General features: G+C 42.7%; 1 protein-coding gene and 2 long non-coding RNA genes across 5 annotated transcripts; 1 reads left to right on the forward strand and 2 right to left on the reverse strand.

Moving 5' to 3' along the window:
• Positions 1 to 1872: 1872 nt before the first annotated feature.
• LOC130534223 (uncharacterized) lies at positions 1873 to 3097 on the reverse strand. Its single transcript, XR_008952836.1, has 2 exons — positions 3019 to 3097; positions 1873 to 2201 (listed from the first exon to the last, which is right to left on the reverse strand). It is a non-coding gene; the product is annotated as an uncharacterized LOC130534223 (long non-coding RNA).
• A 7571-nt stretch (positions 3098 to 10668) lies between these two features.
• Positions 10669 to 13881, reverse strand: six2a (SIX homeobox 2a). The gene is made up of 2 exons (XM_057048051.1): positions 12891 to 13881; positions 10669 to 11738 (listed from the first exon to the last, which is right to left on the reverse strand). The coding sequence occupies exons 1-2, from the start codon at positions 13448 to 13450 to the stop codon at positions 11432 to 11434; spliced, it is 867 nt and encodes a 288-aa protein (XP_056904031.1). The 5' UTR covers positions 13451 to 13881; the 3' UTR covers positions 10669 to 11431.
• Positions 13882 to 14036: 155 nt separating this feature from the next.
• LOC130534139 (uncharacterized) lies at positions 14037 to 57041 on the forward strand. 3 transcript variants are annotated; one of them, XR_008952814.1, is made up of 6 exons: positions 14037 to 14355; positions 14681 to 14871; positions 21362 to 21535; positions 53197 to 53303; positions 56561 to 56634; positions 56729 to 57041. It is a non-coding gene; the product is annotated as an uncharacterized LOC130534139 (long non-coding RNA). The 3 variants fall into 3 exon arrangements; XR_008952812.1 differs by having other exon boundaries at positions 53197 to 56634; XR_008952813.1 differs by lacking the exons at positions 53197 to 53303; positions 56561 to 56634; positions 56729 to 57041 and adding an exon at positions 37838 to 39687.
• The last annotated feature ends 8372 nt before the right edge of the window (positions 57042 to 65413 follow it).

The raw sequence follows: 65413 nt of genomic DNA on the forward strand, positions 1-65413 counted from the left end.
GGTTTCTCCACTAGGACATGTGAGACGTGTGCAGACGTCCGTCTTTGCAGCAACCATATGTGGGCCAAAGAGGCAGCAGAGAAAAGTTTTGAAGTGTGAGTCTGTCTGTTGCTGGCTGGGGTCATTAACAGTGGGGGAGCTCTTGTTCGTGATCTGTCAACTCAAATATGGATCACAAGACAAAGGAACTTAGCGAGGAGTAATCTCTGTGTGTGATACTTACATGAGAGTAAACGAGAATGTGAGACGAGTGCGGCAAACAATAGAAACTCGCATGTTTTTCTACTTTTCGCTTGTTTTGCAGCATCGTCTTTGTGCATTTGTCAAACAACATTTTCGTGAACAGCGCGACCAACGTCAACAACATAAAGAAGATTAATTTTTTCATGGCTTCCAGATTTGAAGCCAAAGTGATTCTAAGTGCATCTGAGAGGAGGAAATCACGAGTAAACGTTGGTCTGAAAAATATTGCTGATTGTGTTTGGACTGATGGCTGTTGATCCTCTTAGAGGCCAGATTTTACCTTCCTCTTCACAGCATCTCCTGTACCGAAGGGAATCCTGACAGTCTGTTCAGCCGAAGAATAAAAGAAGGATGTGGGAACTATAAAACCGCATTTCACCGGTGACCTAAACACAACTTTTTTTATCAGCGTGTTCATGCTGCACTCAAAGGCACCAATTTTCTTATAGCTGTCATAGCAGCTCTCGGGGCTAAACTAGGTGCTCTCATTGCCTCATTATGTGGAAGTCAGCATTCAGGTGAACCGCAGCAAACTGACAGATCTTTGAATCGAAGCGGTGCAGGAAATATAATAAAGCGCAGTAAATTCAGAGGTTGATAATAAAATCCTGCTGTTTGGTGTGTGCTGGAATTGGTGAGCGACAAGGAGACTTGTGACATTTTGACTTGGATCATTTTAACCCTTGTGTGGTGTTCGGGTCTGTGGGACCCGTTTTCACTTTTTAAAAGAAAAATGATAAAATTAATTAATTTTATCACACAAGGGTTAAATGTGTGGCCACTTCAGTGCTGCGTAAAGCGCACGAATGTCTGCGTCTCAGTCGCCCTGCACCTGCTATTTGTTGACAACTGGTCAACCCATAGCCCCATCACACACACACACACACACACACACACACACACACCACACACACACACACACACACACACACACACACCGTCAAAGACAAGGGGCAGCGTCCATATTCGGGGTCACATAAGGCAGTGATACGAGACCAACTGCGCGCTTCCATTAGCTGATGTAGGCTGCCGTGTACGCACAGATGGGATCATACTCTCAGGTTGTGTGTGTGTGTGCGTGTGTGTGTGTGAGTTGGGGAGGGGGTGGTAAGAAATACTCCAGTCTAATGCTTATCAGCGTGGACTGCCATTGCACAAGCCTCATCTTTTTAAAACAAGCATAACATGAAAGCAACCCAACTCTGGCTTACTCAAGCGAACACTTTCAACACCACCCCTTCCCCCTGTGTGTGTGTGTGTGTGTGTGTGTGTGTGTGTGTGTGTGTGTCTGCGCGCGCGCAGGCTGTGATCTCTCGCCTTGTGCACACCGAGTGGACAGAGGGCTGAGCAGCTTAAATAGAGCCCCAGCACCTGTGTTTTCTACCGCTGTTCTCAGGCCTTCTTAGCGTGACACACACTCGTACAGCACCGTGAAAACTGCCTTATTAACAGCATATGTTGGGGTGGGGGGTGTCAGAGAAGGGAGGGGGTAGAATTTCTATCTTCAGAAACTGAATAATTAAAATCATGTTACGATCTCATTTCTGATTTGGCGGTTATGATTGTAAATATTCTTATTTGAAAATACCCCCCCCATGCAACAAATACCTCATCAAATAACACGGCCTGCGTGTACTTTGCATATTTATTTAGTACAATTACATTTAAACTCTTAGTCTTTTCTTAGGCTATAATTGTCAAGACAAGGACGTCTAAATAGTTTATTAGGGGAAAGTAATCACTGCGGGACTCTGTCCTGCTCTCGGACTTTTTAATGGAAAGTCCCCCTTTTGCTCCCCCTCTTCCGTCCATGAACTGCTGATTGTTCCCCGGTGTGATGCTGGAGGCTATTGTCCATCAGCTGGAGCTCCTGCCTGCTGGAAACCACCGAGAGGACCCGAGTGTGGACAGCCGGTCTCGCCGCGCCTGGACCTCTCTGTCCCGAAGGTCTGTGAGGTCTGTAATGTATATTATATTTTTAATTATTTTATTATATTATTATCATTTATTCATTACACGGGAATGCTGATACAACCTTTCTTGTCACTCAATTCGAGTCCAAACACTAAAATCACCATTAAAAAAAACCTTGTGGCGATCACAACCAGCACGGACGGAGGAGGATCCAGATTGAGACCAGAACAGCCGAATCGCTGCAGACGCGCAGTGGCTGAAAACTGGGGGCCGCGGGCCAAACGTGTTCCTTGACTGCCATCTAGCGGCCTTTACTATAATAACAGCGTTACTATGGCCTGTTCACGTGTCTGTGCAAAGATGTTCAGGAGGCAAAGATGTTCAATATCTTTTCTACTGATATATGTATTTTTCTTTTGAAAAATGGTGTTTTATTGCATTTAAATGTTTTTATTAGCTCGGCATTTGAATGAGGATTAGCAGCTTCCACTTACAAAAAGGGATTTTAAAGCATGACACCCAATTCAAGACACATGAATACATTTCACAGCATTAAAGGCCCCTATTAAGGATTTCTTGTGCTCCAGTGCAACCTTGACCATGTACACTACAGAAGCTAGCACAGTGAATTCACACACACACACACACACACACACACCACACACACACACACACACACACACACACACGCAAACTGGGGTCACTGTTTGCTGCAGAACACACTCATCAAAGTTTCATCGCCAAAGTCAAATGATGTTGGAACACTGAGCTGGCTTCTCATTTTAGTGCTAGATCAAGGATTCAGATGCCAGAGAGTGTAATGGAACCCCTGATCCCTGGTTAATTTTTAAAAACTGATACCCGGAGTTTTGCAGAGCCAAGCGACCGACTGCTGAGGGTGTATGGAGGACAGATGGACGCGGTGGAGGGGTGGGTGATGGCAGAGGCAGGCAGAACCGCTGGAGCGCAGCCTTTTAGACTTTAACCCGCCTGTTCCAGAGAGCAGGACAGTTTGAGAGGGAAGCCGGCAGATGAGGATGCGCTATAAATGATGGAGGAGAAACACATGACATCGTGTTACACGCAGTTACCAATAAGTCCCATTTACTCAGCGAGATAGCAAGAAGTTCATGCAACCTTTATCGGAGGTGACTGGGGTCAATTCCACGGTTCTACACGCTCTTTAGGTTCACGGAGACGCATCCAGCCGTCACAGTTACAATTTTAAGCATGAAAATAGAATTCTATCTACATCTGTGGTCCAATTTATGGGACGAATTAATGAAACGTTGAGTCTTTTTCATCTTCTTTGCTTAGTAACCAACGCTGGAAGTTCGGCCATCAGCTGAACCGCTGAAGAACTTTAAAAATTCATAGATAAACTGAAATTATTCTGGTCTTTTCCTCTGCCTGGCTCCCTCCTCACACACCCACCTGACTCAGTTCAGTCAAGAGGATTTGCTTGTCACGGCTGCTTCTTTTCTGGAGATTAACCACCTGGAAAAAGGGAGAAAGTTTAATGAAATTTCTGTTTTACACTCACCGTTTGCACTTCATCGCCTGCAACAGCATTTCCTTAAGTGCTGCTTGTCCGATGCACCTTGCTGCTTAATAACTGGCTCAGGGCTCTGGAGGCCCTTTGCTGAATTATTGCTGTTTTGTTTGACCACTTTTTCTATTTTTCATAGACTGGTGTTCATGAATCGGCCGTGGAGTATTTGCAAAGCATCTCTTTAAAAATGGCCTTTGTCCCAAGGTGGCCTCCAGAAGGCATCTATTATTGAAGGCAGCGCTGGCCCTTCACTCAAGTCCAGTTCAGCAGGCAGAAGCAGCTCCCTGAAGGGACAGAAAAGGAGAGAAAAGCACAGCCAGCATGATAGAGGCTTAGAGGAGTGATGGCGGCTCCTTCAACGCCTCAGTTCTTTCACAGCATTTGATTATTCATTGAACATTTGATACTGAGCATCATTTTCAAAAACACACATTTGTTTAAACATTTTACAGATATATGCTTCTTTGGTTGATTGCCTTAATTTCGGGGATGTAAAGCAGCTCCGTGGGTGTGTGCTGATGGTTTACTGCCATCTAGTGCCATCTAGTAAAACACACTAGAATAATAACTTCTGATTTGTTCCGATGTTTTTACTGAAGCTTGTGTTTTATTGACAATCTGCGTTTAAAAGCTACTTTTGTTCATATCCTATATTAAATATAGATCACATTTAGAGCTTAAAGGGCTTTATCATTTGGTTTTATCATTTTAAATGTGGACCACATTCCTACAATCTTTCTGTGTGTAGAATGAACAATGAACAAAGGTAGAGGGAAGTTCTTTGGCATCATTCTGAGCAGGACAGCGTAGATCACAGCAGGCATATAGTTCGTTTCTATCAGATAAAGGTTATTTTTGGGAAAATGTATAAAATAAATGTTGACTTCATTTAAAACATTTGCATTCAATAATACATAAAACAATATAAATTGGATGTCAGGTATTTTTCACTCTGTGATAAAGTCTTCAATATTAAAGCATCTTCATGTATATTCTTCAATATTATTGTCGTTTGTTTTTTAAAAATGTGTTAAATAAATTCTAATGATGATATCGTGTTTCTTTTTTGCTTTTGTTTGTAATTCCGTGAGAACATAAATTGAATATCCTGTTTCAGGTTGCACAGTAAAATATTCACTGAAGCCATTTAATCCACGTCACCCTTTCATGACCTCTATAATTTTATTTTATTTTTTCTTAATGGACTGAAGCGCGACGTATTGACGGTTAAAGTAATCTTGACAAACAATTTGCAATAATGTGAATATTTTTCTGAAATCATTTTATTTACACGCATTGTTGTGATATTATAAGGCAATTGAAATACCTTCTTCCGCCACCAGGGGTCTCCATGAAGCCTGCGAATGTGAGCAAACGCCAGGAAACTTCAGTGAATCAGAGCTGAAGGATATATAAATGCACATAGAAATACTGTATATGAATGTACAGAGGACGACACCGGAACCTGGCTCCACATGAGCTGCAGCCACGCTGACATCGGTGCAGGCCGCTGACGGCAGATCCATGCCAGCAGTTACACGTCTGCGTGTCAAGTCAAGTGCACACTAAATTACAAATGGTGGATGCAGAAGCTTTAAGGTCACTGACACCCACCCCCCCTAAACCTCTCATTGTGTAGTGAAATTATACCCGTGGCGTGTTTTCTGCTTTTCTCACTACAAAATTGCTTTGGCGGAAACCCAGGAGCACTTGGGAGTGCAGCGGGGAAGCTAATCAAGCAGCAAGTGAACGTCAACAAAGCAAAAGAGACTTGGAGCAGCTGCCATTGATGTGGGAGGGAGGAAATAGAAGAAACCAGTCTGGTGTAAGATATTGGGAAAGGGAGGGAGAGAAGGGATGAAGAGAGGTAGACACACGATCAAGTTAAGCAAAGAGATCTTTTTATGTATCAAAGCTGTCAAGTCACATTTAAGTTAACGTAGCCAAACAGTGTTTTATAGTTTGTTTGTTTGTTTAAATAAATGCTAAACACACAAAGTTGGATGAAACACTAAAATGAAGGTATTTTACCTTACGTGCTATGTCAACGGAGGTGCCTGGGTCCCTGCCCATGCTCTAATAATATTGACATAACCTAAAACACGCCCGTCACCATCAGAACGTTACCTGAACTGAACCATCCAGGCCGCTGCTCTGCAGTTACACCCAGTGACCACTAGGTGGGAGCGGTGTTTAGCACAGCAGGGTCGTTGTGCTTTTAGGGGGACAAGACAGCAGCTTTCCCTTTAAATATAGATCACATTTAGAGCTTAAAGGGCTTTATCATTTGGTTTTATCATTTCAAATGTGGACCACATTCCTACAATCTGTCTGTGTGCAGAATGAACAATGAACAAAGGTAGAGGGAAGTTCTTTGGCATCATTCTGAGCAGGACAGCGTAGGTCACAGCAGGCATATAGTTCATTTCTATCAGATAAAGGTTATTTTTTGGGAAAATGCATAAAATAAATGTTGACTGCGTTTAAAACATTTGCATTCAATAATACATAAAACAAAATAAATCGGATGTCAGGTATTTTTCACTCTGTGATAAAGTCATCAATATTAAAGCATCTTCATGTATGTCTGTAAGCAAGGTTTGAAATAAATACTAAAGCATTTTTGTTAACTTTACAATTACTTCAGCCATCGTTGATCCTTTGATTTATCTTCTCATTATGAAGTTCTGAATCCATCATTGATCTGACACGTGACTTCAACTGCACTAAAGCACAATAATTAAAAGAACCAAGTGTAAGATTATTTTTGTCTCATTGTTGTTTACAATTGTTGACAATTTGTCATATGTTGTCATGACAATAAAGTTCTCAACTTGTTCTCAGGGTGCTGTTGTGGTTTTGTTCTGGATCTGCTGTTGTTTCCCAACATCTGTCAGACAGTTGTGTGTTTCATTTTTATTTTTTTAGATGAGACTCATTTGAAGAAAGTTTCAGGAAAAGATGCATTCAATTGCACCTCAAAAATATGTTGTAACGTTTGCTGATCTGACATCAAGCTAAAGGCCAGAGAAGCTAAAGTACAGTAAACTCTGAAAGCCGTCTGCATGATTTAACCTGCCCCTCAGTGCTCAGCGAGAACACCAAGTGAAAGCAGGAGGACTGGTGCAGTTAATCTTCACGCTGGACAGATTTAATGGAGCGGTGTCAGGTGACAATAGCTGGAAAAGCCATCGGAGTGAACCTAATGCGATCAGAATGGGCTGTGTCTGCCTGCCAAGCAGGAATTTACAGTAGAAGCCCAGGTGAGCTTTTCTTGACCCCGAATGAATGCATGCAACACACGCATGCACACACACACACTCACACACGTATCTGCATGTCCACAAACACTCAAACAGTAAACGCATGCTCTGCCTTTAGAGTGACTGAATATGAGGTACAACTGAAACTTCTGGTGGACGCTCAGAGGAGAAAAAAGCAGCACGAGGCGGCTCTGTCACTGATTCATATTTAATGTTTAAACGCAAGATGTTATCATGTAGCTTTCGTGTCCCTGAATGTGTCAGGTCTTAGATGTAGAAGGTGTAAGCGTAGTCTGCCTGGTGACCTTTGACCCCAGCAAAGGGAGCCCACAGCGGACTTATGCTTTTATGACACTGTGTGTTTTGTAAGAGTACACATAAAGTACACAGGGAACGGATTAATGCCCATTTTCCCCTGGTCATCCCTCTTTTTCTCTCTTTGGTGACTGTAACTCTACACCCATATGCCCTCCGTGCACCCACTCCTCCTCCTCCTCCTCCTCACAGCCTAAACTCCCCGCTGCTTTATCCCATTTTATGGGACACACCTGATACACAAAGTGATGGATGAAAAGCTCATTTGTGGTCGCAGTCACTGTGTATGACCTCCAAGTGTAGCAAAATTATTGTAAACGCCAACAACAATCAAAATTTTAAGTAAAATTATTGGGAAAATATGACAAGTATCCATTCCCAGTTGGTGCTTTTTGCTCCAGAATGATCTATATTATAATGAATAAAAAGCATAATGACTAATGAACTGGTTTACAAAGAGTTAGATTAATAAATTAAATGAGACTATTTTGTGCACTGAGGCTGCTGCTGCTGTAACAGTATGGTATTGACCCTGTTAGAGCAACTTTTATTATTGATATTTACATGTTACTCCCAGGTTGGCTTCATTAAAGCTAGTTTTCTAACAGGAAGCTGATTCAGGCTGAAGTAACAATAAGCAGACCTCGTTGTACATAATCAGCCTAATGAAAAAGTTTGATTTCATCCGTATGTCTCTCTGGGTGTTCCTCGCCGAGCTTGGCCTGGACACGCATATTTCATGGCTTCATCTCTGCCTGGAAACTCTCTCTCGCTCTCTTCAGTGGGTCGGGATGAGCCAAAGAGGGCTTCCTGCGAGCCATTTTCGTTTATATTTGAATCAATGATCACAATCCCTCAGCTCAGCAGGCTTCATCCACCTGAGGCTACATTGTGGATCCGTTTCATAGCCACAAGCAAAGCCAAACCGGCTAAAATTACTTTTATAAGACTGTCGACATTTTATACACATGTTAGAGGACGGTTCTTACCAAACCAATCTAAGGTAGGAGACCCACCTGTCCATGTTTTTAATGTGTTGAAGCAAAACATTAATCCCACAGCTTCTCCTTTTCTGTCATCAGTATTCTTTATTAGACATCCCAGTCCAAACAATGACGAGGATTCAGCATTTTTACGAAGTGGCACACGCATTTGTTTGTTTCTGTGTGAGGAAGCTGAAAGGCTAAAAGTCATTTCCAACACTTGATTTTTAGCTCTGACTGTTTCAGTTATGCTGCGTATCTGCAGCCGAGCTCTCAGCTCAAACTTCTCAAAGCAGCAAGTGACAATAATCATCACATATGCTCAACAGCGTCCCCTCCCCCGACAACATCATCATCATCATCATCATCATCATCATCATCATCATCATCATCATCATCATCATCATCATCATCATCACGTCACCTGCTTCAGTTTTCACCTGTAAAATGATTTGGGTCATTTTAAAACTGCTGTGTTTAAACAGGACAGAACCATCCAGAGCTTTGAGAATCCTTCTCACTTCGGAGGCTGTAGCTATAAAAGTGTGACCTCTGACCTCCCAGAAGGAGGTCCTAAAAAGTGAATTTCTCCACTGGGGCCACTAAGGTGTCACAAAGTAACAAGGATATCTGACAATTCCATGTCCCAACACCTTTATAGGGCTGTTTCGGATGTCCTCAAGTATATTTTATTTCTTAATTTTTTATGTTCCCAGCTCAGCTCATTTTAGAAATAATAATTTCAACATTTAAATAATTGTTAGGCCTATTATTAACCAAGTGCAAACTGGGATTTTCATCTAAAATCGCAGCAAATATTAATGACAGTTTAAACAAATCAGATTACAAGGTCTTGTCTTGGGTCTTGTCAAAAACAGACAAAATGATTTTTATCAAACACTTACAGCAAATGTTAAAATGTATTAATTTAGCTTAACATGGGGTGAAACATTAAGAGCATCCTTTACGCACCAGTTGATTAAATTCCCATAAATGCAGGATGGATTTTCCAAAGGTGTCAGATCAACACTGTCTCCTGGATGACTTCATGAGTTTCCTCCTGAGGCATTACGAGACTTTTGTGCTTTACATCGACCTAAAAGACCTTTAGTGTGAGAAACCAAGGCTAGGTCCCGCCTGTCTGGCAGTTTTTCCTGATTCCTTATTGCCACTTAGCCTTTGTGGGTAATCAGAACAACTAACGTTTTTCCTTTGTGTCCATAAATCGTGTCACTGGCTCTACCGGCGCGCTCATGGTTCACGTTTCAAACCTGAGCGCGGAGGCTGCAAACCACCACGCCCGGTGGAGTGAAGGAGACGGTTTGGTGGGAAACTATTCCGTGTTGTGTCTGCTGGTTCTTGTTTTGAGTGGATCCAGATGCGCGCAGGTCCTCGTTAACAGCAGAGCGCCACACGTGTCGCGGACCTTCCCGCGCCATCAGATCAGGCCAACGAGGTGCTGATGACCCTTCCGATTTACACACACTTCACACTTAAGCCTCCCTCATTTAGGACGGCGCCAAAATGTCCCCAATTTTTTTTAACGCATCCTCGGCGCGTAAAACTCCCCATTAGGTGACGAAGTAATTTCTAGCCGGGCTGAAATTGTTGCGACTGTGGGTTCGAATCAGTGTATTTGTTCTCGACCGCCTACAGACATTAACTGAACAGATAAAAACAGGCCACTTTGACTGTTTTGTGCCGCTGTCACATTACAGTTCCAGCCAAAAATTTAAAAATGACGGTAATAAATTTGGCGTTAATCTCATGACAGCTGCCCGGGTGAGCTGGGTGAGGGGGGTGGATGGGGGGGCACAGGCTCTTCATATAAAGTGTTTTCTTTCAACGCGGGTTTCCACTTTGTTGTTTTGGACCCCTTAAACCTGAGCGGAGGGACGAGCCGCTCTGCAGGAACATCATATTATTGTGGATATCAAAATTGTTCATCTCTAGCCTGGAGCCGCTGTCATTACCGTAATAACAGTAATTCGCGCGCATTTGATTAGTTCCCTCTAAGTTTCTGAAGCTCTACTATTCATCTGGAGTTAAAGCTACATCTCTTGATTTGTTTTATTTTCGATTGTTAGTATTAAATTATTTAACTAACTGCGTCTTATGTTTGTGTGTCTTTTACAGATTCAAACGATTGTGGAAAAGAATATGACATTTTTTACACCCGCATAATCCTTAAATCTCTATTATACTAATACCATCTTATTTTGAATATCAAATAACCTGCGTGAACATTTCAAAGTTGTCTTTCGTCTACGATTTGATTTCTGTTTTTGTTCTCATGTTGGAATTTCTTCCTTTATTTAAATCCGTTAAATAAAACGTTCCAACGAGAGGGAAGTGCCGAGAATCACTCAGAATCAAAGAAAAGCCCAATTTCCAGGAATTCTGGCATTTCTGTTTCTTTTATTGTAAAGGGTATAAGAAACTATAGGTGACTCGCTTTATCATTCTGTCGCAATGTTTACATGCAGTCTATTCCCGAATAAAAATGCAAATATTATTAATAATACGAAGTGATTAAGATATTTCAACATGTCACGGCTCGCAAAAGACAGACGCTTCCCATCGTTTCAACAACCCCTCAAAACAGAAAGAAAAATAAAATAAAAGCTTATGGCTCGTTCTGGGGGAAAAGGCTTTTGTATTTTATATCATATTAGCTACTTAACCCCGGAAATAATAGTACAATAATTAAGACATTATAATGTTAATGTTCTCATTTTTATAACCTTATTACATTCTGTGTTTTAATAAAAACGAGCTGAAGAAGCTCCTGACTGCGGACATTCTCCAGAACTGTGTTTAACGCAGCTGTCGCACGCAAACACACGTACACCCACACGCACACACGCACGCACACACGCACGCACGCACACAGTCACACACTAGCTCGCTGCCTCCTTTTTAAGTGCACTGCCTGACACTGGTGTCGAGATAATCCCAGAAACAAGCAGCAGTTTAATCTGAGGAAACTGGCAGCTTCTGTCCCACTTGTTGAGTTACAGGTTGAGTTGGAGGCCAAAGTGATTCATGACGGTGGCTGCGGGGTCGAGTCTCTCCACTTTTCCACGTCGGCTCGAAGCTACAGTCTCACACTCGCGCAAATGACCTTAAAACTGTCCTCTTTTTTCCTCCTGGGCAGGTTTTTAAGAGCCAAGGTCCACTAGATTCGAAGACATAGGGTTCAATATGGTGTCGTGGTGCAAAGAGTGGTGAAGGTGCACAGACTCTGCACCGCCTGGGACGGGGATGGCGCTTGGCCCCGGAGGGGGGGCGAGGCCGTGGAGGGACTGTAAACCAGCATTAGAGCCGAGGAGCAGAGCCGGGCTCGGGGACGTGTGATCCGGAGTCCCCGAGGGTGTTTTGTCGTCGTCTGAGCTCCCCAGGAGAGATTTACTCCCGTTCATGGAGGAAGTCAGGGGGTTGTGGCTGTTGCTGTTTTCGTTGTTTTCTCTGCAAATACAAAACAGGAAAAAATTAGGGGGGGAAATGGCCACAAAGTCAGTCTGACAGAAGGTGTGGATTTAAAAAAAGATTTTACATTTGTGGAAACAATATAAATAATCATTTGTAAAGAAGAACTCTCTCTCTCTCTCTCTCTCTCACTCTCTCTCTCTCTCACACACACACAACACACACACACACACACACACACACACACACACTTAATGTAACTTTAACTAAAACAACGACGTCTTACTGACATTAGAGAAAATAATATTTTATGTCTGAATGCTAAAATGAAGAATTCACTAATTATTAATCAAATTAATGCGCACCAGTCAGTTTGAAGGTAGAACGCCGAGAGACACGAACCGCATTTATCTCAAAGTTTGAAAGGAAATAAAATGTGTGACTAAAGGACGGGTTTAGTTTTCCTTATTTGACTCATTTTACATTTTCCTCTAATGAGTAAAACGCTTCTATCAGTGCAGCGACATGATTTAGGTGCAGATTTCAGCCCTAATTAGTGACCAGAGGGTGAAAGAAGACACCAACCACAGCGAACACCTGACTCAAAAATGTCTCTCAACCTCTCTGCAAGCGTGACAGCTTATAGATTTTAAAATTTCAAAGTAGTTTAAACAAAATAACAGATTCGAGAAAGGTCAAATTTGCTCGCCGCGTCATTGGTGCAAAAGAGCTTCAATTCTATTTTTCATTTAGCAACTGTGTTTACGCACTGGCGTTTTGGGGGGTTGATTCAAATTTTATTTTATTGTGGAAATATTTTTAAATGTCATATTAAATGTGATTCACGATAAGATCATAGCCAGCATATGTATTGCATTAAAGAAGATTTTAATTTGATATAACATTGATCTTTTACGCACGGCCTCATCAAACCATAATATAATAATGCTGCAGCAATGAGGGACGTGACAGTTGTCTGATTTTAAATATAATACTCTAAAAGTCTACAACACAACACAGCAGAATATAGAAGTGTGGTAGCTTGTTAAAAAATACTCCTGTTTCATTTTGGGAACTGACAAATGTAGATCGGCGAATAATACGCCCTAACCATAACAGAGACATTCTAATTTGCTAGTTTTATGTAATATTATAATAATTAATCATAACTCGGGTCTTTTGTAAGCTTACCTTTCCTTGGCCTCCGCCGCTCGGTCTCGTTGTCGCCGGTTTTTGAACCAGTTGCTGACCTGTGTGGTGGTGAGTCCCGTGGCCTCGGCCAGCTCCCTCTTCTCCCGCGGGGACGGGTAGGGATTGTGAGTGTACCACTCCCGGAGAATGCTCCTGCTCTTCTCCTTAAAGCAGTAGCTGGTCTCCTCTCCGTCCCAGATGGAACGGGGCAGGGGGAACTTTCTCCGGACGCGGTACTTCCCCACGGCGCCGAGCGGGCGGCCCCGCAGCTTCTCCGCCTCGATGTAGTGCGCTTTCAGCCACAGCTGCTGCAGCTTGGGGTGGTTGTGTGGAGAGAATTGGTGACTCTCCAGGATCTTGTAGAGCTCTCGGAAGTTCCCTCGGTGGAAGGCGACCACAGCTTTCGCTTTGAGGACGCTCTCATTCTTGTGAAGGTGCTCGCACGCCGGCAGGGACCACAGAAAGCGCCCCAGCCGCTCGATATTCCCCCCTTGTTGGAGGACTTCGCAGACGCACGCCACTTGTTCCTGGGTGAACCCAAACGTCGGAAGCATGGACATGGCGACAACGTAAATCCGCACAGATTATATTGTGCCTGACTTCCAAGTCTGTCCGCTCAGTCTCGCATTTAAAAAAAAATCGCGTTAAGCCATAAGCGACAAAAGTTCCCAAATTAATATTTTAAAACTCGAAACGACCCAAAATGAGGTAACATCCAGCTGTGTTTTGTGGGCTAAACTCAAGTCCATTGAGCCATGCGAGACCCCACAGGCAGCAAATCCTCCCAAAGTTGATTAGAAAGAGAGAAAGTTGCTCCTTCCACCGTCCTCCTCCAACTTTTCTACGCCGTTTCAACATAACCTTCTCCAAGAGACCGGGCTTGCTGGCTCGTTTTAATAATATTATTCTAAGCTGGCAAGACAGACGATTATATGAACTCTGATTGGTCGGTTATCTGACCCGGGGATGGTGAGGATAAGACAATAGCCTTAGTCAAATTATTTACCATGGTTACGATGTCACTCAAAGTAACCTGATACGCTTTGAGGTGGCTCCCTGGCAAAGGCAACGTGATTGTTCCCTTCGTGACCAGCCCGCCTTCCGACGCAAGAATCGCTCAGATTTTTCCTCCACAGCATTTTTTCCTTTCGCCTCACTTTGACAGACATTTCTGGTAGCCAAAGAGAGCCGAGCTGGGGGGAGCGCGGAGCAGGAGAGCCGCGCTGGTCCTGCAGCTGGAGGACGGATGGCGCCAGAGCGCACGCAGGCTACTCAAGTCCAAGTCTGCCTTCACGCCTCCGGCGGCGCTCACAAATCAATCCAGATTTCCACGACTTTGGGAACTTTAAAGACAGTCATTTCATCACTCTATACATGTGTAATAACTGTCAAGTGTTGACAAAAGCCTGGTGTAATGAAAAGTTTGCAAAAACAGCCCGTTTCGATCGGCGGTGTTTAAAGGCATGTGAGTAGCACCAAAATAATAATAAATTAATCTGAAATGTAGTCTATTGCTAATTTATGTTTCTGATTGTCTTTTAAAGATGGTACAAATTAATTTCTACAGGTTTATTCTGCACAAATAAATGTAAGGTTATGGGTGTTTTTTGTTTGTTTTTACTTATAATGAAGAATGAGATCACAAAGGAAAGTAAAAAATTAAGATTTTTTTTTTAATTTTTTAAAATAAAATCATGTTCATCCTACAAATATATGCTGTCTAATAATAAAAAATAAATAAAAGGATCAAATGATCCCACGTGATAAATGTTGCTGTTATTCTCTTTTAGATCGTGACAGTTTATTCCCACCATGACACTTGATTCAGAGCTTTAACAACAGGATCACCGAGGGTTCCGGCAGCAGCAGGGAGGCTCCCGGAGAGGGCGGCCGGGGGGAGCGGGCGACGAGCGCTCAGGTGCGCAGAGGAGGAGAGACGGCGGAGCAGCATCGGGGGCAGAGCAGCAGAGCCGCGACACCGGTGAGGGGAAGCCTTCATTTCCTCTGAAGTTTTCTGCCAAGAACGCGGAGATTTAGAAATCCTGGTTTGACAACCCGTATTTAAATACCAAGCCTTGTTAAAATCATGGTGGCGTGGCCGTCATCAGGCAGGATGATGCGCAACAGAAACTCTGTCACGTGGTTGTTTGCGGTGACCTCCTCTCCTGTCTGTCTGTCTGTCTGTCTGTCTGTCTGTCTGTCTGTCTGTTATCGACCCCCTGATCTAAAATTGACCAACCGTCGGATTTCTATCGCCTCAGCAGCACCATGGGAGCATTTCATTAGAGCAAGGATAGACCAGTTACATGTTCAGTATCACATCACACACGCACACGCACACACACACGATCAGGAAATAAGGGAAATAACATCTAACACTGCAGGTATGCCGCAGAATATATATGAAAAAAATCTGTATCTCATTTTTTAAACTATATAATACTCCATTATTATTGTCTCTTGAATTATTTATTAAATATATTAAATCCACCTTATTCACAATTCAAAACAACCACTTTAATTCGCCGTTATTTATTTTTAAGTTGCACCAATCGGCAACATCTCTTCCATTCAGCAACAATATAAATAATAATAAGCTCAAATACATAGATTCATGGTTGGCTCAGTTCTTTTGTTAAAAATGTGTATATTTGAAAGTAATTATGAATGTAATTATGAAGTTTATTGCCCTGGAGGATGAGTCCGGTGAGAGCAGCCTGATCTCCGTTTCCGTGTTCCCCTGTTTAATAAATTGAAGTCGTGGTTGGCCTGAAGCACTTCAGAGAGAATTACAGCATCAAGATGACTGATGCTACTCGGCAGGGGCCTGATCCCTCCTGACAGGGAAAGTGAGGAAAAAATAAGGAAGATGTTGCATCCATGTGCTCTACAATTCACACAAAACTAGATATTTGGATTAAATAAGGCATCACATTTTATACATTTAAAATATTATAATAGTAATTTTGCTTTGGCGGTTACAAAAATCCTGGTGACGTGTGAGGTGGTTATGTTAATTTATGCTCAATTTAAAAAAAACATCATAGAAGAGAGTGGAGTTTACATTAAGCTGCAGAAGTAAATAGAACTGGAACGCATTGTAGCTTTTACTGCAGCTGGGAGCCAGTTTGAAAACTGTTGTGCAGAGTTTGTGTCCCGAGCTGCTGGGTGCAGCCATGGCAGCGACGGGGCAAATCAAGGTCCCAGATCTGGCCCCTGACAGTGTTTGTAAACCACTTGTTTCCAGAGATCAGTTTGATCAGAGGGCTCCGGCTCTGTAACGGTAATTATTACGGCCACTGATGAATGGAGATCATGTTTCCCCTGATAGTCGGCCCCCCTATTTTCACAACCTCCCTCTGCTCACCTCGGCTGCTTTCCACCACGACCTGCTCTAATTGAGCTGATTATTGCAAGATGTTTTTTGGTGTGCGTTGCAAAAAATATACATTTAAGAGGGACGTGGTTTTAATTCTGTAAGACCAGCACAACAAGGGGTTGATGAGTAACATTCTTTTGGACAGACATCCAAATGCTGGGCAGAGAGAAACTATTAAAGCCATAACTCTGTGTCTGTACAGTTTAAAGGGGGAATAAGGGTGGGGGCGGGCTTCAGTAATTGGCTGTTTACTTCTATCTTGTTACCACTGAGGCCTTTTCAGCAGAGGTGTGTTTAGGTGAGGCTGTGGGCGTGCTGATTCAGCTATCTTTCCTTTAGTTCCGTGTCTCTGACAGGTCACAACCTCTCAGCCTGCAGCCAATGATGATGATGAAAAGATCGTAGTTCTTGTTTTACTGACCAGATATAAAACAACAGCTGTTGTTGTTGTTGTTGACAGTTTATCATTAATGTTGATAAAAGATGAGATTTTCAGTGACTCAAAGTTGATAGAACTATTTAGAACAAAATCAAAGCTAGGGTAAAAAGACAGTGGTTTTCTAAAAGGCAGTTCAGTGGTGCTGATCAGTGTGTGTGTGTGTGTGTGTGTGTGTGTGTGTGTGAGAGAGAGAGAGAGCAGCTCGCTGCTGAAATTAATTTATTCGATCAATCACTCTATTTGATCAGTGTTTATTTTCACCAGTCGGACGGTCATTTCAGCTTCACACTGAGCTCTTTATGTGCTGCCAAGGCGTTTCCCCTCAAACACTAAGAGAGCAGAGCACACATTCAACTGTAATTTGGAGTCGAAAAGGGTTCCAGCACTTCTCGGATATTTCACGGTTCCTAAACTTTATGGCGGAGTCCCCTCAGACCTGTCTGTCATCAAACTCCCCGTGTGCAGACGTGCAGGTATACCAGCTTCCCACATGCCTTGATTTATGCAGATGCGGCAAGCTCACTTTCAGTGGCTGCAAGCTCACTCCTGTGAGGAATATCACCGACAACTTGGCAAATGGTGCACAGGACAAAGTGCAAGAACCATCATGCACTTATTTCCTCACGCAGGATAAAAACTGCAGGTTTTACGGTTTACTGGGAGTTTGCTTTGGCAAGTTGTTAGACCTGAAAAAAGCCCCTTCATTCTCCCCCTTTACATTATATATTTATATTTCATGATTTACTCTTAAATTAATGCATGTGGTGTAGGATTTCTGTGAATTTGCAATGCGTCACAATGACAAATGCCCTTTTATGAAGCAATATCACGCTTGAGGTCGCCAAGTTGTGCTGGATATCAGCGCATGGCTAATGCAGACATGCAACATTCCTCCACAAACTCTACGAACCCTATTAGTCAAATACAGTAAAACACAATTTAGAGCTCATTGCAAAAAAATAACGGGGGGGGGGGGGGGGGGGGTTAAAGGAAAGAATCCTGGCTATCTCCCAGCACCCAAGACTAAAAAGTAACCTTGTAAGTAAAATGAAGTCAGCATTTAATTTTAAAGTGGTCAAAAAGAACAGGATGATATGATGCTGCCATTTAGTTTACTTTTTAAATAAATGCCAAATTGGAATCTTGTAATTATGTTGGATAAAAGTGCACTGTAAATTTATTTAAATTGATTTAAGCAGAAAAATATAGTCCAACCATATTCACATTAGTATTTATAAAATACAGAATATTATATAGAGTAGGTGCAGTGTGCACCAGCCACTGTGTCTAAAATGCTGATATCAAAAGCAGCAGCAGCAGCAGCTTAATATGCTTCCCTCCTATTTTACAGAGCTGGCACTTCTGTGTCAGGAAAGAATTTATTAAAGTGGCCAACAGTAATTAGCAATGTGCTAATGCATGAATTTGTATCCATTCCTGTATGCAGGACTTTTACAGCACTCTGTGGTTTCACTTGAAACGCAGTCTTGACCTGGTGTCATTGACCATCTGGGCAGTAAATAGTTCCCCGATAGAGTCAGGAGTGAGAGTGATGCACGATGGGGAGAACCACCATATTTTATGTTAAATGATCCTGCTGTTATGGTTGCACAAGTGTGATTGACAAGATAGTTTTATCAGTGACTTTAGGAGTCTTTTAGTTGAATTGTCTCCTTATTCATTAACACACTTTAGAATTTAAAACATTTGAAACTGTATATAGGCAGCATGCTTTCATTTCTACATGAGTCTTGAAAAAGAATGTTTACAACTATATTTGTAAGGTCCTTTTGATGTTAAATAATACATCCCACGAGATGAAAGCAGTAGATTAGCAGCTAGCAGTGACTAGCATGTGTTGGTTGTGTACTCACTAATTTATTTTATACAGGGGAATTAGGGTTTATAATTATGTCCTAATTCTGCCAGCAGGATATAAAACATTAAATGCCTGCAGGCTGCTTCAGAAAACAAAGAATTACCATCAATCTGAGCAGATGGCAACTGTAACTATGGAGAAAAAATTATGAAGGGTCAAGATTGAAGTGGTTAGATTCAGAAAACTACTGTTGTCTCAGTTAAATACGTTTTTAAAAAGTCACCGTCAACTTAAAGACAAATACAGGAGTCCTTGACTTGGAAATCAAAGCCATTTTTTTTCCAGATTTCCAATAATTCAGTAGCTTGAATGAAAATGCACATGTAAAGTGAATCGCTGCTCCTAAAGCCAATCTATCATCCGTGACCTTATCCCTGGACTTTTATACAGTAGCTGCAGCAAGTCAGATTTCCAGGATTGAAAAAGACACTGCCAGTAAACACAGTTCAGAGACCAGCAGCTTAGCTCATGAGGTTCTAGCGCTCCTCCACAGTGTTCTCAGCATTTACTCATGATTCTTATCTGGTTATTTTAAAGATTTCTTAAGCTAAAGTGAGGGCTGGGATTAGGCACCAAACCCTGATCTGAGGGTTTGTTCTGTAGGCCAGCTTAGGCCCACTAGAACATTTTACAGCGTGGCACTAAAACCAGTTATGTTCAGCCCTGTTTAGATGGAAGATAAGGACGTTCCCGTGGCATCACTGCAGTCGTTTATAGCCCCGTTTACTCTGGGAGGCTCTCCAGACCACCAAGAAAAAGTTGAAGACAATCTGATAATGATACACAACATGAGCCGCAACAGACCTTTGGATCACTTTTTAGGGTCATTTCTGAGAGAGGAGAGGGGCTGATGAAATTTCATAAAAGCAGAAAGAGGGAATTACTGTCGATTGCTCTTAAATTGCTGTAATAGCCACTGCAGGGCCACCCGGACATGTGCTGAAAGTCCAGTGATAAACTGCTACACATGCCCATTCCACAGTGGCGACTGTCCTGAAAACTGACTCATGGCTGAATGTCTGTTCTCAAGCTCTGAATATTCCATCAAAGCGGTTCTTGTGTCTCTGACAGACTGAACGTCGTCGTCATCATCCACAAAAGAAATAAAATCTGATATTTTATTAGGTTGCAGTTGGCCGGCTTTTGCACAGTCTGTTTTTAACCATGTCCAGTCATTTCTAGAATATGTTTGCGGTATTTTCCTGTCAACAATCCACATTATATTCTATAAAATAGGGATAAATATGGAAATTCCATCACACCAGGAAACCCTTTAGCAACTCAGAACTAATGCAGCAGATTGTATTGTGAAACTAAACCCTCATGTAGGGATATGGTGCAATTAGCTCTGATCATATCATTTGCCTGCGCACAAGCCAAGCAGATGGCTAATCCAGTCCCAATATCTAATCAAAGCAGTCATTCAATATGACACAGTAATTTCATAAGAGGCCTATTGTATTAGAATATTCAGGAGCTGTTGGGGTGGGGGAAGATTCATCATCACCACAGATTGGAAGCAGACCATAATAAATGACACATTTGCTTCCTGCATGTCTGTGTTAGAGGACCAGCAGAATTCAGTGAGTGTAGTACTGTGTGTGTGTGTGTGTGTGTGTGTGTGTGTGTGTGTGTAGGGTGGGTCGTTGCTGGCTGTTGGTGGAGAGCAGCTGCGGGGTATTCCATGTACTCTCTGGATATGTGCATGTGTGCATGCCCTGTGAGGACTGGGGTGCGATTTAGGAGTGTGAGGTGTGTGTGTGTGTGTGTGTGTGTGTGTGTGTGTGTGTGTGTGTGTGTGTGTGTGTTCGGTAATGGGGGCATCAAAGGTCATCCAAGTTAATAGACGAAGCATTAATGTAGAATTTACACCTTCAGGTCAGGGCACCAAAGACCTGACATGCACCAGCGACGCAGCTGGTGACTCACAAGTGTGCATGTGCACGTGTGTGTGTGTGTGTGTGTGTGTGTGCGTTTGTGGTGCTATCTTTGTATGACAACTTCTGCTCTGAAGCCATTAAAGCTGTGCAGACCTGAAAACTTTAAAAGACACACTGAACTGAGAATATCCTGAAGTGTCTCTGGTCACGCTGCTTTTGTTTTAATGTACCGAAATAATCGAATTGACTTAATCATTCTGATAATGTTTAAACTGGTAAAAACAGACGGATGAGACCCAAGAAAAAGAACACCAGCAAAATCCACCATTTTCAGCGAAAACCTTTGGAGATTAGGACTCTGATCTCGACAGACACACACATGTGGACACAGAAGGGGAGGATCTTCTCTTAGACAACATATGCTGCAGAGTATTTTATCATGTTGGATCTCAGCTCAGCGTTTCCTGAACACTGCAGGAGGTCTGATGTTGCACATCTTCCTCTGGAACCAGGCTCTGCTAACGTTGCACATATGGAAATTCAGCCAGTTGAATGCCAAGAGGACAACGTTGCGGCATAAGTCACTGCGACAGGCTCACAGCAGCTTTTCCATCTTGAGTGAAACAGTATTTAGAAGAATAAAAAACTTCATAGTTGGAGGTTTATCTAAACTCTTTCTTTTTTTTGGCAAACTCTGGCTCAAATATTTATGATTAAAATAACATTCTGATCATAATTATTGTTTGGTCTCCATTACCAAACTTTAAATCTAAAAAGTGCATTGCTGATTGTCAAAACTGGGTCATTTTGTGGAGAAAATACTGTAATGGGCTGAATAAAGCTGAACTCCAGCCAGCAATCATGTCTTTTTGTTTGTCTTTCTGCTGAAATTAGGTGTCACATCTCATTTTGGAATGATGCTCCTCAAAATGCTTCATCGTCGGCCTTCTCCGTTTTCACCGCAGATGCTGGTTGACCTCTGGCAGCGACCTTACCAATCACAGATCAAAGTCATTCGCTTTCTGGCTGCTCAGGTTAATCAGCGGACCACCCCGAAGAACCAATCAGGTACCGTCTTAAGAGATTCTAAGAATTAGGCCGGTTTGACAAGCAAAGGCATTCACATTCTGTTTTCAACCAACAAGTAATTAATTTTAAAACAATCCAATACTCAAAAGTCAGTGTATCTTTCATCACCCCTTGTTTGACTTTGGTTCTGTTGGGTATTATGATAGTGAAAGTTAATGCTGTATACATTGTTTTTGTATAGAGTTAGATTGAGTTGGTCCTGGATGCATGTGTTGGGCCTGTGTACTGTGTGTGTGTGTGTGTGTGTGTGTGTGTGTGTGTGTGTGTGTGTGTGTGTGTGTGTGTGTGTGTTACTAAGAATGGGGCGCTTGTATCTCTGGCTGCTTCTGAGGGGAAGTGACACGAGATACTTAAAGACCAAAATTGCCTCACTTAGCCAAACAAACCGGTTCTCTCTCCACACACACACACACACACACACACACACACATGCACACATGCACACAGATGTGTTTAGAACTCTCTAATGGCCAATAAACTCAGGATGTTCATTCCTCAGCAAGCTCACAAAAACCAACCAGCAAAACTATTGAGGATTAATGGATTCCACTGTATTGTAGCTAATGACCACCCCTCCCCCTTCCCCCTCAAACACATATGGGAGGTGTGTGGTGTACATAGTAACCCTAACATGATTTTTTTATACACCTTCTGCTCTCTGGAAATGACACCAGCTGGGACAGAACGCAGGCCCGCACATAAAAAGGTGCTCTTTATCGAGGAGGACTTTGAAGTCTCTCTGCTTCATCTCATCTGAGGAGACACTTTGGACCAACGTTTGTACAGTAGATCACTCAGACACACACAGGACACTGTAAACGGATCGTGCACATGGGACGACCTCATGAGGCTGTTTTAATGTAAACAAGGCAAAAGATAAAAGTTCTTGATTGTTACGAGCACGTCAAATATTGGAGGATTTCACGGGAATGGTGAACGTTGTGTGTTTGTCACGTGCGCTGGGGGCGTCTGCGGCTTCTAATGGTTTCTTTCAGGACCGCCAGTCATGTGCATCAGGACAGCAGCAGTACAACCTCTACAGTTACAGTCAGGTCGAGTGTGAAAGACAGACATGTTGCATTATAGAACGCGGGAGGGGGAGGGCAAGAGTGTGTGTGTGTGTGTGTGTGTGTGTGTGTGTGTGTGTGTGTGTGTGTGTGTGTAGCTATGGAGCATTTCTGAAGAAGCAGATCTCTCCGTATTGCCTTACCATCAATAAATCTCAGAGACGACTGTAGTGCTGACATAAATAAGCCTGCCCCCCCACCCCAGATACCTTTCTCAGCCCCCACCATCACAGCCTTAAAGACACACTCAGACATCTGTTACTACTGCCTGTAACCCTGGTAACAGCTCTTGACCGGTTCACTGTCCACAAGATAATTCATATTTAGAAGTGCAGATCAAACCTGCAAAATACACACAAACACGCACAAAACATCACAACATCGCCCAGAATTTCGGGGTAATTTCCAGTCTTCTGATAGCAGGAGGGGCTCCTCCTCTGGGTCACTGATAACTAAACGCCTGTTAAATTTTATAGTTCCTAATGGGATGGAAAAGAGAGCAAAAAAGAACCAGAGTACACCCTCATTAACACATTACTCTTTTTATGTATGCATGTCTGGAATTTAGCATGAGTGTGTGTGAGCATGTGAGCAAATGTAGCAAAGGTAGGCAAACCTTTTGTTGATTCAGCAGTTCTGTTCTTACAAAGCATTTTGAAAAATCCTTTGAAAATGGAATGTCAAGGAAAACAGTTTTAATGAAAAATATGCAATTAACTGCAAATGTCTGACCTCATACGGTGGAAAAAAATGCTAAATCTGCAGAAAACTAACCTAAAACAGACAAATCGGTCAATATTACCTGTCCTGTGTTCACCAATGACAGCTGATGGGTATTTAAGGTGTTACACTGAAAGAAAAAACCTGGAAATAAAGTACGGTAAAATAAGAAGTAAAGTAAATGAATACTTCCTTCAGCGTTCACCTCTACGAGCACGGACTCATTTTTTATATCAAATCATTCTCTTGTTTACAAAAAAGGGGAAGTGTCAGAATTTAATGGACTCAGCAAAAACAGCTGCTCAGAGGCTCTTTGATGGTTTAAAACATCCAAGGTTAAGCTAATTAAGGCATTTTTATAGCTTTGAAAGGCTATTCTGCACCCCTCAGCAGGTTGTACAGTCGTTTTTCTCCTGTGATCATTTTAGGTAATTGAATAAATTCCCACGGCTCCAGGAGAAAAATTAGAGGAAGCTGGACTTTGGTCAGATTAGAGCTTTTAAGAAACCAGAAAACATACATGAGAGCTCCAGAGGTCGATGGTAATGTAATGCCCATTTACATTCACCTGCCCTGTCTGTCAAATGTCCAGTTTGTTGTGTTTGACTCTATCTCTCTGCCACCTTCTCAACCCTGAAACTGCCATGAAAATGAAGTATTTGGTGTTGCAGTGAAGAGTCTGGGGGGTGGAGAGGGGGAAGAAGGGGGCAGAGGGCCGCTTACGACGCCAGAACTAGCACTTCTGGTTGGAAAAAAGCGGTTGGAGTTTTCGTCAGACGTGCGGCACAGACAGACAGAGTGAAGGCTTTTTGAAAGTGCAGTCCAAGAGCAACAGAAAACACTCCCTCTTGACCGTGTGGTCAAAAAATGAGTGTAGAGGCAGCATTTGGCGTGTCGCCTGGAGAGAAGGGGGAGCAAATATGCCCAAGTCAGCCCACGAGGAGCCGCCTCTGCTGCCAGAAAGTGACCGCGGGTGGAGAGGAGAAGATAAAGAAGGAGGAAAACAGGTAGAAGGTAAACGGCAGATAAAGAGAGCATCAGATGGAACCGTGGATTACAGCACCGGGGAGAGGAAGTGAGAGGCATGAAGGCATATCACGAACAAGGTCACAACGACACCGTTTGGAAGAACAGGAAATGATACAGGATATATCCCCTGTTTCTCTGCAGACCAAGGCCTGTCCTGTAAGTGACAGAGCCGCAGGGGGAAGTCCACACTGCTGGAGTATAAATTTCACCCGCTTGTGTTTTGCGGAAAACGCGGAATCAAGGCTGTCTGTCTGGATCTGGGGCTGGGACCTTGACCCCTGAGTGCCCCCTCTGGAACAGACGGCCGGGTTTTATTGGCCAGTCAGATCCAATTTAGTAAACATTACGCAACTTTTCACAGCTTTTGACTTATTCTTTCCAAATGTGGTGGCAACATTTAGGTTGAGGGTTCTTTTATTACACGAGACGTATGCTGTTACACTTATAATTCAGAAAATTACCTGCATTTTACGGAATCGATTCGATTTTTGAAATGCCTGCGGTGCATTTCAGTCAGGAATGAATCCAAAGATACCTCATACCCAAAAAACACCATTACTTTGCTGTTTTATCGGATTAAAAATGACACGATGACAAGAAGGGAAACCGACAGACTGTGGGTACGCAGGCAGTCCAACACGCTTGTTAGTGTCCGTATTTACAGACCAGCAGGTGATGTGATATGCTCTGCTATGGCGGTTGAGTAAGGTGAGACTTTCCTGTAATCAAAAGAGCAACAATAACGGCTATTTTGGCACGGTCTGTGGCCTGAAGGCAGGATCCCTGTGTCGAAATGAGGAAGGGGAAACTTTAACCTGGGCTGTACGTTGCAGAGAGAACAGCATTGTGCTGCACGGTGTTGAGGCCTGGTTCTGCTGTCTCTTCTGTTGTCTTGTCTCTTGTCCTGACATTGCAGGTTGTATTGTGGGTCTCTCAGGGGACGTCCATCAGGAGGACGGAGAATATTGCATTTCTAAAATCCACAGAAACACCAAAATGGAATCAATCTGCTATTGAACCTCTGGACCTGAAAACTCACATTTATTTTAATGGGTAGTGCTGGAAAGGCTGGCCTGGGCTATTGTTCATGTCTGTAGTGGCTGCAGGGGGAAAGGCACATTTCACCTTCATAACTGACAGATGATGATTTTGGAAAGACTAAATGAAAGCAATCAATGCACAAGAGGTGCGCTTTGATTCACAACATGATCACTGTGAAGCTAGTTCAGAAGGATTTGGGTTTTAATTTAGTAGATTTAAATCATGTTATTATACTGTGGTTGTGTTGACAGTTTTTATGTTTAATATTTTAAGCTGCAACACGCAATATGCACAATTACCCATCAAAGTAACCAGAGGCAATCTGGAAGTTCTCCGCTTCTTGAGAAATGAACATTTTATATGTTCGTGTATGAGAAGGTACAACACCAAAGAGTGTGTGGTCTGGCTGCCACACAGAGAAATCAGCATATTATTAATCAAGAATACGATCCCTCATCCCATCTGGGCTTTCTGACAGGGTGGGCTGCAGCGATGCATCCACACACTCACACACATGTTTGTGAGAGCGTGTGAGTGTGTGTTGTGCGTGCCCTTGTCTTAATTTGCCTTTGTTGTCTTTCAGACTGGTTATTCAAATAACACATTTTACTGATAAAGCGCTTATTATTGAATTATATCACTGTTGTGTGTGGGTTTGCATGCATGTGTGTGTATGTGCATGTGTGTGTGTGTGTGCATAGGTACAGAGATAACATTTGGTGGACCACCTGCCGGGAAGCTCAGTTTGCAAAATACAAAGGCTCATCTGACCCAAATAATTGTGTGTGTGTGTGTGTGTGTGTGTGTGTGTGTGTGTGCGCGCGTGTGTGTGTATGTTTCAACATTTACCTGGAAATCGTAAAAAAGGGTTTCTTTAATTTTATGTAGAAACAGATGAGAAAAATCTTATTACACTGTTATAACAATGATCAGATCTCAGTCTTCTTTGAAACAATAAAACCAAGAATTGCTGCATGCACACAAGCACAAACACATCAACGGACACAGGACAAATAGAAATGTTATTAAAAGTTCGAGTCAGCCCTGCCCATGTGTTCACCTACATGCATGTGTGTGTGTGTGTGTGCGTGCCCTACAGAACTTTTAGCTGTCTGAAACAAAAGAGCATTTTTATTTCCTCCCAGCGCCTCTATTTTTCCCCGCTACAGTATTTTCTCCCTCACTGTCCTTTCTTCCGTGAAACAATAAAATCGTCTGGTCTCTAAGTTATGGGGGTCTTTTGAAGTGACGGGGGGACCAGTAAATTTAGTGGGCACCTTTGGGAGCCGGTTCAGTGGTGCATGGGCTGCACCGATATTTCATGTGTGTGTGTGTGTGTTTGTGTGTGTGTGTGTGTGTGTGTGTGCGCGTGTGTGTGTGTGCGCGTGTGTGTGTATGTTTCAACATTTACCTGGAAATCGTAAAAAAGGGTTTCTTTAATTTTATGTAGAAACAGATGAGAAAAATCTTTATTACACTGTTATAACAATGATCAGATCTCAGTCTTCATTGAAACAATAAAACCAAGAATTGCTGCATGCACACAAGCACAAACACATCAACGGACACAGGACAAATAGAAATGTTATTAAAAGTTCTAGTCAGCCCTGCCCATGTGTTCACCTACATGCATGTGTGCGTGTGTGCGTGCCCTACAGAACTTTTAGCTGTCTGAAACAAAAGAGCATTTTTATTTCCTCCCAGCGCCTCTATTTTTCCCCGCTACAGTATTTTCTCCCTCACTGTCCTTTCTTCCGTGAAACAATAAAATCGTCTGGTCTCTAAGTTATGGGGGTCTTTTGAAGTGACGGGGGGACCAGTAAATTTAGTGGGCACCTTTGGGAGCCGGTTCAGTGGTGCATGGGCTGCACCGATATTTCATGTGTGTGTGTTTGTATGTGTGTGTGTGTGTGTGTGTGTGTAAGCACTAGCGCCAGACTGACCCTCCTCTTGGTGTGTGCATTTGAGCTTTGATTTGATGTGTGTGTATTTCATCATCACACTGATTTGTAGCTACATCAGGTTTCCAAAAGCCGCATAAATCACATTGACCAGGCTGTATTTACACACACACGCATGTGTTTGTGCATTAATGCATGTAATAGTGAGTTCTGATTATTCGTAATTGATTAAAAAAAAAGTGGTTCCACCTCCCTTAAATCTAAAGTTCTAACACAAGTGGTTACCATGGTTGTCCTGGAAGTTGTTCTCCTCGATGTTTCATTAATGCGCTCTCATTAGTGTTGAGAGGCTCTACTGCTCGTAATGAGATGTAATATTAGAAACACAATGATGACCCTCTGAACTTATTCTTCAACTTCATGTCATTGTTTTACTTTATATACAATCCTCGAGTGGGACAAATGGCTGAGCGTGGCCACTCAGAAGGTTTTATTGCAATTGTTAAAATGTAAATAAAAGCTATATGGAAGAATCTAGTGGGTAACATTTAAGTGGGATTGTAAAATCTAATTAAAAATGCAAACATGACTTGCAGAAGATGCTGATGTATGATGTGCTAAAGGCATAACGTGACAATCATTTTTGAGGTCATCATGGTCAGACATGGTCCTCCTCCACACTCAGACTGGTGATCTGATCCCCCCCCCCTTAGTCTTCCAGCCTGTTAAACTGGGACCAGAGCAGCTCTGTGGTGACCCTCCAGTACAGCAGCCGAACGACATTCATGTTGAGACGGTCTTGGTATTATTGACCTAACATTAATGAAATGTGATCTTTGTTTAAACTGATTAAAAAAATATGAAACAGGTTTAATCCAGAATTGTGGCGCCATAAATGAAACATGATGAGAATCTTCAAAGCTAACCCGTCAACTGAGCTTTCTTTCTTTCTTTCTTTCTTCTTTCTTTCTTTCTTTCTTTCTTTCTTTCTTTCTTTCTTTCTTTCTTTCTTTCTTTCTTTCTTTCTTTCTTTTTCTTCTTTCTTTATTTCTTTCTTACACACCTGTGCAGGTCTAGTGTTTCAGCCGAGTCCCTGAAAAATAAATGTGGAGCTCCAATCTCTTAATCCACTCGGCTCCACGCTGCACGTCACATGACACCGCCATGGCCATCCTGATGCCCCGACAACATTGGGGGGATAAAGTGTGTGTATATGTGTGTTCCAAACAATGGTAGGAGTGCAGGTGTAGTTGAATTTCCATCTGTCTGTTTGCGTCTCTCCGTACTCAGACTAGTCTTTAAAATGGAGGCAGCCTAATCTTTGTAATTTTTCATTTACATCAAGGTCTCAGGTTCATGTATGTGTACGCATGTGCACGTGTGTGTGTGATGATACCCTATCCACAGCAATCAGTCTGACCTCCACTCTGGAGTGAACTGCCCTCAATGATTAATGGATCTGCCTCCGTGCTCGGTCACCACGGCAACACGAAACCCGATAGCCCTCAGGAATTCGCTAGCTCGCCCTCAAAGTTAGACTCCGTGTGAGCATGCATGCGCGTGTGTGTGTGTGTGCGCGCGCGCGCGTGTGTGTGTGTTGCTAGGCTGTGGCTGAGAGGCTTTGAGGCTAAATATGACTCTCTGAAAAGATGGATTTGGTTGTGGTAAAGTTGGGAGAAAATTAAATAAGAGGATCGAGATAATTCTTGTCTATAGATTTCCTATAAACCAGTGTGCTCTTTTTTCTTTGTTAGGGTTATGTCATGTGTAAATATGCTTATTCAGGCCCACATATATTTTTTTAAGAATTTTGAGTGAGGAAAGTCTCTCTGAAACCCAATGGAGGTGGAATCTTCCTGGATGGACAGACAACTTTTCCTGTCCTCAGTTCTGTGACAGAAGACTCCCCATTAGAGGTGTGACGCTAACTGATGACGTGCTTGAATTACGTCCACGAAGCTGCAACTTGCAGTCAGGAACAGGTCACCGAACCCTCCACGTAGGCAGCGTCACACGTGTGGACAGCTAAAGACTGCCGCATTAGCGCGATATTCTTTTGGTGGAACACGTAAATCCACATCATTCTCATAAAGATTAGTTGTAGTTTAAATTACACCTCATGCGTCTTTGAGACTCTGAAACCTGCTGATGAGCAAAATCCCTGTTAACAAGATGGGAGCTCTTCAGTTTAAGTGCCGCAATCAACGTGTGGATCACGCAGTTGACGGACAAATTCAAGTGTGCAATCTGATTTTCAAAGGGCCACTTAAGACTTTATTGATCTACAGACCAAAGAGGCTCATTAGACAAGGGTCAGAGTATCAAACAGAGTCTTGTAAACGCTTGGAGTCCAGTACAACCAGTAGATACATACCTCATTAGGCTGAAGGGCACCTCCAGCCTGAGCTGATTACATCTGTGACTTTTGTTCATCACAACAATTTCCCCACAGATGTTTTTCTTCTGTAAAACTTGAATGTTGCCTGACCGCTACCATCTCACCGTGGAAAAATAACCCGTTTGTCTGCAGACACAAAAGCCCTTAGGAGTATTTTGGAAATACCAAACTCTATGAAGAGTCCTCGATAGATTCCAGTTCTTTGTTGATGTGTTTTTAGTGACAGATACGGATCGGAGCGGGGCGACACGTGTTCATGGGAGAGTTTGTGTTTGTGTGTCACTGTCTCGGTCTATACGTGTTCGTGCTGAGTGACAGACGCAGCGGGGGTATCCGTGACACCGTGTTAGACATGTAAACCCAGCCTGAACTGCTCTGGATCCCCCTCCCCCACCCCCACCACCCTTTCTTGTTTCACCTCCTCCTCCTCCCCCCTGATAAAAGTTTTTCTGCATCCTCATCCTGGCTGCCCCAACAGTGAAATGCTGTGTAAGTTAGCATGTTGGGATGACCTTACTGTTGTGCATATGCAGCCTTTGAAATTGTAGTCATTTGATTTCATTTTTAATAAAACATAAGTAGCAAATTCATTTCCAGCATCACTATGAAACCAGTATGGCACGGATATTCAGCTCGGTAGCTTCCTCTAAATCGCTTTGAATATGTTTAAAAATGTGCACTAGGGAAACAGGAAACTTTCAAAACAAAGATAATTTCAGTTACATTTGTATACAGCCTTCCATGGTACGTTAAAAGAGCTGCAATTTCTAAATGCTTTGCACCCTGCAAATGAATAAAGGCAAATGTATATTTCAGCTTTAATGATTATTCTAACTAACATATTTGTAACAGAATAATCCTGTGCCAGGATTAAGCAAGTTGAATCCACATTCATTAAGCATGAAGACTGTGATACAGATCCCAATGTGGATCAAGCTGTTTTACTGCCATACAAGAATTTACAGCAATTTAATTAAATGTATTTTTTTTTAAATTCAGGATTTTTACAGGTTGATATTTGGATGCTTGAAAGTGGACTGTTTACACAAATGTTTGTTGTCAAACCTCTGAGGCTGCTGCACAATATGCATTATTTAAATTAAGAACAAAAAGCTTATATAGAACATATAGAACAAAAACTGAACAAGTATTTTAACACACAATATTCTGTGAAAGTCTTCAGTAAATGTTGGCCTGAGGGCCAAAATTCTTCCTGACAGCCATTTTTTACTATGATTTTACTGTAGACCCACATCATTTTATTCTCTCATAAATGTCTGAAAACATGAGAGGAGGTGAGAAACACAAGAACAAAAAGAAAAGGTGAATCTCAACTCTGGTTATCTCTTACAGCCCACTTCGGTCTCAGCCAATCAATTATTGGACATGTCATTTGTCAGTGAATATCAGAGCGCTCTTTAGTTCAGCAGTATTATGTTTAACGGGTCTGTCAGCCTCGCTTTAATACGCTGCGTCCTGACGAGCAGCTGAAATTAGTCATGATTAGACCACTGGCGTCTCCGTCTGATTCAGCTGTGGCCACACTTTGTCAGTGATCTTTGCAGCTCACACACACACGCACACATACATACACTCGCACACACACACACACGGCAAACTGAAGAAATAATAACTCAAAAGTTAGTCTTAATTCTGACAGTCAGTCCCAGGCTGAATTAGCTTCGTCCTCCTTTGTTCAATCAGAATTTGTGATTAGAAAATCTCTCATATTAAACAAATAGCCATACATCCTCCATGCGCCAACACTCTAATTCGCAAGAGTGATGAATTAATCAGTTTAACACGAGTGTTTAGGAAAAATTTCTAAAGGTTTCCTAAAATGATGGTGTCATAACAAAAAGGGCAAAGGTACGACACCGTGTTGGAGCCTCCGCGATGTTTGACTGTGTTTACATGTGAACCTTTTAAAGGTCAGAAAATCGTGTGTGTGTGTGTGTGTGTGTGTGATGAGAGGCCTGACAGAATGAAAGGCAACTTGCCGAGGAAAGTTGGGTCCAGGCAGGACCCCCAGTCCTAATCAGGTTACATGATTAATGAGGGGGGAAATGGGCTCATGTTGTATTAAGAAAATGTGTGTTTGAAGCCGAAGCGGTGGGTATCAGCAGCCTAATGCATCAGCCATCGACTGGACACCTGAGCTCCACGGTCTGCTGTGCTGTTAGCTCAGTCCCAGCAGAGAAAGGCTACATCGATTCTCCAAAAATTCCTCCTCATACACTCACTTCTTTCTTTCCCCTTTTCTGCTTCTTTTTGTGGGGACGCTTTACGCCCCTCTGCACATTTCTGACATTTCTCGCACACCTCCTTTGTTTCATTTAATTACCCCACTTTCCTGCTTTCTTTTCAGATCCTTCATCTGTCTTTCTCCTGTTTCTTTACCTCTCTCCACACGTCTGCACACATTGCACAATAGCAGCAGTGTTTTGCCGCAGTGATTTTTGCCTCCGTGTGATTTAAGTTTATTTCTGGCATTAGAGCAAGGGCCAACACACAACCCTAGCAATGCAAATATAGAACCGTCATTTAATCTCTGTGACTCGTGGCACCGTCGACTTGTCTCGTATATTAAGTGGTACTCTGGCATAAAAGTTATGGCTATTGCATGAATCATTTGCTTGTCTGGTCTCCATAACAAGACAAAGGTTTGTTTCATTATTTATATCCTCAGGTTTCAAAGAGACATCATTTTATGAAACCAGCTGACAATTTTTGTGTCAAAACACACTTAATTTTGCAAGCGGCGCTACCAGTTAACCACAGTAATAACACAGGGACGGCACATTTTGACTCAGCGCACGGCTGCGCTGAGTAAAAGTGAGATTTGTGTTGTAGCCAGCAGCCAATTAGTTGGGCCGTGTGGTTCTTTGAGGTTGACTGTATCTCGATAATCTCAGGGGAGGAGAGTTTTTATGTGCACGGTAGCTGCAGCGCCGGCTATGAGCTGATGAGTGATTATAGTGCAGGTCTGAAAGCAAACATGGCTAAAGCAGAGCTACGCATATTCCCCTGAAGTAATATTCTGTTTTCTATCTTATCAGCAGCGGTGACTGTGGTACACTAAATAGCTGCGGGGAAATGAAGATTTATGAAGCCATTTCTGGGTTTATCATGGCAGAGCGAAGGTCAGAGGGTCCACACAGCCATGAAGTCTCTTTTTGGCAGCGTCCTGCGTGTTTCAGCATCTTTAAAAGCAAAGGCATTTATAAACAGCGAAAAAATGCTCATTAAAATTCAAGACGCATAAATATGACACAAGGAATTTTCCCTCCTAGTGGTGTCATTTGCTTTTGGTTTACTCCCACATGAACAAGCCAGAATCATGAATAATCAGAGCGTGGTCTGTGTTTGCTCCCCTCAACTGAACCATCATCTCCAATGAGACAGTTTACTCTAAAGAAGTTTGGCGACTCCTCTAACAAAGGAAAAGTATAAGGCGTTCATTAAATGAAAATAACCCCCGGCTCAGCGAATCAAAGCAACAAAGCCGGCTGGATAAATAAATAAATGAATGAAATGAAGATCATGAAATCAAGACGGAGGAATGGTGAAGAGACCACAAGAAACTCCTGATATACTGTATGGAAATAAAGCTGCAATATATAGACAAACAATTAGAGCATCCAGTCATCAGTAAAGATGATTCACCTTCAAATGCACACACACACCCACACACACATGCAAGCAAACATACAAACACACACACACACACTCCAGCTATGGCTTCTGCAAGGAAAATATCTTGTTTTCAAAGTATTACCAGTCATATTTTCATATTTCTTTCCCCTTGCTGTTATAATTTTCTCCCATGTCAAACAAATCAAAATGCCAAGACCAAACGAGGGCTGAGGGAGCGGCTCAGATTTTCCACTGTCAGGTTCACAGACGCGCCTGCTCTCACAAACAGGCTCTGTGTTGGGAGACGTGACTTGTGTGTGTCAGTGGATCCCTGCACTGTGGCTGCGCCGGCATGGGCGTGTTTGTTTGTGTGTGTGTGAGATGGCTCTGTGTTCATTTTAAGGTGAGTGAACAGCGCGGTTCATTCTGCTTCGGCTGCACTCGGGCCTAAAGACGCCGCGCGGCTTCGCTATTTTTAATAAAATCACAGAGTTTCATGTAATCTAGGGGCATAATGAGTGAAATGAAGATGTGAAGGGCTGACAGCAGCAGCCTTGTTGGCCTGACTGACTGATGCTCAGAATAATGCTGCATATAATGTGGTACAAATGCAGTTTTTGCTTTCATGACAGGAGGTTTTGTCTGGGCCGCAGATGTTTAACCGCTCCAGTATCACGCTGCAGTTCTTACCCCCGGCAGACATTTTTCATCCGTTCCCTTACAGCAGAGGAGATGTTTCCCTTCTCCAATGTGCACATGATCTATATGACGCACATGCAGGGTGAAAAATGTTTTTAAAAAAATCAGTTTCAATGCTTAGCGGTGAATTTTGAACACCTTCAGTCCGGACTGAGGCTTTGCAGCACTGGCCGTTTGTCACATGTCACAGAAAAAAAAGGAAAACTTGGAATGATGAACCAAGAGGCCATTTTATCACCCAAACAGGAAGGCCGGGCGATCCGCAGCCTCCCGGTTACATTTCCCCTCGGAACGCCATCCGTCATCAAAGGGTCAGGGGTCGGAAGATTCATCAAAACAGTTTATGCAGCGTGAGGTACACAAAGGAGTCTCTTAGGATTAGAGATGGCCGCTGTGTTTACAGCCATCTACATTAAGAGCGATCCCATCAACACCCGCGCCGCACTGGTGTGAACTCATCAACCATTCCGCACGACGTACGCAGGCTCCAGAGGGACTCGGCCACGTTTATTTTCATTAGGCTGGTCGCTAAAGCTAAAGGTTTGGGTATTTAATGCAAAAACAAATCAACCGGATTTTGTTTTAAGCTTAATAACCTGCGTTTGGGTTTTTGTGCTAAATGCATTAATTAAATACATGACATTCAGTCTTTATTTGTATGATTTCTCCTGCTTCCGTCTCAACAATAGCATTACAGAAATAAATACAGTATGACACATGTTGTTTGAATGAAAGAAAACCCCGCTGATGCCACCATCAGAGATAATGCAGTCGTTTCTTTAACAGCATGGAGGCACCCGGTTCTGGTCCAGGCCGCAGTTGATGCCCATTGCATCGGACATGCGTTGATTGCCTGTCAGCCAGTGCGGAAACATACGAAACATACCCTGCGATTCTGAACCCTATTTTGAAGCGTCTTGGTTTTCATATTGTCGACATTATGGTGACGTTTTGGGCTTGTTTGCAGCAGGTTCCGGTGTGGCCGATACCAAAACTCTGACCGCAGCGACTCTGCGAGCAGCTGGGTTCTGGCTCGTATTCTGCAGAGAAAAATCTCACATTGCTGCAAAGAGTCCATATAAAGTGTGCATATCTCCCTGCACCTCTCTGCTCTGGCCTGTGCATTAGCTGATGTTTGGACACCTATAGGAGCCTGAACAAGGAAGCCTGTCAACGAGGGGCTTCGTTAAACCGAGAGATTATCCAAACAGTGAGACACCGACTAATAAAAACAAGCTCTCCTTTCACCGCATTAGTGCTGCATTAGTGCAGAAAGTAAATGAGGCTCCGGCGGTCTGAGTGATGCAAAGTCCAGAACTGTTAAAGGGATCTTCTGTAAATAATTTGTGATTAACTTCAGGCTCTATTTATGACACACAGGGACGTTTCGTGAAAATGAGACGTTGTGTGTGGCTCTGAGCCGGGAATATGCGGAAGTGGGTAGTTAAAATTAAAATCATTTACATTTGGAGTGAAAGTTGAATTCAAGCTACATTGTGAACTAAAAGGAATAAAACTGTTTTAATATTTTTTGTGAATGACACGGATTAGAGCTCTAAAAAAAAAAAAACTCAACCAAAGCAAATCAATTACAGTTTTAACATTCTCTTAAAAATCATATGGGTGAAAATTGCTGCAGAATTATTCCCTCTATAATTTATACACTTATCCAACATTTTATCAAACCCTTTAAACAATGAACATGTTGTATTAAATTACCCTTTTCCACCTATTTACTTATTGAAATGACAGCTAAGTTTAAGGATCTTGGGACCGCGTCTGGATCAGGAACTAGAGTGAGTACAGTGTACAGTTTCTGCCTCTGCACAACGCCCTCATTAATGATGTGAGCTGCTCATGGGTATAAACTTCAATTGCTCATGACTTTTATTAACTCCTACAAATTCAACAGCTGCCTTATTTTATTATTATTTAAGGCACGGAAAATGAAATCATCTCATTTCCTTTCGACAACCTTGTCGTTTTGTGAAGTTCCTCGAGTTGAATTAACGGAAAGGTTCGAAGGCATTGAATCATTTATTTACACAGTAAAAAGCCTTGGTTTTCACCAGTGACCAGCACAGTGTGAGCACGTTAATGCACCCTGATCCATTTAGATATTCACTTTACATATGAGCGGAGGTTAAGGGTTTAATTGAAGGCAAATTAGGCTTATTAAGGCTAAAATAGTTACTAAAACCCTGCAGTCTCTGTCTTCAGGATTAGAGATAATTTATTGAGCTCACATCTATACCATTATGTAAATGTTAGTTTTATTTTTATCAGGTGCAAATATAACTTTGCATAAATTATTTGAGCATTTTATGCCAATAAAGTGATTGTGCCTGATGCCATTAGAGCCTAATAGCTGGTCTCTGCGCTGGGATGGACACTGCTGGCAATAACCCCCGCAGAGCAGGAATTTCCCTTTTATTAAAATCTGTTTTGGTGACTGGGAGTAAATTCATTAGCTGATTCTATTAAGTCAGCAGAGTGGGAATAAAGTCACCGCAGAAAAGCTTGAGGCGTTTTTTAAACCGTGGCTTAACAAATGAGAATCTTTAGATCAGCTACTCAAGCCTGCAGGAGTGAAGAGTGCTCCTTTTGGGCAGATTAGGATTAAAAATAAGAGTCACATTTTGCAATAAATACCTTCCTTTGACCAATAAAAAAGGCAACATAAAGGTGAAATTGTCTGTATTGTGTTGTCTGCACTTACATGTATCATATGTTGAGGCGTTTGTATCTCCGGTGATCCTGACTGATCATTTATCACAACTGCTGCTACAGTCACTTATATTTGGAAAGCAGCTCATCTTATCCGTCAACCCCATCTCGCACGGATTTAAAAATCTCTCTGAGCTGCTACATCCCATCATCTCCCACCACTTCATCCAGCACTCTCGCTCCAGCGGCCCGTGTCTCTTTACAGCTCCCAATAATCCCCCTGCGAAGGCTCCCGGCTCCGTCGGAGCAGGAGCACAATGGCTCCTCAGCGAACAGTGCAGGCAGGCGGCGGAGATGAATGCCTCCACATCTGTGGGAGATTTCCTCAGCAGATAACGCCAACACTTACTGGTTATAGGTGTTTTCTCTCTCTTCCCACTGCCGTCAGGGAAGTAGGAAAGGTTGTTTTTGTCCACAGTCACAGCTTTCACAAACAATATTATCTAAAAAATGACGTTGTTCTTTACCTGAATGCAAGAACGTAGGTCTTAGTTTGACTATTCGTGTCCATTTCTTTTACTCTCCTTGGTGGGTGACAGCAGTGGAAGCATACAGAGAATTAGAGGCCAGACTGAGGCACCCACAGGTCACGGCACTGACCTGATATTAAAGATGAGAAGGAAATTTACCAAATATTGTGTGTTTTACTGAAAATGTCCCACCCCTCCAAAAACACCCCACAGCTCATAAAACCATCAACAACTTGTTCGTCTTGATATTACTTTTTAAAGCACTCTAAATGTGTCAGCTCAGGCTGAGGATGATTCTGTCCTCCTGCTTCCTGTGACACAGGCGTTGACGCTTGTGTTGCTTCTCTGCTGTGAACTCGGTGGGTGGGAGGTTTTTTCTGTTGGCTGAGACCTGTTGAGCCTGATTTAAAACTTGCTGTTCTGCACAGCGGTCGCCTCCGCTGTGCTCTTCAGCTCACTTGACCCTGATCTGTGCAGCCGCATTTCTCTTTTCTCGGCTTTTACGTTTACATGCTGTTGGGAGACATTAAAGGGGGGGAAAGATTCAAAAGCCCAAACGCTGATTTCTACTTTGTTTGTGCTTCTTCTTTTAGCCGTGCCTTCGTGGGGACAGGGCTCTGCGCGGTGACGGCGCTCCACGTCAGAGGCCAATCAGGAACAGATGGATAGGGTGATGACCCCCTCCCCCTTGGAGCAGCAGTGCAACTGTCACTCAAAATCCCAGCATGTGGGTCTGTGCACGAGTGTAGATTTGTGTGTCAGGAGATGATGGGCTGGGCTGGGCTGGGGGGCCATGTTATGGCTCTGTGGGTCCCCCTGATATGAGTGACTGACGCTCCTCCAACATCTGTTCTGTGGAAAATTCTCTCTTTCTCACCAATGATCTCCCTGACTGTTCCCTTCCATTGTGCCCCCCAGTAAACGAGAGTCAGACGATCTTTTTATTTTACAGTAAAGCCGAGAGGAATGGAGAAATTATATTAGGGCAGAATAAGATACTCCATTTATGATGTGGCTCTTTTCGGGACTCTGCGCCGCTGCTGACAGAGGAGGCTGCAGACTGATGCTTTTACCCTTCCCTTCTCCTTCCTCCCTCCCTCCTGGACCACCTCCACCCCATTCTTGATGATCGGGTTACTCTCTGTCTATCAGGGGAGAGGGGGAAGAGGAGGTGGGGTTGTTGTGATCAATGGCAGGAAACCAGACGATGGGATGGGAAGAGGTGAAATAGATAGGTAATATAACCTATACGTACCAGGATGGAGCAATCATTTCCCTCTCTTCTCTCAAACACACAGTGATACACAGTCCAGACAGCACACACACACACACACGCACATAAATCTGACCACAGACATGCTGAAATGCCGACACACACACACATAAACACACACACGCACACCGCTGTTTGCAGAGAGCACGTGCAGCAGCCCTTCAGGCTGCAAGTGAGCCCATTTATCTGCTGCTGCTTATGGGAGAACGACTATTAACATCCAGAATTAGAATAAATTCTCCTCCCAGCTTTATGTTAATCTCTAACATATTGCTTTCAGTCTCCAGGGGGCCACAAATTCCCATGAATGAATATACTAAGAGATGCACGCAAAAGTGAACACACACATCTCAGCCAAGATAAGTGTAATTAGGTCAGACAGAGAGCATAGCCGTCTCATTTCAGTTTATTAATTTGTGGTATTTTTATTAGCATTTCTCACTAGTATTTTACAGTAGACAACACCACAGCTATTTCCTGAAGCCATATATTAGCACAAGTACTTGCCGGTTGTTTAAACTCTATTCTTCTGGATTAAATTATGCAGTATTAGGTTCCAGCAGAGATATGAAACTAACACCGATAACACAATGAGGAGAAGCAGAGACTTCATTATATAAAAAGATTATGCTAAATATGATCCCAGAGATTTATTTGAAAACGCTCTCCCTCGGACGATGTGTGTCCTGGCAGCTGGCATTAGGCGCGTCCATGTGTTTGAGGACGGATACAGTGTGTGTTTCTAATCTTGGGGCTGCGGAGTGGACTAGCACTTTCTTGCCACTCCAGCTAATTCTTAACTCCTGTCAAAACACGCAGCTTTAAATTGAATTAGGGTTCCATGCTGTAGTCCCCGCTGAGCCCCCCAACCAGCGCCTTTAACACCCTACACTGCTCCACCACACACACCTACACACAGCTACACACTGCAAACTGAGAAAAGTGTAAATATGGGGCCAGAACCACCTTCAAAAACTGTTTGCCGTTAATTTACTTCAGCTGAAAAACAATATTTTACAAGTCTTCATCGGGCTGCATCTGAAACGTTAGTGTCCTATATTTAAAATTTTAATCTCGGTTTATTAATGTGTTGGGGTTTCATTTTTGTTGTTGTCTTTTCTCTCCCCAAATAAAATGACAAAAAATGGAATATATTCATGTGAAACTGAAGAGTGTGTTTTTTTTATTTCGACTGTAAAAACAACTTTGCTGGACACAAACTGGCTTCTCTGTTACAGCAGCTTTTCAATAACCTTAAATAAAAAGGAAAAGAGGATGAATGCTGAAATGTGGCTCCTATCCTGGATTTTAAGATACACAGATATTAAGCACTAATCCAGCCCATGCTGAGCTGCCAGGCTGTGCTTTATATGCTGCAGTTTTCACTCTTGCATGCACGTCCATGTCCTGTCTTTCATCCAAAGATTCCTCTACGATTTGTTCTGTGCATTGTTGGCAGTTCAAATTTCACTATTAGAAATCATGTTAAAACAATATTGTCTAAGTGTGAGGGTCATTAATCATCAGCTTGACAAGAGCTCTGGACATTGTTGACGAATAATGAGTGTGTTACTAACCTTTAATACATTTGGGCTGCTGTTAGTCAGGTGGATAATTGGTCCACCAGGGATGAAGGTACAAAATATATTAAATATATTACTCAGTTCAGCAGACAGTCATTAAGGGTTAAAAGGCTTCTTTTTTTTAAACAAAATTAAGCAAATATTTGACTCAATGTAAAATATTAAAGGAATGTTTGGAGAGGTGTGAAAAAATGCAAGTTTAATCTAAAAATATAATTGTTTTTATTAAAAATCAGGCAAAAAACATTATTTACAGAGGTTATCGGCTACCTAAATATATGAATGAGCTGCTGTTTTAGTCTGGCTCCTGCAAATGAGAGTTAAGTGGAGTGTGGGACGTAACCTTTGCTTTGACCGAGTAAAAGGTTACCCCTGTGCATGTGGGTGGATGGTGAGCATTGAGCAGAGGCCACGGCATCGCAACCCAACACCAGCTCTTTGTCTGAGCCGCAGCTCAACACACACCGAGGCCCAGACTTTCAGTGTGCGTTGGATTTCTGATGACAACTAACTATCTTATCCTGAGTGCTAGATTTATTTAAATCCAATAATGAAAAGCAAGAGGAGGCTTTGTCACCATTTTGTTACTCCATCTTAATTCAGTTTCTGTAAAGAAAAATAAAATAAAAAAGTAATCAGTAATATAACACAAAATAATTGTGACAAAATGCATATTTTATGATGTCGGAAAAAGAAAGAATTAAGAGTTTGTGAATTGAACAGCTGATTTCAAAGATATGTGGGTGCCAATACAAGAAGAGAGCGACTTTCTAATGTAGTTACAAATGAACATCCTGATCACCTTTGGAGGATTAGGACCATCTAAATGTGCTGAAAATACCATCTGGGGGTTACACATGACACATGACAAAGACTCAACGTCAAGGACGTGCACAAATCTGTCTAATACAGACATGATGTCCAGTTTCCTCTGGTGTTTATCTGCATTCTGATGCAACGTCAGAGCTGTGCGGATTGATCTGGCAGCTTGTCAGGAGTCCTAAAAGATTAGGTTCCTGGGAATGAACAGAAAATCAAACAAAAACAACACTGGTGTAAAGTCACTCTCGGGGTGGACACAGCTCTACGTGGCGCGTGTGTGTGATGATGATGATGATGATGGTGATGGCCATGATGACGTTGATGATGATTGGTTAATTGCAGGCAGCTTGCAGATGCAGACTCAAAGTGTGTGTGTGTGTGTGTGTGTGTGTGTGTGGTGTGTGTGTGTTGTGTGTGTGTGGTGTGTGTGTGTTGTTCGCAGATTGTAAAGCAAAAGGAGTGGCCTGCGGTGGCTGTGAGAGGCATGTAATATGTTTAAATAGGGCAAAGTAGTGTTTGGAGAATTGGTAATTACTTACATCCCTCTCTGGTCATATGAACACTGTCCAGATCTCACCCTTTGCTCGACACACGTGCGCATATGTACATGCACATACACACACACGCACGAGAAAGCCAGTCAGACGTAGAGCATGCAAATCCACAATCAGTACCAGAGAGCCTCTATGCCCATTAATAGTTGCCAGCAAGCGTCCAGAAACAGCGAGTGTGTGTAGTTTCAAGGCAAAAGCCACATATAGACTGTGTGTTTATAACTGGGAGGACATTCTTTTCCATTTTTAAGTGACTCTGTGGTCCTCACAGCAGGGCCAAAGCTCACCAAAGATTATTCCCAACGCTCTACAATGGTTGGCTGCTGCAAAACCTGGAAACAATTTCATGGGGGGGGGGGATCATCATTTATACGGTTTTAACTTGTAAATATCTATTTTTTGTTCAGTTGTTTGTGTAAGCACTTGTTTGACTGACCAATCTAGACCCCCTCCAGCAAAAAACAAAACAAAAAAACAACAATTTGGCTGCTATGTGGAGAAAACATTCATGGGAAACCAAATTTAGTTGAACAGTTGAGCACTAGAGCCTTGCAATAATTCAATGTTCTGTGCTGTCGTACTAGAAAACCTGCCCTGGTTTTGGATGTTCTTATATATAATTAGTCACTGAAAATAGATTTGATAAGCAGTGACATTAACAGTTGTCATCTAATATTGTTTCTTTTTAAGTCACTTGTCTCCAGTAAGAATCTAGATTATGAAAAAAAAAAAACCTGTCCTCAAACATTTACAAGAATGAGGAACCAACCTGCCGTTCCTATCTGGGAGCAACCGTGTCAGTCTGTCTGGACAGTTTGGTTGTGAAATATTAATGCATTTTACTTAAGTTCTACATAAATGATTATTGGATGATATAAAAGATTTGCATGGATTTGATTTAATCTCTGTTTCTAATCAAATTAAAGGACTTTTTTTTTTAATTAAAAACTGAAAAAGTTTTCAGTAAAAGTATTTTGTTACATCTCTTTATTTGGATTCTAATTAGAATTCTCAACACTGCAAGAATTCTATACGAATGAATGTCAATTTAAGAATGCAGATGTGGCCGCGTGTGTTTTGAATGTGGAGGTTGCAAAGGATCATATCAAATTATACATAAAATTTGAATTATGATTGTTTCCCCTTTCACTAGTTCTGGAACTTGCTGCTCATGAGACCTCAGGTTGTGACCACAAGCCCTCATTTGGTGCACGAGGAGCATTTCCTTGGTCACAACTGATGGGCACCGGCCAAATCCAAGGAGGCTTGTGAAGGACAGGACAGCGGATGCAGCTTTTACCTTTTCACCCCAGAATCGATAAAAGACACTCTTTCTGTGTTTTTCCTCCTGAAGTGAGACGCAGACGTGTTCTGTTCAGGAGCGTTTCAGGAAAACGGACATGAAAATATACAGAATTGGCGGTAATTATATGTGAAGGTTTATTTACGTTTAAGGGTAACGCGGAGGGGAAAAAAGGCAGACAGACACAGGATGAGGGTCTGGATGAGGGTCTTGTGTGCGAGTCAAACAGAGTGGGCTAAGCTGCGCGTGTGCACGTGGTCACGCGCTTTGCCTCTGCTTCACATGGTGGCTTGTTGATGTTGTCTGGGCCAATCTGCCCGAGTGAATGGTTTGAATTTACTGGCCCACGACAGTCAAATTGTCCTAATCACTAAGTAAATAGATACTTCCCCAAGCTATCAGGGCACACACGCCGCCAAAACGGCCTGGAAGAGGAGGGTGTGGGGTTAAAACAGAGAGAGACAGAAAAGCCCTCTTCTGTTAATTGTTGTTTTCCTTTTTATTCCAGTCTCTAAACACTCAGAGTAATCATTCACAAGTGCCACTTTCATTTGGGAGAGGGTGCCTGGAGGAGGCTAAAGGTGTTTTGCACGACTTACTCAGTTACACAGGGGGTCTTTTCCCCGCAGCATTTTTGAAGCTAAATTGAAGCTGAGAGCTGGGGGTAGGCTAAAATTACACACCTTGTGCCCCCCTCTGAATGACTTGCCTCTAATCTAACCCAATCTAGCTTTCAGCAGACCTTATGGTGCTATATTTCTTTACATGTGTAAGGATTTAAAATTGGAGCCATAATGATGCTGAATAATATCTGCTGAAATGAATCAGATTTGTTTAAATGCTTTTAACTGGAGTGAATCTTCTGCTCTTCGTATGTTTAAGTGAAGTTTTCTAAGGATTAGGTCTTGAAATTGGAGTCTATCTTGATTTAAAGGCACAAACGTGCACACACAAGCATAACACAGGAAATTGGCTTGGGTATGCAAGTGCAACAAGGCATTTATATTACATTATGTTGCTTACCCAATGCATAACAAGTAGAATTGAACACTCTACCAGTGTGTCCCGGCCAAAGCTGTGGTTGTTAGGAAATCCAATTAGACGACTGAAAACATTAATTTACAATCTCCGAGCTCACAACACTATTTTTCTACTGTTAAACACACTTACAGTTGGTGGATTTTCCATAAACAACTTAATTAAACCAGTTCAAGGGCCTGAGTATAGTTAATCAGTGACTGGAACATGAAGGTGTTGTCAGCAACCTTACACTGGAGGATTAAATGTCAGCCGGGACTCTAGTCTGGAACAAGAGGAGTGAGGATTCTGTGATGCACCTGAAATCTTAAGAGGGGTGTGTGTGTGTGTGTGTGTGTGTGTATGTTTACTACTGGGGACCTAGTAGTGCTTGTAGGTACCAATGGCCTTTACCAATATGGCAAAATTATTGATAAGAGCAGAATAAGGAATTAGGATTGGGATTAGGCTAGAAGTGTTTCAGGGTTCAGAAAACAGCATCAAGTTCAACAATTTACAGATGATACACATTTGATATTTGACCATATTTCAGTTTTTAAAAGACAGCCTTTTGTATTATTAACAGATCTTATCAGTGTGAATTTAAAGGAATGGAATATGGAGTCAATGAATTCCAATAAAACACAGTATGTACGTGTACTACTTATAATTTGACTAAATGGATAACAAATGTAAGGAGATACAGGCAGCAAATGTCAACCTTATGCTGTAACATTAAACAAGAGCTTCAGTTTTTCAATAATTACAGAGATAAATCTCCTGTTGATCTGCAGACCAAGTCTATGTCAGGTACTTCTATCACATAATCATATTTTTCTTTTAAATGCCATAAACGCAGGCCGCACTCTCCACAGATTTCCAGTTTCTTTGTTCAACAATCTCCATCATGTATCCAGTAATATCAGCCAGACGTTTGAAAGCAGTTTAATGTAGAGCATTTGCTTTTAGTAAATTGCTCTGTAACAGAAAAGGAAATATTTTCACAACAGCAAATTGTGACTCAGCTCACCAAATCAGTTACTAGTCATTAAAGACATTTGAGCTGTTTCTGGCCTTTGAACACCAGAACAGAGACCGTGAGCTTTACAGCCTCAGCCCCAGAAACCACAGCCCGTGTTTGAGCTAAACGAGGAGCACACTTCCAGCCCATGCACGGGCCTCTCCCTCTCTGTGTTTATTGGCTAATTAGGATCAGAATTACAACTAATTGGTTTTGTGGCGATCCCACAGCACAGAGGATCCTGTTACACTTCATATGCATAATGAGTGAAAATAAAGATCCAGGGCTCGGGTAGGAGATTTTGACACTTTTAATGGTTAGTTTGGCTTATTCACCCCCTCCCCCCCATCACAGGGATGATCTTTTTAACCAAAAGCTGCCATCGTGTATATCGACACCAAACTCAGAGTCTAATTTGCACATTGATACCAATAAACAAGTTCTACGGAAATTTCCTCTCCTGTGAATCATGAATCAGTCATTAGCGGCAGGGGAGTGTTGGTCACTTAAAGATCCCTCCGAAAATAACCCCTTTCCTCTTCTGTCGTTCTGTTTCTCTCGGCTCTTCCTGAATGAGTCCCACAGCATTTCGTTTTTTTCCCCCTTTAAATTGACATGCCTCGCAGACACATGATGTCAATCCCTCTATTTATTATGTTTATTTTGCTCTCTGCCTTCATAACACACTGGAAACGTCAGCCTCAGATTCTCCTATGTGTCTCTTGGCTGGACACTAAACATGGTGACACCGCGGAGTCTATTTTTCCTCTGTGAGTTTGTGTGTGCAGCTTACTGACAGATTTTTCTTTACGTTTCACATTAGCCATCAGACCTTTGCGTATTTGTGTTTCTGCAGTCTTTGCTCACTTGGCTGCCGCCGACGTGTGTGTTTGTTTGTGTAAATGGGAGTGAGCGTGTCTCTGCAGCCTTATTTGCAAATTTCTCTGATAAGAAATCATTGAGTTGCTCTGAATTATTTGTTTTTTCGGACCGATCATTTATTTTTGGATGGAACTGTGTGCGCTTGTCTATGTTTTAAAGCAGCTTCTTGCTGGCCAGATGAAATGAAATCTCCGAGCAATGAAAAGCTCCCCTCATCTGCATCTATGCGCCACTTAAACATGTTTACAAGGTCACTTTTGAACTAGTTGTGACATGCAGGCGTTTATTAGGCAGCCTTAGCTCATAAACATCACAGAAGGGCCTGAAAAAGAGTCACTACAGGGAAGAAATTAGCTCCAGAGAGAGACATTTGCAGAGGGAAAGGGTCGAGTCACAGAGGGTAACTGTATCTGAATCAAATATTGATTTGAGGCTGGCTGCAGGACAAATCTTCCCTTGATTTTGGCAGACTTAGATGTTGGGAAAACACCTACAAACTGTGCCGCACCCTGACGTGTGAAGACGTACACACAGATGTACACACGCGTGTGATTATGTACAGTAAGTGAATATGCGTTTATGTGGTGGCCGTGTGCACGTGTGGTGTTCAGCAGAGGTGTAAAACATGATAAATGAAATGCATATTGAAAATCATCATGCTAGTTACTGTCATGGGATTTAAAAACACAGTTTCTGCGTGCAGAGGGCGATTTAAATATCTAAATGCAAATCTGACACACTTTCAAGCATTTATCTAATACTTGTTGTTCTCCGGTATGAGAGAGTCTGTTGGGATTGTGTAAGGCAGAGCTAATGCATCACGGAGAAATACTTGGACAAATGTCACGTTGTTCGTTTGAGCCGAGGTCAGGTGAAGACTGGCGGACAGAACATTTCCATCATACTCGCCAGGGTAAGATCCATTAAACCACTGACAAGCAGCAATTATAGAGGCACCTGTAAAGGCTCAACACTCCAATTCAGCTCCTCGGTGCTGCACAGAGCACGAATGACCTGGAAAAAAAGACTCCAGCACAGACAAATTACAATTACAGTCATTGCTGAACCTGCTCTGCTCAAGAGCTGCAGTTTACGAGTGACCCCGACTCAGCACATTTCCATTGCGTACCTATGCAGACCCAACACAACAGCTCTACTACAACATGCACGCACGCATACACACACACAGAGTGCATCAGTCATGCAGATGAATGAAAATGTGGTGAACAAGGAAAAGAATGCACACTGTTAAACATGTCTGCGCGTACATGTGTGTGAATCAGAGGCAAACACAGTGTGCTTCATTTCAAACCAGCCACCACTGCTACCCTCTTTTTCTTGCCCAGTTTCTTCCCTCTTACTCCCTCGCTGCCATTCATTTACGCCTGTCAGGAGGGAGCCATTAAGGCCGTAAGCCTGTGCTGAAATTTTATTACGAAACCGTTCGTATTGCTGAAAGAAAAATAAATCCAATGTTCTCTCCGACTGCATTAGGGCCGCGGTTTGGTGATTTGTTTGGGTTGATAACAATCACAGCCCACCAGCCATCCACTGGTTTGACTGGAAAATAACTCGACTCTTTATCTGCCTTTTTCATCCCAGAGCCGGCCTCAATGTTAACCAGCTGGCTGGAACATGTAGTCAGGCTTTATTTGACTTCTATAAAGCAAGAAAGACGTAGAGTCGCATCTGCGCCGGGTCTGTATGTGCTGAAAAGAAAAACTGAAAAAGAAAGAAAGGAGGTGGGGAACGAGTCTCAGTAAAGCAGCTGGATTTGTTCCCAGCTCTCGTAAAAGCAAGTGACTCCAATCAAAATGAGCAGGAGGAAGCAGAACGTGCCCTCAAAAGTGTTTTCTCACCTTGACAGGATTACAGTCTGTGTGTGATGGTTGTTCATGTGCACGCCCCCCTGAGCGTTAGCATTCCCCCCCATCCCCGCTAAAAACTGTACGGTGCTCTTTCTGCAAACGCTGGGACTGATTTCCAGACCGTTTGTCTGGCTCTTTCACGCTCGTAGCCATCTCTTGACAGTATCCATACATGAGGCGTGGGTGGATTGAGGTTTTATCCTCGGGGCATAGTAGCAATCGTGTGGCGTGATGACCTTGGAAAAGTAATGTAAATGCACATCGAGCTGCCAAAATGAAATTCAACTCCAGATGATGAAAGACTGTTCCCACGTCTGCCATTAAACTCTCCGGCTTTTCATTTTCTAGCAGAGAATTTCTCTCTCTCATTCTCAGACACTGTTTGAAGTCTGCTTTGGGCCAGTAAAGCCTCCCCCATCCTTCCTGTTGGACTTAAAATGATGGCTAATGTAATTGGACACCATAAAAAAAATGCATCGTGAGTCCTGTCGATCGCCCTCTTTATCAAATCTGCAGTTATTGTTATGTAAAGATGCAGAAGGGAAACCCATAAGATGACGCTTTGAACCGACTCTTCAGGGAACGTCTGAGAGTTAGCAGATTGAGTAAAAGAGTCTGTCCTCCCACTCCTTTTCTCTCAGTCTCTCCACGTTAAATCCACCCCTGCATACTGTCTGTTTTTTAACTTTGACCATCACTGTTACACTCATTTTTCAATTTCACCGCAAAAGGATTGGAGATGGGAGCAAATATCTTCACGTTGCCATGTGCCTACATGAAAAAAGGTTGAAAAGTCAAAAGCAAAGTAGCTAAATTTCTGAAAAATGACTTCCGTCAAAGAAATCACGTGCGATGTGTGACAAACAAAATCCACCAGCATTGGAATCAATCTATGTAACATTTGATGTCTTTAATCACAAGACTGAGGAGCGATCGCGGATTTTGAGGTTACCAATGACATGTAGTTGAGCAATTTTTGTGCATTCAGGAATCCAGCCAGCAAATTCATTCAAAAGAAGTGACTCCCATTGGACAAGTTAGACTTCCCATCACTCACCCAGGGTTTGATGGAGTAGCTGACTCTATTACAGCAGCGGGCAAATATGCACTTTATCGCCTACTCAAGTCTTTGATTCAGCGTTCCGCTTCATTTGAAATGACATAAATTGTTTGGAATAATAGTCTGGAGTTCTGTTCCAGGAGGAGGAGCAGCGGGCTGGGGGGGAATGTTCAACCCACGAGCAGAATAGGGTCAAGACAACGAATATTTACTTCAGTCAGAGGCAAAACATCTGATCATGTGACCTGAGTTTAAGGGAGTGTGATCCAAATCAAGCAATCTAACATTACACAAGCGTGCCATGCGCACACACACACACACACACACACACATACGCATACATACACAGCAGTAGCAGCGGCAGCAGTGGCGCAGGTAACTATCCTCGTCTTCTGTTGGATAACAACTGTCAGGTGTGCCTGCCGCAAACCAATCAGGACCCATCTCCTTCAGGACACACTAGATATTTCTAAAACAAGCACATGTTGTGCGGAGAGCCTCTCTAAATGTTGTTAGATGGGGCTGTGATTAGTGTGTGTGCCTGGTTTGAAAGTGGATCGGTCAGAGGAGCCATGCTAATGTGCCTGGAAGAATGCTCGGGACGAGGTGCTAACTCACTTCAAATGCAACTAGTGATTGAGAGCAAGAATCAAGGGGGGTTAGGGTGGTGGGGGTGGTGGGGTGTACTGTGTCACATCACATGGTTCCAGTTTCCCCAGTATATTTATTAACCTGTCTGTCTTTGAGACTCCAGCAGAATCTCATGATTCCTGAACTTTAGAGGGGAGTCGTTACTGCTGTATTGTGTATTTCAGAAAGAGGTATGGATAATATACTAAACTAAACTAAAATCCTTTGCATGTGTCTTCACTCAGTCTGGTGATTAGTTGCCCAACAGCTGTAATTACTGGTGCCTACCAAGACATTGCGAAGTGCACTCTTGGAATGCGTCCACTTGTTAATCTGACTGATGGGTTAACACGCTCTGAAAGGCTTCTTACAGTGTCGGTAATTGAGGGAAAACCCAAGCAAACTACAACCACTGTGTTAACCGCACAGAAATGTGTGTGTACAGTGTGTCTGTCTGCATTTGCATGTGTCAGTGTGTTGGACCAGTGCAGACTGGCCTGTGCACTGGGTGGAATTTATGCAAAAGTTACATTCCTTTCCCTCAGATTTACAGAATCACTCTTTCCGTGCAGGAATTTTGTTAACTGGAAAGAGGAGAAAGAAAATTAAAAACACTCATTTCTTCCTGCTGCTGCAGATGCAAACCCTCATCTTTGTCGCTGCGCACTCTCCTGATATGTGTCGTTCTCCAGAGAAAAACACCGTCTGGAGTTTGTGTTACTAATTCAAAATGATGACTGAAGTGAGACTCCAGTGATGTGGGCTAAACAGTCTTAAACACAAAGACACACGAGCTTCATTACAGACCTGGAATCAGTAATTCAAGAATCCTCTACGTTTATTGACAAAGCTAATGGGATAAAGTTGATGACTGCATATGTTATATGTGTGTTTTGAAAGGGCCCCTTAAATGTCTTATCAACACTTTCTGCATGTTTGCATATGTGTGCAATAACAAGACCCTCCCCACACGTGTTTCATTGCACCCCCTCGTATATGCATTCATGCACGTGTGTGTTTATCAATAGAGCTAATGGATTTTCTGCTGGTCTGACGTTTGTGTGTTCAGTAACTCAGCCTGGCAGCAGGTTTATAAAGCGAGTCTTCAGAGCATAATGATGACTCACAGCCGCCAATGACCTGACAAGGCACGAAGCTATTTTGACCCTGAGACTTGGAAAAAATGAACGACTGATAGGGATGATAAAGACTGGAGACCAGTATAATGATGGCGTTTACACCAAGAGCACAAAACTCATGCGGACCATAGAGAAGGGCGGAGCTTCAGGCAGAATATCATTACCACACATCAGGTCATCTGTAACCTCCTTCTGTTTTTGCATAAAAGACTTCAAGATATGTCTCGCTCATGAGAAACGTTTAGTCGCCCCCCTATAAAAGGCTATATGGCTGATGGTGGTTGGAAGCTGGAATAAGCTTTAGTGACAAGAGCGACTGCAATGAAATCATGGCTGCGGAACAACATCTGGATTCTTACCCATGCAGGGACCACAGCTACCCGAGAACGGCTTATAGATGAGCGCATATCCATGCATCAGCTGCTCCTGCTAGTGTCTACATAAATGAAAACAGACACTTTAACACACTCTGAGTGTTTTGTGATGATTCTGGGTGGGTAAAATCCATAAATTATGTCATTTAAAGCATCCCAGTGGATCAGACCAAATGGCCTGAAGCCCAGTAACACCCCGGGGTTACTGTTAAGCTTTCTGTTTTATCTACAGTGACACCGTTTAGGGTGGGGTGCTAAGCACAGGCACCTCGTAACAGAGGTTCTGGGACTGGTTCTGGGCTCAGAGTCTTTGACTGTAGCATTTGCGTGGTCTCCCACCTGCATTGTTCCTGCATGTTCCTGTTTCCACAGACCAAAGATGTGAATATTAGGATAATTGGAGATCATAACTTGCTTCTCGGAGTGCCATGGGAAGGAATTATGCAAAGCACATTCCAACCTTCAGGACACCAGAGTGCCTATATTTAGATTGGAATAAAGGCTAAAGTGATTAAAGCTTTAGTGGCTGGATTGTAACCATGTTTTTCTTTCCCTGTCCTTTCCTTTGTCTCATTCTGTCCTCCCTTCATCTGTGCCAGCTCCAACATCTTCCATCATTGTTCTGGGAAAACAGAGGAGATGGATCAACTTACACTTTCAGGAAGACAGAGGGAAAAAAGTCAGGGTCCAAAACTCCCTAAAAACACAAGGGAGAAAAGAGAGGGTGTGACTACAAGAGGACGTGGTTGATAGATGAGTGCGAGAGCCATAGAGTTAGCATATTAATGATAGAAAGAAGTAAACATTACATCTTCTGTGAAGCCCAATCCTTTGAACAAATCTCCGATCCAGATTGGAAGCGTCGACCGCTATATTGAAAACCAGCATGCTCCAAAAAAAGAGCTGGGACAGAGAAAAGGTTTGATAAATCTCCATTAACGAAGTCATTTTCTTTCCCAGGAGAACCAGCGTATATGCAGTTTTAGTATGCTGATAAAGACAAAAAGAAAAAGTCAGCAAAGTTTCTGCTTCTTCATTTAAAGAAATGATTAAATTGAACTTGAACTCTGACTGCTGGCAGCTTTTGTGTGTGTTGGAAATTATCTCCTGTGTTAGCTTTACAAACCTCTCTTTGTACATAATATCACTGTATTGGCGACGCCCTGAAGTCACAGCTTTTAAATGAATAAATAAACAAGCTTGGCTTATTAATCCGATTGCATCTGTAAATTAAACAATGTCACTGGTTTCTGCCTCAGCATTTTCATCAGAGGAGCAGACAGGCTGTGGGCCGACACCGCTCTGTGCAGCCTGCAGGGCCGTGATACTTTGTTATTCAGTCTATCTACAGTGAAAGAGAGCCGTTATAAAGTGTAATATTGAAAACAAAACTTTAATTTGAGGCTAGAGAGGTTGTGTCCACGGTAGGTTTGACAACAACAACGCAGGCCCTGTCACGTCCGGCCTGGAGCCATGAACAATATCACTGGGACTTTACTGAAAAATGAGACTCAAATGAAACGTGCACACGCATATTCACACACGTATGAACGCAATGATGATCAGGTATGTATGAGAAAAAAGACACAGACTTGCCCTCCAGATAAGGAGGTAGAAGTTTCCAGCTTGCTGCTGCAGCCATATCCTGTTACTAATACTTTGCTTGGGGCCAATACACACGCACGCACACACACACACACACACACACACACACACACACACACACACACACACACACACACACACACCACACACACACACACACACACACACACACGCAAGCATACTGCCCTGCGGCACAGGAACACCAGCTTCCACTGTGAGTCTCTGTTTCACACCCTTTTCACAGTCTTTCACCTCTCCGTCACCTCTTGAGTGACACTTTGACCCTTTCACACCAGTTCTTCACTGGAGAAAAATCCAGACAGGTGTGTGGGGATGACTCGCTCATAAAAGTGCAGGATGAACAGATAATCAGACAAGCAATTTCATCAATGCGTTCAAGACAAAAACACCCACACAGTCTGAAAGGGGAAAAACGTCAAGAGAGGCTGGTGTATGTGGCGATGAATCAGTGCGAGCCACTGCCAAGCAGCTGTAGCTGCTGAACAGTTACAGACAATAAGAGCTTTTTGACAACACAACAAGGGTGTGTTGCGCTGACATTGCGCTATTAAAATACCTCATAACAAAATGTGTATAGCTTCAGACACCTCATCTTTTTATTGATTTCCTCACTGAAAATACCAGTAGTTCACACTGAAATGATTTAATGGCTCAATAGGCTGGTGAGTAAGCTTCCTTTGGATTGACTCTATCCTGTAGCCTGAAAGCGCTTTTTAAACTGCAATAAATAAAAGGATGTATGATGATAGAGGTGTCATGAACTGTCTCATTTTGTCTGTAATGCTTTGATTCATTGGCAGAGAGAAGCTGGAGGAGGAATAAGAGGAGGAGGAAGAGGCAGGCATTAACAGGTCGACGGAGGCAGCTGCAGACAAGTGAAAGTCAGTTGACAGTGAAGAGAGTACAGGTGAGAGTACTTTGGGTTGATCATGTCAGGGAATCATGGGAACGTCTGCTGCTGAGCGACAGGTGCTGCTCCATTCCTCAAGGCCAGGTTCAAAGGCCGTGGGCTGAAACTAAAGGTCATGGTGGGAATCTGTGAAAGTTTCTCTGAAACAGGAGATTTCCTTACATGTGAAACACCTGCTTCCTTTCCACTGTTGCAAGTCTCAGTCTGTGTGTCCCTGTGTGTTTCTTAACAAGGCAAATTACATTCATGAATGGAATTATTGTTCCATTCCTGACTTCCTGTGGACCTCTGTTGTATTACATCACTGTTAGACTTGAGTAATAACGCTGTTTTCTTAGATGCAGACTTTCAAATCTCACATGCTTCTTCCCATTATCCTGTTAATCAGCAGATTCTGTCAACAGTCCAACGAGGAGAAGCACTGAGATGACAAACTCACAGGTGCACATAAAAGAATAAATTAGCTGACATGCAAAGTCAAAGCTAAAAAACTCAAAAGATGTGCAGAGTGATTCCTTAAAAAACTGATCCTACATGTCTGGAATTCACAAAGTCATTTTCATAATAATCTGTTTTCCACTGCAGGGCAGGTCAATCAGTGCCAGGTGACCTTGTGTGTGTGTGTGTGTGGTGTGTGTGTGTGTGTGTGTGTGTGAGAATGTTCAACCTTTCAGTGTGAGAGAACCTGTCAGTGCTGTCTACGCCAGTGGGAGGAAGTGAGAGCGAACACACGTGTGTCATTCATCCGAGTTAATTACACAGAAAAACTAGTGCAACAACATTACCAGTCGGATAAAAACAGTTTGACTTTGTACCGGTATCGTACGGTGATGCATTGATGTACAGAAACACTCCTAAGTCACAGTTGTCTCTTAAAGATTCCAGTATGATTGATCATCTTCTGGTCTGTTGTGTCCTGACAATGTTACAGGAAAACTGCTTGGCTTGGAGAAACAATGTCCTCTCTATGTCGCACTCAAAAATATACATTTTTCCTCCTCTGAACTGGAGCAGGGACTGAAAAATCCCACATCTAGTTTGATTTGTCAACCACTTCATTTTAATTCTAATTAATTTTTGAGGGAAAAATGCTTTCTGTCGCCAAGTATTAACTTTAAAAAAAGGAAGGATAGAGCACATATTTTGGAAAAACATTAACTGATTCCCCTCAGTCTTACATGGTTCCCTGGAGTTTTCTGGAAGTCCCCTTGTGAAAGCTGAGAGGGGATGGGTCTCTTAAGTGCTGGTCAGGGCTTCATTCCCCTGGCCCAACCCCATCAAAGGCCTTCTGTTCTGGGGTAGAAAGAGTCCAGTTTCTGGGCCTCCCACAACCAGGCTGCATGGTGGCATGGATGAAGGAGCTGGAGTGAGGAGGTGCTAAGTGAGCAGGGAGCCAAGTGAGCATGCAGAGCCGGACGACTAATGGTTCCCTCACTTGGGAGAGGAAGAATGTCTCCAGTGGGAGAGGAGGGGGTGGCGGGCTGTGTAAAGCGGTTATGTGTGTACGATTGTGTGTTATTAGTAGATGCTGGGGGAGATGTGTGTGTGTTTCCCAACAGCATCCTCATTAGAGGGGACTCTGGAGAGAAATATATTCAGCACTTCATTCATTACACTCGCAGTCAGCTGTCATCTGCGTACCCACACCTACGTGCACACTCACCGTCGGCCTTGAACGATTCGAACTGTGCAGGGTGCATGGCCAAGCACCCGCACATTAACACGACCCCTCACACGTTAGCATGTTAAGTCACAACATTGGCAGGGTAAATGTGTGCCTAACAGTCGGATTTTATTTCAACAGCAAGCAAATGTAAACAAATGCTGAAGAATAAGCTCAACGCAGGATAGAGTCTTTTAAATGAACCGACACTTCCTGCTGCAAAGTCATTCCTTCTGATTATTTCAATACAGAAAACAGAATTTCTCCAGCATTGTGCTCAGATATCATCTGTGCTATTGGAGCTGTAGTTATATGTAGCATCACGTACAAAAAATGCTTTCAAAATATGTTGTCTTTTTTTAAATTTGTATTCATTTTCCTACGTCAAAAAGGCCATCAAAGTTTCCCACTCTTACTAAACCAAACAAGAGTGATTTCCGTCAGTAAATCTGTCTGATTTGTTCCATATGATGGCTGCGTGTATAAAGTATACAGTGTCATCCTTACAGAAAATACTGAAAATATAGCTGCAGTGTATAATTTAAGGAACAAATCCTCAATCCAAGTATAAATAGGGAGCATAAGTATCCATAATCCTCTTTCCTACAATTACACCATGGTGGTTTTTCTTTTAACGTCACCTCAAAGCAATAAACTTAACAATCTATGCAACAACAAAGCGTATTTGAACCCAAATGAGCGGCTAAATCGGCAAGAAGGAAGAATGTTTCCATGAGTTAGATAAACACAAATCACAGCGTATACAATAATGCCTTCTTTAAAACATCAGAGATGTTTAAAGGTGAAATTTAAAGTCTAAACCAGATTGGTTCAATCAGTGTTACCTATTACTCAATTTCAATGCAGATATTTTCCCATTAGTGAACAGAAAAAACACTGTAACAGCTGCAGTGCTGCGTGTAATCCGTGCATACATCGCATACATGCACGGAGGCAGCTTGCATTTTTTTAATATCATTATCCTCATCTTACCCAGTCAGGCCTGAGCTTATGTTACAGGCAATAAAAGACGGAAGGAGGTGGAAAGATGGAAGGAAGGATACACGACTACTGCACAAATAAACATGATACAAACATCCAGCCTGAGCGTGTCGGGTTTCTCTGCTGTGACGACGGAGCGATTGAGACGGCGGACAATCGGTAACTGGAGCCTGAACAAAACGGTGTAAAGGGAAGGGTTGTGAAATGCATATGCTGACAAAGATGAGACTGAGACGCAAAAAAAATCAAACAACATAAATGTATAAAGCGCTGTGAAAATATAGTCATTCCATCAGACGGAAACTTGAAATTCACACCCACGTGAGCAGGAAAACAAAGCTGTGGGAAGGTAACACAGAATGTATACACACAGCATATGATGGCAGAGCACCAAGCCCACACACACACACATATGTGCTGCAATATTGATCATAAACCCTCATGTGAATAATAAATAATGGAGGTACAGAAGTAATGGCCAATGATGAAAGAAAGTAAGTGATTAGCTGTGTGGTATGTGTGAAAACCAATCAGACTCTGTTTCTATTTACCCTGCGCACTCTTCTTCTCTGTTTCACCTGCGTTAAAGGTCCTGGGAACAACACGATTAGTCCTGCGGTGAGTGACAGCTCATGTCCCCGAGGTAGCGGGCTCCGCCTCCAGGTGAGGTCTGACCGTCTCGGGTTTCCACCCCAACCCAGTCAATCATCACGTGCTTCTGCCCTCATGCTCTCATTTTCTTGTTACTTACCCCCAGGCTAGTTGTGACAACTCACAACAATGCTCACTCTCACCTCGGTAACCACAGGAATATGACAAGATCTACATCGTCACAAGTGGCGAAAGATGGAGGCACGCCACCACTAACCCAAACACAAAGGATTCAGTTGGACACACCATCACATTAGGATGATAAAAAACGGAATCAAACATAAAATCGGGCACAACACAGCTGCAACTACACCTTGCGTGTCTGTGTGTGTGTGTGTACACCGCCTGAGGTAGTAGGGCTTCTATTACAGTTACGCTTCCTTTCCCAGGTGGGAAAACCAAGCAGAAAGACAGTATTTTAAAATCCCACACCCTCGGGGGGGGGGGGGGGGGGGGGGGGGGGGCAAACCCGGTAACTGTCACTAACTGATCAAAAACTATCACTAAAGGAAGATTTAAGAAGTTGTTGCCAATTTAATAATAAATCAAAGTAAGCACTAAGGCACATAATGAGCTTTGATAAAGTTCAACTGGAATAAAAATGCAAAAAATTAATGAAACTGTAATACTTTTTCATTTCCAAGGTATCTGTATAAATATTGTGAAACCAAATCCTCAACACTGAGCTTAGATCCACTGATTCACACACGCCAAGTTTGAGCTCATCTGTCAACATAATTAGAAAGTTAGAATTATATTCTACCCAACTGCTGATGTGGGTCTGCTGAAGCTGTTTTGCTGTGACAAGTTTCAGGGAGGAAAAACATCTTCATAAATGCTTCATAATTCTGCGCACGTACCAACACACCTTCCTATGATTGACTCAATGCTTCTGATCATTTAATTTCATGCTCTTAACCAGAGACACTGCTGTTTTTGTTCTTATCTACTTGTCAAAGATAAATGGGACTAACACGGACAGGCAGATTCAGCCGAGGGCACCAAAAGGCTGAAGCAGAATTAAATCAATTAATTCATCTCATTAAAAGATTTTCTGCATGTTTATCTCTGCCTGTAGTCCACATTTCAACCCAGCTAATCTGATTTAGTCTGCACGGTTCCATCAACACATGAGCTCATTCACAAAGTTGATTACAATGATTATTCATCCTGAACTTACTGGACTTGGGGACTGGAGCCTTCATCTGCTGCGCTCCTCCTCTGTGGGTCTCTCATCTGCCTGCAACCTTCTCACCTTGAATCACATCTGTGTAAACTTGCAGCTTCTATCTGATCTCATGTTTAACATAATGGAACAAATGCTAATGACGCAAGGTAGAAGCAAACTGCTCATTTTTGCATGTCAATGCAAGTCTAAAGATGCAAGCAGCATTAAATTAACATGATAATAACATACAATAATTTCCCATACAATATTACGCACACCTTCCCACAGTTTACTTAAATTTTTGATTCCCTGCAGCAACAGTGGGAAAGTTGTTACACAAATCATTATTACCAAGACAATAGCAGTCTGTAAATAAGTGTTTCAGCTGTTTCATAGGAGACCAACCTGCCAGCTGGCCGGGCTGAACCAGAGCAATCTGGACTAAACTTATGAGCAGAAGTAGGTCTGAGTCATGAAGAACTAATAATGTTGGCTCCTGTTGGATCTTTTGTTTGTCTGGCTCAGTATCTTTAAGCAGTTCTCTAGAACATTACCACAAACCTTGGCTGAGATACGTGCACGCCTCCTTCATTAACACCAATTGGATCAGTAAGAACGCAGCACAGCGTGCTCCAGAATGAGCTTCTCTTTCATCACCCTCTTGTCAGCCCCCTCTGGCCTCTTTAGTCTCCGGCCATAAATGCCGCCAGTGAGAGATAATCTATTTCCCCCATGTCTTCACTCTTGTACACAAACACAGAATCATTTCAAAGCTCGCCAGAGTTGATATGTGCTCATTGTGTTAGATTCAAATGCTCCCACCATGGTTTAACCTATATGATAAATTAGGCTTAACTAACTTTGCTCTGGTGCAAATTGCATGGTAAACATGTCCGTATTTTATCAGAATACAGCTGAAGAAGCAAAATTGTATAAATCAAGACTTGAAAAATGAAGGCAAGTTGAAGTCTTGTTTAGTGTTCCGGCATCTATTTGTCAGGACACTAATGTGGAACAGTTCTCGTTACCTGGCTCTCCTGTGTGAGGAACACTGGTGCTGTGAGCAGCGACAACCCGAGAACTCTCATCAAAACCCTTAGAAAACCATTAACAACAGACCGAGCTATTTTTCTACAATCACTGCCTGTTTGCTTTAGAAATGGTGGGTGAAACAACAGTCGTGATTGAAGGGAGTTGAGTTGGCTGCCAGTTGTTGGCCGTTGACGGGATTGGATCTGGAACCAGCCAGCAGCTGAGAGAAAATTTCAAAGTGCTGATGCTAGTACTGTTAAAATGTCATACAACAGGAATGGACATTAGCAGGCAACCACCACCCCCCAACACACACACATACACACACACAAAACTGTCAAGGAACATCAGAGCGATCATTAACCCTCCCACCGCCACTACACACACTCCAACACACACCTACACCTACACACAGTGAAAGTAAATCTCATGGTTTCAAGCAGAGTAAAAATATCATTATACAGTTAACTGTAGATTACAAATGGGCTGCCAACTGTCTCTGGAGTATCCACATGATCGCCGATGGCTCCTGCGATTGGCTGTCTGGCAAAACGGCAAAGAGTATCAAGTTAGCGATTGATTGGGTGACGTGTGGTGAAACAGATGGAACAGGGAGGAAGTGTATTCCCAGGAAACTACGCCAACGACTGGGTTTTTCCAAAGGCAGGTGAGGTGGACACACACACACACACAACACACACACACACACACACACACACTCTCACAGGAAGATTCCTGAACCTGCAGCTCGCCATAGTTCAGAGCTTTCCCGGCTCGTTCTCCAGCACTCACAGGCCATTTGGTTCTGCATAGATCTTCATTATGTTTAATTACCTTCTCAGGTTTCTCTGGAATGAATCCACATGTGAGTGTGTGAGATTGGGGTGGAGGGAAATGGGGGCTTTTCCTCTCCTGATTTTAAAGCCATTTTTTAATCTGACAAAAAGGTACCATAAATAAATTAATAGGGAAAATGCAGAATTGGCATTCTTTCCAATGGTGAGATTTACATTGGATCCAAAACCAAGAATCATACTTGAAGTCGTCTTTGACTCGACGAGACTTTTGCTGGCCGACCACAGAATACGGCTGCCAATGTTGGACGGAAAACGGTCTCACATAGAGTATAAACCACATGATTAAGCATACAAGGCAGAGGTTGTTGTGGACTTTTAAATGAAATTGTTGTGTATATTAAATTATGGGCGGGAGAGTCTGCACTCCATCTATTGTCACATCACAGCAGGAAGGTCACAGGTTCGATTCCCTGCCTTTCTAAGTGTTGGTTGTATGTTCTCCACATGTCCTAAAATATACATTAGAGGTTCACTGGAGACCAGACTGCACCTGTGTGTGTGTGTGTGTGTGTGTGTGTGTGTGTGTGTGTGTGTGTGTGTGGTGTCCTGATCAGAAATAGGCAGCGTTAACAGACGATGAATAACTAACTGACTCAACCACAATGAGGCCAAAGAAAATAACACCTTTCTTTAAAAAGTTCAAATTGACATTGTGATGTATTTCTCCTGACCATTTTTATTACTTTGTATGATACAATGACTAAAAATACCCTGTTATAATGGACTCATACCCCCCCCCCCCCCACCCCCCCACCCCCACACACACACAGCTTATATAAAAATAAGGTGTTTGATAGTCATCTAATATCTGTGCTGATGCTGGAAGATCTAAAACTGCAGTTCACCAGAGACAGTGTGAACTTCTTCTGACCTTCGTCTCATCCTGGGTTATAAAAGACTGAGATTCTGGTGCTGTGCTTCCTTCATGTGAGCTCAAACGCTCCTGAATTAATCAGCTACAGTATAAATACAGAGGATTTAGCCTCAACACTAGAAGTTGTTATGTTTTTATGGTAAACCCCAAAAAATAACGAAACTTTACATGCACAGAGCACAACTGTGTTCCAGTCCAGGTTTGAAACGGGAGGTTAAGGAACCGCTCAAGAAGATGGCAGGCGTGATTTTATTTACCAAGGAAATCTGAGCCGCTCCTCTGAAAATAGTCTCATCTTATTCCTCCGGGATGAACGACACAGTATACATTTCAATATTTACTAAAGAAATGACTTTAAAGAAAAGCTGTCTCCTCTCCGGGTTCATTCAACATCTCTATTTTTCCTCTGAGGGAATATTTCCTCAACATTATGCGGGAACCAAAAGGGGGAAAGTAAACAAAAGCAACTGGAAATAACCTCTGAGGCTAATAGCAAAACAAATATTCTCTTCTTGATAATTCCTCCAGGTTTTCTAAGTGGTGTTGGGTTGAACATAGGTAAACTTTTCTACAAATGTAACACTTTGATTGTTTTTATTTCCTTTTTAAAATGATCTTTTTCCAAACGGTGATGAAAGTTGAAGGACTTCTTGAAATGTTTCTGTGTCAGATTGCTAAATCATGGATGCTGTGAAGCAGTCCTCGCTGAAACTGTGTTCAGTGATACATATGGCTCGGAGAAGGACAGCTGCTGGCATCAGGCTGATGCTACTTATCTGAAATAAATGCCTGCTCTGCGTTTCAAAAGCCCACGAGCCGCGTTTTCCCTGTTACTGCACATCTGTGAAGAATGCCGCCTCCTGTCCCAGGATTTACCCACTGTGCCGGAGTCTGCTTTGCCGCACATGATCTGCGTGTGGTTTCGAGGCTTCGCATGAAATCCAGCTGCCACGAGAAAAGCAACTATCTGTGCTGTTGATGCGCTTTCGGTATTTCTAGTCATGCTAAACTATGGAGGGAAGGAGCGGATTCACTGCTGTCTCACAATGACTGAAAACAGTTTGTATTTTTGCTATCTGAGCAGATAAACATAGGGGAATCAGCAACAGGCTGGGACAGAAATCAAAAAAGAAAATCTCCCTTTTATTGGTTGCTTCCAGCATCTTTAAAAGTATAAAATCTGTTGAAAGTTTTGTTGAAATGTGTCTGTAAAAAATAATAATCTCAATTTTACAGAACAAAAACTTCCAAGAACAATAATTCAGGATCCATCATCCTTATGAGCTTGGTGTTTTTTCTTGAATAAATAAAATACCTACTAAATTTCTTTCACTGAAACATGAAATGTAACAACTTTTATTACCAGGGGTGTAGCAAACATAACCACCCGAAAATGCCTTAAAAACAACCAGAAGATGCAGTAAAATTCCCCTTCTTTTCCTTTAAGTGCTCCTCTTACAGGTGCATTTAAAAACTGTTACTGGGAATTTGTAAAATGACTTAACCGACTTTATTATGGGCGCGCCACACCCTCAGGATTTTAACTTCAATTTAAATCCATGTTCAGGAAGCTCTACTTTGGAAGTCTAAATCCATGTGTAATCTGTGTCAAGGAAATTGCTCCCATGTGTGTTAATGCTTCTGACATAACGATTAGGCCTCAGTATTAATGGCTCGCTCAAACACACAGCTAAACAAACAAGGGCGAGCTTACCGTGGCGCTGCCCTGAGGGGTCTGAAGAGGCGAGAGATGTTACTTGGCGCCCTGTCCAGGAGCAGCTGCGCCAGAAGTGGCAGCTTTCAGTATTAGAGGCTGTAATATTAAGTAAATGGTAACCTGGGAAAAATGCACGCTTTTAAAAATCAAACATTGAATTTGATTCACAATTCTAAATACAAAAAGGGGGAGGAGCTTAAATGCTGTCGTTCAATCCCAGCACTCTCACCCATCATTACCCGGTCGGCACATCTCAGGTCGAGTTAGGGTGTTCCAATAAATGTGACCGATAACACTCAAATGTAGAAATTATTTAGGCTCTTGGCGGATGCTAAGGCTGAAGGTGGCACTGGTCCATGTCCTTTTATTTTGTTTTTAATGAGCTCTCTCAACTCCCCAGAAGAGTAAATACGACTTTGATTTCCATTGAATTTGCAGCCGCTTTGATGGATGTAGATTAAAAAAACTCTTGAATGTTTTGTGGTGAGTCACAGTTGGTGAGTAATGGAATCAGACATCCAAAGTTTGCTTTTGAAAAATGTTACTAAACATCTTGGAGGGGACCATAATTAATATAGCGTGCAATATCATATTATCCGAAGGGACAGACCATTATTCACTTTCTTACCCTCTGGCAGCTCAAACTAAAAACACAACAGTGAGCAAGAGAGAAAAATTGAAATACTTTTTCCACCCAGCGACTCATAAAAAGAAACCTGTGGAAACATAGCAATATTTTCAACAACATTTAATAACTCAGCTGCGTAAAAAGTGAAATCACCCACACAATCCAACTTCCTTCCTGCCCCACACATCCTGTTCTGTAATATGTGTGTGTTCTTGAGGAGCCACATCAGGACGCTACAATATGTGTCAATGGAAACCTAAACAGGACTCTACTGGTGAGCCAGGAAAGCTTTTGCTGGCAGAAGCAGAGAAGAAATCCAAAAGAAGATGGCATCGGTCTGTCACACACAGGGTTTTGGTTACACTCAAGGCAACTCAGCAACATGGAGGAGATGAGTAGGAAAGCTGTAACGCTGGAAATCGTACGTGCAAAAATGTGGTCAGTGTTGGCAAAGAAACAACCAGGAGTAAAGAAAAGCAGGAGGAAACCACTCGTGCACTGGAACTACTTCTAATATATGTTGTGCTCGCTGCTACTAATCAAATGCTTCCTCATTTCTAGCCATTTATCTTCGGCTCACTTGGGAAGCATTTGGTGCTGCTGGAAAATCAGTTGATAAAACGTCTGCTTGTCTCAGAGCCTATTCTGTGTACACGTCACAGCTGTTGTATCTTATTTATCTGTTATTCCTATGTAAAATAAGCATTAGCTAACAGTGTCTCGCTGTGTTGATGATGTATGTGGAAGTTTGATGAAGAGAGTGTGAGGAAAGGGACAGGAAGAGGCAGAAAAACACATGCACTCTGTTCATCTTTGAGCCAATGAATGAAAAATGGAGCCTACAGTGTGTATGTGTGCACGCATGTGCGTTTGTGTGTGTGTCCTGGCACGTGTGAGGTGGTGTGTGGGCGTCAAGAGGGAAAGCTCATAAAACCCATGATCGCACTGATGAGGTCACAGGGAGTGAAACCGGAGAAAGCCTTTCATTTCCTGTCTGATTCCATCCCTCTCTTCCCTACTTCCATCTATCAATCTCTCTCTCTTTTCTGGTGTTTTTAAGGCAGCCATGCTGAGAGCTTATAGGTTTGTCACTAACTAGTAGAATGTCAAACTGGACCAAAACCAAAGCATAACAGACGTGGTTATTACGCATTTCCCTCGATATTTCCAGTTCCAGGGGTATGATAGTCACAGTCATCAACAGGTTCAGTTCCAGCCTGACAAGCAGGCGTTGTGCAGACACGGACAGTCTCGTAAATGTACCTAGACCTCTGTGGTCTACGCCTTAGCTTCTGCTCTCCCAGAACTCACATCTGCAGCCAGAGGGGGAGTGTATTGATGTCAGTGGTCACACCACTAACCTGGAGTAATTTTCCTCTGGAAGCAGAAACACTAACCATTGCAATCACTGTGTGACAATCATCACCGTGGAACGGCCCAAAAGCAAAGAAAACAAGAGCACTCAGGCACCAGAAGTGCAGCTCAACCCACTTTCACTTAAACTCTTGCTAGAGGATGCTGCTTCATAGGATAAAAACTGCAGATTTGCAGATAAACAATAACATCAATTAAAATGCGCGTTAGCCAAATCCCTCATAGAACCTTCACCTGGAGCAGGTTAACTCACCTACACAGATTATGCTCAAGTACTTTCACTGCATCAGTTCGTAAATATTAAAAGATTACTGGGAATTTTGACTCAGGCTGGAGATTGTAATTTTTTTGTTAGGGTGTTCGTTCTTCTCAATATTCACTAAATGATTACTTAGCTTTTATTAGTTTTATATAGTGAGGAAATGGTGGAAACATGGCAACCTTTCACCAGTACCATTATTGCTTAGTGGTTTAAACCAGTGTGGTGTTTATTGTTATGTTTACTTGCTTCCACAGAGATAAACAGAGAAATGTGTTCTCGCCTCAGCGCTCACTTAGCTGGATGCATTTACTAGCTGTGAAAGCTATTCTCTCTGCTCGGTGTGACACATGTGCCATCATGGCGAAATTTTTGATCAAACGTGTTCAAGCAAGGCCTGGCATGATCCCTGGGATATGGCTTCATGTTTTTGCATGGAACAGCCTTGTGAAAGATGTTTGTGTATTCACGTCCACACTTTCTTGCAACCAATCTCCAAAACCTGTGGGCACACCTGAGCACACCCCACAGCACAACTCCTCCTGCGGTCCCTCTCCTCATCGCCGCTCAATATCTGACAGGATCTCTGACAGGGCGGCCAGGGCCAGCGGCCAGATTGGCTGCCCCGTCCGCCTGCTCACGTTCGGCGGAGGGAAGAAAATTTGGGCCGTGGAAAAAAAAGTGAGAAGGATGCCGAGGGATGCTGCGTCTGCTCATTATGTCAACGTGTGTGCGCCAAAACAAAAACAGTGGAAACATTAGAAGGAGAGACTGCAGAGATGAAAACAAATACCAGACAAAACAGCGCAAAACAGAGTTTACGCTGAACAAAATAAAACACCTTGATTAGAAAATTGAATTCCTCTCGGGGAGGGAAAAGAA

This window comes from Takifugu flavidus, chromosome 11 (genome assembly GCF_003711565.1).
Source record: "Takifugu flavidus isolate HTHZ2018 chromosome 11, ASM371156v2, whole genome shotgun sequence".
NCBI lineage: Eukaryota > Metazoa > Chordata > Actinopteri > Tetraodontiformes > Tetraodontidae > Takifugu > Takifugu flavidus.

Coding starts and splice junctions, on each gene's coding strand:
- six2a (XM_057048051.1), bottom strand. CDS start 13,450: ATGTCCATGCTTCCGACGTTTGGGTTCACCCAGGAACAAGTGGCGTGC. Junction 11,739..12,890: donor GCGGCGGAGGCCAAGGAAAG/GTAAGCTTACAA, acceptor TTGTATTTGCAG/AGAAAACAACGAAAACAGCA.